The following is a 72,089-nucleotide window of genomic DNA, read 5'->3' on the forward strand; positions in this document are numbered from 1 at the left end:
TATGCATTAAGATCAAGATTTTATATATTTTTCGATAAATATTTATTAAAAATATATTTAATTAAACATTTTTATTATAAATTAAGAGTGATTTATGTATAAGTTAAAAAATAATTTTTTTAAAGAAATTAAATGAGAAAACTTCTATAAAAGTTGAAGTGTATAACTTGATTTCAACTTATATGAGAAACTCAATTCATTTTAGTATTTTACCTTTATTTTTGTCTTTCATAAATATTTATTGAGAAGTTTATCTAAATATGACTTAAGAGTGAAATATTAAAATAATGTGCTCATAAAATTTGACAAATAGTTTTGCAACTCAAAAGTTCAGAAAAATAATACAATGATTAACATTCAATATTATATTATGTTTCTCTAACAGTTTCTTATAAAACTTCCAAAACAATTTTATCGACAATGTCTAACATAGTTAGTTTACATGTAAAATGTGTTTGGAAACAGATCAAAGACGTGATTTTTCGCATCACATCAAAAGCAATCCATAGTAGTTTTTACGCTTTTTAGACTTTGGAGTGGAGAGAGAATGTAGGTGTTCATTTTTTTATATAATTCTAAAGACATTTAAGCATATTTACATGAATTTGATTCTATGGTCATGCAAATGAAGAAGGCTTTATTTATTGAAAAAAAAAATCTACTTCAATAATCTCTACACTTCAAAATGAGTTAGCCTTCAATGATTAGTTAGAGGATATTCTAAATCCTAGCCAAACAAAATAAAACCCCAAAATTTATAGAAATCACCCTACTTTTTTCCAACTCATATAGTCTTATAATAAGGATAATGTCCCACTATAATCAAAAAAATAATGAAAGAAAAAAAGGGTTTTTAATTTAATTTAATTTTGTGAAAAAAGGAAATTGGCTTTTGAGTAATAAAACTCCTTTGCCTATTACTTTCCAGCTAAAAGCAACAATATTGAGTTACTGAAAAATAGTGAGTGGAGATTCTAAACCCACAATAAGGGCTTCACTTCACTAAATTAATTACTTGTAATTTTTATCATGTGACGATTAATTCGTTACCACAAACGGCACTAAGTTACAAAGTGGATGGTCCTCTCACAACCATATCAAAGTGAGTGGTGATGGGAAGAGTTAGTAGCACATTGAAATTGGAATATAATATATAGTTTATTTATCAATCTATCTATGTGACAATTGCGTATCATGCATGCGTCGCATTCTCTAAAAACACACAAAGGTGCACCACTATATGTAACTTTTTTCATCATCATCACAATTTATCAACCATACATTGAATAACACAGGTGCCCACACTTCATAAAAAACATACCCAAAAGCATTGTTCCTTAATTCTTAGGTGCCACTCTCCCCTTCTTTGCTTCCTCTTTAATACTTTTTCATTCCCCACTCATCTCTCTCACCCTTGATTTTTTTTTCTTTTTTTTAAGTTCAACAATTCCTCCTCATCCTCCATTCAACTTTTTCTAAAGGTAAAAGAAAAGAAAAAAAAAATGGACAAGGATTATGTGTCCCAAAGCTCTAGTATTTAATACCATTGCATTTAGACCCGAGGCTTAGGGTTGAAGGAATTAGAAAATGGAAAGTAAGAACGTTGGAGAATTTGATTTGTTCTTTAAATTGTATACTATTTATTGAAAAGTGGCATAGCTAGCCTTTTTTACCGACTACTCCCCTTTTTTGAATGAGCCACACCTTTTATATTGCATAAAGAGGCACTCTTATTGATCGAATTGACAGAAAATCGGAAAACAATTCAAGGTTAGATTTGAAAAGTCAAAACATAATTGAAAGTTTATTTGGTAGAAAACATGATTATGCCCTAAAGAGGAGCAAAATGGAAAGAAATCAGTAAATTTGAAATTAATTAATAATATTAGTAAAAAAAAAATAGAGTTAATCATTTATATACTTTATATACTGTTAGTATAAAGTTTTTATATTGATAACCAATCATATCTTTTAAATTATTTTATTTTATTTTTATTTGATTAATAAGTAAATGATATGACACTATTAAAATATATGATTAGTTGTCAATATAAAAAAAAATTTACACTAATAATATATGAGTGATTAACTCAAAAAATAATATTTTACGTAAAAATTTTATGTTAATTATCTAATATATAACTGATATAATAAGAAAATTGTGGTAATATTATTGAAATTTTTAACTACTTTTCTACATCAGTTGATGTAGAATTTTTTTTTTTATTATAGGTGTAATCTATGTAAAAGTAAACATATATCTTACATCGGTTCAATTTATAATCAGTGTAAAAGAAAATTCAAATCATTCCTAGAATTCGATTTGGTTCCTGTACATTCTCAATTCTCTATCCCAAAGCTTGTCACAAGCCTTCTTCAACAATATTAATGACGCTCCAAATTTCTCTGGGAAGTTTTTCTTATGATTTTGATGTTGATATAATTGTCACCATCATTATTAAGAATGAGAATATATTAAGTTAAACTTTAAAATATAAATCTAATCTATTCTATAAAATTAAAACTTAAGTCTAATCTATTATTTAATTATAGATTTTTTTTAGGTATGACATAAATTATTAATCTAATTAAAAGTATTTAATATTAATGAGATTAAATAGAATAACAAATTTGATTTTTATTAAGTCAATAAATATATTTTCAAATAGGTCAATGAGCTCTTAAGAAAAAAGCTAATGAGTGTTTTCTCTAATATGCATGTAAAATTACTATTAAAATTTAATTTTAAAATTAAAAAATTAACATAAAATACAATATATTAAAAGAACGTTGGGCTACTAATGTGTGTATACCTGTACATATATAGTTTGAATTTTGTAATATGAATTTATTTAATTAATTATATTATTAATAGTGTAATATGTATATCAAATATTTTATTATATTATATAAATAAATACATTAGTCTATCAAGCTAATTAGATTTTTTTATAATTTCAAGTCTAACATTTTCAAATAAATGTTATTTTTTTAAAAATTCTAACCTTTTTAATAAGAAGATGAGATCAAGCTAGGTCTTAAATATATCAATAGTAACTCATTTTCGTTAATACATGAACAAGATCTATATAGACACCTAGACTCATGGGTTTGTACATCTTGATCAAAAAGGAATCAAAATTTATAAATATATCTCTCAAATCAAACAAAAAATACATGAAAAGCTAGACATAAATGGTGGATCAATTAAACTCTCTTGATGAATTACTTAAGAATCAAAAAGAGGAATCTTATGTGAATATCACCAAATAAGATTTGATTCTATTCATGAGAATTGTGCAAATATTCCTTTTTAAGAAACAAAATGCAAAAGAATTAGATTTTTTTTATTTTGAGATTGGATATTGTTATTAATTCATGATTTACCATGTACATAATGAAAACTTCATTCTCAATTCTATAAGAATTTTAGAGAAAACATTTTGATTTGCTTCTTTTTTATGGAAGCTTTGTTTTTCTATATGTATCTTTTTTTTTTTTATCTAATTCTTCTTTAGGCCGTAAATTCTTATTTAAAATATGATATATTTTTATCCCTAATCATCATTATTATTGTTAGTCTTTGATACGAGAATTTCAACAATGACCACAATGCTTCCTCTCCATTTCTCACCATTTTGTGTAAGGTAAGTAAATCTCTATTTTTTCCCCTTTCTTTTGTTTGCTTCAAAATGGATTTGTATATATCATACATTTTGATTTGTATGTTTGGTATATGTATTACATTAGTGTTTGTGGCGCGAAAATATAGATGTACTTGAAGTCTCTTCGCCCAACATTGTAGTGGAGAAGGGAATGGGAGGAGGAAAAGGCTTTAGAGACAATGACTTTGGAAGTGGTATAGAGAAATGGAACAATATTGTAGGGTAGCATTGAGGTTATTAGCTAAATATTGTTGTTAACCTTTAGGGAAGTGTAGATGAATGAAGGAATGTCTTGCTTAGCGACTAGAGCATTAAAGAAAGCGTTCAAATTTTATATTAATGGGATCAACATCGAACCAAGAATTGACTCACTAGTATAAAAATTACTTTTAAAATCGGGGTTTTAAAATCAGTCATAAGATAACTGATTTTAAAAGTGACGCGGTGACAATTTTGTAAATAATGACATTACTTTTTAAATCGGCTACCTTATGACCGATTTTAAAGGTCTCTGATGCTACTTTTAAAATCGGCTCTTTAAGAGCCGATTTTAAAAGTGCTACTTTTAACATTGGCTATTTAAAAACCGATTTTGTATGTAGTTTTTAAAATCGGCTCTTAAATAGTCGATTTTAAAAGTAAAACTTTTAAAATCGGCTATTTAAGAACCGATTTTAAAAACTAAATACAAAATCAGTTCATAGATAGCCGATGTTAAAAATGTCAAAACTTATCTAAAGTTTACGGTCCCATTCTCCCTTTCCCTCCATTCTCTAATCTTTGGCTCCATATGTTCTTTAGATTAAGTCTACGGTTCATATATTATTTCCTTTGTTCTCTCGGACTCTCATCTAAAGTCTCTAGCTTCTCATTTTCTTGGAAGAATACAATATCAAGGTAACATTCTCTTCTCATGTCTCTTACTTCGTTGTTGCTGGGCGAATTTTGAATCTGGAACGGCCCGTTCTGCAAAAAAAATAGTTCGTTCTGCAAGCAGAACAGGCCGTTCTGAGGCCATTCCAGAATACAGTTTTAGGCATTTTTTGGATTCCGGAACGGGCTGTTCCAGTTTAGGAATGGCCTGTTCCAAAGTTGGCACCTTTATAATTTCTTTTTTGACTCACCATTGCTTTATATAGACAAATTAGGTACCCAACTTAGAAAATTAGACACCTTGTATGTATGTGTTATATATTTGTATTTTATTAATAATTTGTGATATAATTAATGTCTACCTAGTAATTTAGTGTTTAGAAAAATTAGGTGCTTTATTTGATTTTTATAAATTAATATGATGTTATATTTATGCACATATTGAGTGAACTTTAGTTTCCCATTTGATTAGCTTGCAATGAAATGTAGACCAAAAATTTCATTAGCCATAATCATTTAAAAGTTACATAGTTATTAGACTAAATTGTAAATAGAAAAAATAGGAGCAATGATTTTTAATTTATAAAAATAAGGGAGACAAAGTACAAAATAAATTATATGTTTACAACAATGACTTAAATTATTTTTCTCTAATGTAGCTGCAAGTTTCAGATCAAGCCTTATCACTTGTTATGATACAACTTACTTGGAGACAACTTACTTTTTTCTCTAATCTAAGCTTGAAACAATGCTTGCATTTCTTCTTGTAAATTGGAGTTAAATGCTAATGATCTATGACTATAAAGTTGCTTCCTATACATGCTAAAACTAGTCAAACTTTATACAATTGATTCAGCCAGGTTTGAGAAGGAAGTTGCAGCTGAAGCTCTCAAGAGAAATGAGAATGATTTTCAAAAATCATTGGATGATTTGACACATCCAGATACTAGTTCTGCTTTACAGGTTCGAATTTACTATCCTATGTGATCTTAGTGAAAGTTTGATATAATTTGAACAAGGTCTTACTAACTGGTAATCTGAAAACAATGGTTAATTAAAGAATCAATAAGCAACTTTTTTATTAAAAATAACATTAAAGTTACACAGAAGAATGTGCTATGCCAATTTTCTATAATTCTTTTCTACTTTTGATTCCTTAACTAGTGTCCTAAGTTACTGGTTAACATTTTTCTTTAAACAATATCTATCACTCCTGACTCAACCTTCAGAGATCACGAGGTAGTGGACGGAACTAATGAGAATATTAATGTTGCTTTTCATGGTATTATTTTATTTTTGTTATAAATGAGGTCTTTAATGTTTAACCTGTTGTGTAGAGAGAGAATCACAGCTGAAGAAAAAATGACGATATATCACTTGATTATGGCTAATGAAATTTTTGGTCTAAATTAGGGAGCAATGGGCTACATTTTTCATTGAAACATTAGCTAGCTACGAGTTATGTTTATAGTTTTACTCATTTTGTAGTTTAGGATGCATAATAATTTGTAAGTTACTTTGATTACATATATGGTTGACATTTACCAACTTTTATCATTTTGTATGTAATTTGGTCCATTAAAAACATATGAATTGTCTGGTATTTTATTAATTTGCAGGTTTTTTTTAGCAATCCTCCTAAAACAAGTCAAATATTTAAAAAAAAATTAATCACTTTTAACATCGGTCATGCCATAACCGATGTTAAAAGTTAGACTTTTAACATCGGTCATTCCATAACCGATGTTAAAAGTCTAACTTTTAACATCGGTCAAGCATGACCGATTTTAAGAGTTAGACTTTTAACATCGATCATTAACATCGGTCAATGACCGATTTTAAAAGTCTCACTTTTTAAAATTGGCTCTTTTAAAATCGGTCAGAGAAGCGATTTTAGAAGTAAAAAATGACCGATTTTAAAAGTATTTTTTCCAATAGTGACTTAAAGTGTCCATTTTGACTCATGTTAAATGTGCACTATACAAGAATGTTTCGATTTAGAGTCGGCTTCATAAAAACCAACGTAATATTGTCGGTTATTCGTCGATTTTTGGTCGATGCTAAATAAGTCGACACAATTTTTTTTGTGTCGGATAAGCTGTCACTAACAAATTTATTTATTTTAATTTTTTATTATCGGTTAAGCTGACACTATGTTGACACAAAATTTATTTTATTTTTTTCTTTATCTTCTTTTTCCAGCTTATCATTTATTCGTTCGTATTTTTAACATTCTTGGGACTCAATCCGTGAACCTTGAGGTCTTAAGTGAACTTGATAACCAAGTGTACTAGAACACATTATGTGTATATAACATTGAAAAAATTATCTTTATCTCTCTCAAAGCACGTATATTGTCGGAAAAGCTGACATTATTTTAAGATGTAGCATCGGCTTTTTCGACACTAAATTTAAATTAAGTTTAGTGTCGGAAAAGCTGACGCTATTATTTAAATATAGCGTTGGCTTTTTCGACACTAATTTAATTTAAATTTAAATTAAATTAGTGTCGGAAAAGTCGACGCAATATTTAAAGAATAGCGTCAGCTTTTCCGACGCTAAACTTAAAATAAATTTAAATTAAATATTTTAAGTTTAGCGTTGAAAAATCCGATGCTATATTTAAATAATAGCGTCAGCTTTTCCGACGCTAAACTTAAAATATTTAATTTAAATTTATTTTAAGTTTAGCGTCGAAAAAGTCGACGCTACATCTTAAAATAGCGTCGGCTTTTCCAACACTATTTGCGTCAGCTATTAGCCGACGCTTATTTTTCGCCGCTTATTCACCGTTTTCTTGTAGTAGTGTCTGCTCTACTAATGTAATGAGAATAATTAAGTACAATAAAGACTTGTTTTGATCAATTTCTTAAAAGGTACTCATAGGAATTTAATTTCTCTTATAAACTAAAATTAGGTTATATATAAGTTAAATTTAACTTTTGAAAAAATTAAATGAGAGTTTCTAAAAATTAATTTAAAATAAATTAAAATTAACTTATAAAAAATATTTCATTTTACCTTCTTATTTTTTTCCTCTTATATATAAATGTTTATTCAAAATAGACTCGTACTTGTTTCATATACAATTTAAAGAGTGACTTATCTGTTAACCAAGTTTATAATTAATCTGTAACTTCTAACTACATTATAACTAAGTAACTTTAATATTATAAATTATAAAAAATATAAAATAAAAAAAAAACACTAATGAGTTGCAATTATCACTGAAAAAAAGAAGAAGAATTTAAATATTTTACTTTTAAAAATTGTCATTAGAATTTTTGTAGTTTTGGATAAGGAAAACCAATATTTCGTCACTAAATTTGGTTTAAAAAAAACTTTTTTTTTTCTTTTTGCCAGGGTATCTTTGCATTTCTTTCGTAGGTAAATAAAAATGCATCTACAAATTAAATATTTTATTTGTAATTACTGACATGTATTATGAAATAAAACATCTGGACCACAATAAATTATTGGGTATTGTAAATATGGGATTTATATGACTAAATACAATCCTAGTCCTAATCACAAATTAATGAATAGATATCGGATTTAAGAAATTGTTAAAATAAAATATAAATCTAATTACACGATACATAATGTTAGTTGTAGCATGTTTTCATCAACCATTTATCTAAAATTTTGTTTTAAAATGTGTTATTAAACATAATAGCATTGATAGGTTAAGAAATTTTAATTTGTGGACAATACTTATATATAAATTAACTAATGGTTTAGTTATTATATTATACATAATAAGTTTTTATTTTTATATAAGAATAGTTTAGAATTATATGTGTATTATACATGGATTTGTCATTTGCTACATAATGAAAAGCTTGAATTCATGTGTATAATTTCATTGCAACGCCACAGAAGGAGAAGCGACAGAGAATTCTCATTATTTGCATAAGAGGATAAGAACTTTTATAAACACGACAAATAAGAACATATAATAGATGCTAAGCAAGTTACTGATCATCACATTACATGTTATTCAAATTAATTAATCGATGTTAACAAAATTGAATAATTTCTTAATTTATCTTAAATAATATGAATTTCTTTACCCAAAAAAAATAATTTAAATCTAATTACCCAAAAAAAAATAAGAGAGAGAGAAGTCTAAAATATAGTTATATTTCTATGTAGTTGGTTACTCCATATTAAATGTTATGTCCAATTAATAGCTAGTAACCACTTCTATACATGTACTCATACACCAAGGAAAAAGAATTTATATTAACTGTCCCTATTATTCCATCAATTGCATGCATCAACTATATTTCCATCATCCACAAATCATTTTGTTTTGATTATTATCTATGACTATTATAAACCATTTTTATCCAAACTACACATCTTTACAAAAAAATTAATGTTCCAATAGGAAATCAAATTCGCATACTAATACAATCCCTAGACTTATAATCCATTACCCTAAAGAGTACCCCAAAAATTGCCAAACAATATTCAGACAACCAAGACTACGCATTAAAAATAAAAGTTTCCCAATAGTCTTCTTTGTTAACTATTTGACCATTAAATTATATGCAATTATTTCTCACTTTCCAAATACTCCACACTAAGGCATATCATACAATCCTCCACCAACTGACTTCCAATTTATTAGGCATACAAGGGGGCTTCTACATAAAATGTTCACAAATGGAGCTAGCATTGACATTCCATAGTTTCTTCCTTTGTTCCTCAACTTTGTAATTCCAACACAATTCAAAAATAAATGATTCATAGTTTCTTCATATTGGCCGCAAAAAACACATTGAACTTCATATTCAAGCTTTATATATCATAAGGGCGGTTGAGAAATTATGTCATCCCACTACAAATGGACAAGCAATGATTAAATTCTCTATTGAAAAATATGAAGATGAAGTTCTTTGTGATATTGCCCCCATAGAGACATGCCATATGTTATTAGGGAGGCCATGGTTGTATAATAAAATTATAAATCCTGAACGGCCTTCTATTTCTTTTGTGCATGGTAGACGAAGGATTAAGTTGATATGTCTATCATCCAACGCTGTACATGAGGATCAACTGAAATTGAAAATAAAGATAAAAAAAGAAAGAGAAGAGAAGATGAGATGAGAGCAGAAGGTGAGAAACATAGAGAGGAAGATGTCAACTCTAACGTTACATTTTCTTCTTTTGATGTGTCAAATTTATAAGAATAAGAGGACAAGTTTTCTTGTTTCAAGAAGCATGTCAACACCATTCCTAATGCACCTTTATACATCTAGCCCATGTTTCAGAATAAAATTCAAGAGACCCTACACTTGGAAATTGGAATTGATTTGTTGTTTGAAGTTACTGTTTTCCAAAGTTACCACTTGAACGGGATTCAATTCCTATTCATTGAGTATGTTCGTGATTATGAGTTCAAAGAGGTTTTATTTGTTTCGTGGATGATTAATAACTTACCAACAAGTGAAGCTAAAGATGGATACAAGCGAGATGTCTTCGACCCAGGATGAAGCATTTGCATTTCTATAGTAGTTAGTGAATTAAATAAATTAGGAAATAAATAAAGTCTTAAGATTCGGGACGAATCTTCTTAAAGAAGGAGGGTATGATGTGAATCCAGCAGGGTAAAATTGAAGACTAACAAGCCCAAAGTCATATGATAAAGAAGAAAGATTAATGGGCTGGAATTTAAGTAGTTTGAGGCTGAATAATTAAATAAGTTCATTATCTTATTTTTTAATATAATTTTCATTTTATTTTATTTTATTAAATAAATCTGATGTGTTTCCTTGCCTTTTAGGTTGCTAAGGGAAAATAAATGCTAGTGGGAATTAGTGGGAATTTATTGCTTAGTTAGTGGGCTAGTGAGGAGTCAATTCTAGTGAATATTAAGTGTTAATGGGAATTTATGTCATCTTGTCCATCTAAGCTTATAAATAGGAACCTTTTGTAAAAATTTTAGACGAAGAAAAAATGAATTATTTATAATTTTGATATTTTTCCAATTGAGAGGATTTTTTCTCTTTAGGTTCTTAGGAACTACTTTTGATTCTTATCCTTGAATTTCCTAATTCAAAGTGACGAATCTTCCTCAACTTATCAATCTTTAGGGATTGTGGCGTTGTTCTTCCATTTCTTACTTCAATCCATATTTTTTTTCTTTTAGTTTCTTAATTATAAACTTTCCAACCTAGATAGATCCGTAAAACGAATCCATCCCTCTGGGTTCATATCAATTACCCTAAAGAGTACCCAAAAATTGCCAAACAATATTCAGACAACCAAGATATGCATTAAAAATAAAAGTTTCCCAATACTCTTCTTTGTTAACTATTTGACCATTAAATTATATGCAATTATTTCTCACTTTCCAAATACTTCACACTAAGGCATATCATACAATCCTCCACCAACTGACTTCCAATTTATTAGGCATACAAGGGGGCTTCTACACAAAATGTTCACAAATGGAGCTAGCATTGACATTCCATAGTTTCTTCCTTTGTTCCTCAACTTTGTAATTCCAACACAATTCAAAAATAAATGATTCATAGTTTCTTCATATTGGCCGCAAAAAACACATTAAACTTCATATTCAAGCTGCAAACAATTTCTTTTTTGTAAACTATCTCGTGTGGGAAGTTTGTTGAGAAACATTTTCAATAACATGCATTGCACCTTCGTCGGGACCTCAAGCTTCCATAATTGACTTAAGAAGTCATCCACATTATTCCCATATCTCAAATCGTGTAGTGTTTTATATGTCGAACTCATTGTATAACCACTTGAATTATCTTTCAACCAATACCATATATCCTTCTCATTATGCTTTTGGTTTCTAATTAAATTTTCTAGCACTTCCACCTGATGATTCTCCCAATCAAACCAGGATTTGCGTCAAGAGAAGTCTCATCATATTCACTCATCCATGTCATTAATATTGGCCCTCTTTGTAGGGAATCAAGAAAAACTTGATACTAATGAAGCTAAATTATCATCACCAACCCACCCATCTTCCCAAAATCTATTATTAAGTCCATTGCAAAATTTCCACTCCTTCCAATTTTCAAACCATTTTTCCCCACAAATCCATCATATATAAGAAAACTTATCGCATCTCCGACCCCCATATATTGACTCCACAATTCTTTTCCAAAGAGAATATTTCTTGACCACTAAAAAAGACCTAACCCCACTTAGCAAGTAATGCTTCATTAACCCAAGGTACTTCACTCCTAACCCCCTCTCCCCCTTTTACTATTTGGAGAACAAATATTTTTCCAACTCACCCAACTTTTTTTTTTCCACCTAACAACCCCACAAAAGGTCTCTTTGAATCCTCACAAGTTCTTTTCTCGACAGATGAAGGTAATTTAAAATTAAAAGGAACAAATAAAGTAAAAGGAAGTGAAGAAAGTATTAATTTGATTATGCACACCTTCCCAACAAAAGATAAGACCTTGTGCTTCCAAGATGACAATTTCTTTTTGAATTTCAACACTATTGATTTCTACATAACTTCCTTTCTTGGGTTAGCCCCCACCGGTAATCCCAAATATGTAAAAAGAATGATCATCAACCTAAACTTCAAATCTTTGCATATCTTTCCATAATTCCTCTCTTAACCTCAATTGCCCCAGAGGAGTTCTTAAACAAATTAACCTTTAGCCCCAAAACAAACTCAAAGCATCTTAGCATACTCTTCATCACCACCATATTTCTATTTATTGCCTTTCCAAAAAAAGTATAACTAAAAAATATTAATTAGAATTTAACTTTAAAAAGTCCAATAATAAATATTCATTATTATAACTAAAGCGTCACAATACAAATAATTAGGCTCATCCACTGATAGAAATTAAAATATATGGACTTAAGTTCAATTTTTATAGCCATCATTCTAACACTCCATATCGACAAAAACAAAACATCATGTTGATCGTACAATTAATCATATGGTTTGATAATTCAAAATTATTTTAATAATTAAATACTGTTAACTCATAAAATAATTAGGAAAGATCCAACAATCAAACAAATTATGGGAAATTGCTTTGGTTTTTCTGCTGTTTGGTCGAGTTGCTTACATGAGTATCAAAATGTTCAAGTTCAGGTGGATTTGGAACAGGTAATACCCTAATATCAAGGTTAGAACTTTTAGCTTTGGAAATAAACGCGAGGCAGATAATGTGTGCATCATGAGTAGATGTTGAAGCCATATATATCATGCATGTTTAATTTCTGTTTGTGGTGTGCCCAACTTTTGTCTTTTCATCATTGCGTGAAATTTGATCGTTGATGGATAAAAGTATTGCTTGTACTCCACGTAATAAAATTTGGCTAGCTTTGCACAAAAAATGGAATTAAAAGCTTTTAAAGGAATTAAAGTAACTTAAAAATATGATGATGCGGCTCCATGTTCACCCTGTAATACGATTATACGAATATCAGAAAAATTCGTCAAGCTTTGGTGACACAATATGTATTCCCTTTGTACCAAAAAAAATATATATAAATATTAAGTATTCTCATATTTCCGATTTATTAAATTATCAGAAACTAATCTGGTTTATAGTATGGTTTTATATCCTCGTTTATGATCATACTGTAACTCTCAATTAAAAGGGAATTCAAATTGCAATCTAAAATCAAATAAATGGAGCTTTTAATTTCTTCTTACCCTCATCCATTATGTACTATAGGAAGGACCAAACTTCAATGACTCAAATGGGGTTGATTGTAGAGCAACCCTAATCAAAGGCCAAGTGTCGTAAATACAAATGAGTGGATAATTGAACTATCAAGACTATCGGACAGAAACTTTTGTCCTAGGATTTATTCTCCCACAAAATTATTCATTGGCACTACCACTTTTTTATTTTATTTTTTTTTATCTTTTTTATGGTGATGCTAGAGTCTGCCTTGGAAATCTTATGCTTCTTTTCTAGATAGGGCGCCATGAGACTTCCTCTTTAATTATTACCATGACTCATTTACTAATCTTTAGTTTCTTTTATTTATTTAGGAAATATTATCTATCTTTAGGCAATCTTATATTCAAACTATAATACTACTGTATTTAGTTGAGTAAAGAAATAAGTAAAAATAAATAAAATAAAGACAAAGAGAAAATAGACAACTAGGTGATGAAAATAAGTTAAAAAAAAAAAAACTTTAGTGAAATTTAGAGTATTTAATTGAAGAGAAATAAATGAGAAATGATATTATATATGTTTGGAAGGATGGAAAGAAATATAATATATAAAATAAAGAAAATAAAAATAAATAAATAAATAAATAAGAGAAATAACAAAGAAATAAAAAAAATATTAATATTTTAAAATTAATTTTTAATTAATTAAATTTTATTTTAATCCATGAAATCAAAAGATTTAATCGATTATAAAAAAATATAACATAATAATTATGAAAACTTACTGTTTCATATTTGAGAAACAAAAATCGATTAAATATATATCTAATCGATTAAATCGTATTGAAATTGTTGTTTAGTATATGATGAGCAAACTTAATCGATTAACTACCAATTTAAATCGGTTAAATTTTGAATAATATTTATTTCTTTGATATTTCAACTCATTCCAGCAAATAAATAAAATGTTACGACACTACAACAAAATTTATTATTAACGATAATTATTTAATAATAATTATTTATTTATTTTTATTTTATTATTTAATAAAAATATATTATCAACTAGAAATAACATAATTAAAAAATATATAAGTGAATAATAACTCTTATCTCATAAGTTGATTTTGTAGGATTGGGTTAGACCCATAATTCATTATTTCTCTCTTCTCATATTTTATCCCAACCAATTACATTGATTTTTTGTATTTCTTACATGTTTCTCAATTCTCTTATATATTTCTCATCCATTTTTTCTTAATAAAAATCCCCTATAATATTTTTAATTATGATGATATATAAAATTATATATCTGAATATTGAATATAATTGCATTCTCAATATTTAAATCAAGATAATTGATTAGGTTACAATGACATATATTACTAATTTTTAATTTACTTTTTAGATATTACTTTTTTAAAAAAAATATATTAATGTAAAAAAACATATTATATATTATCTAATCACAAATGATAAGTTTGTTGACTTTGAAAATAATTACTTTAAAAGTTATAAAAAAAACTAAATTATAATTAATTAACAGTATAGAATCATTTATATTGACAAAATATATGTTCATTAAATTATTATTTTAATTAGGATGTACAATAATTAACGCACACATATCACTTACACACTATCTACATTGATGGAGTTTACTCTCTCTCTTTTGCTAATAATTTATAATAAAAATATATATTCACATGTTTTATTATTATATCATATTATTAATATATCATTTATAATATTATATTATATTTAATAATTTTAAAGTCTAATATATGAACTTATACATTAATTATCACATTTTATTCATATTCTACATGTATCTTCCGATATTGAATACAATCCTATACAAGAAATAAGATCTTATGAGATGCAAAACTCATAGTTGTATATCTAAAACTTTAACTTGAAATGTGTTCCGGCTAAAGGGTGCACTAGGGTTTTTTCCTAGGTCAAGCCTTAAAGTCAGAGCATTCAAAGTGTAATCTGTCTTCTCAATTCTAGGATTTTGGGTTTTATGGTACGTCGTTCATGGGCCTCTTGGGCCCCGAGAATCAAGGGATTTTCCTATCCGTTTTTATCATGGTGGCGCGAGGTTAGTGGGGACGAGCTCGGTCGGATTCCGACCGACTAGGCCCATACCGAGGGTCCAGTAAGGTAAATGCCGAGTAGTTCCTTTGCAGGCGAGAGGAATCGAGCTTAGCTGGTCGAGTCGGGCTATGACCGACTAGGACTGTACTGAACCTTCAATCGAGTTAATGCCGAGAAGGAGATCATGCTCGCCTTATTGCCGAATGCAAGATTAGGTCGGATTACGACCTGGACGGTACACTTGTCTTCCAGTCCTGAGCCTATAAGGCGAGAGGGCTTAAGGCATGGCAACCTGGTCGGGCATTGGTCGAGTGAAGGGTAGCGATCGCCCTATCACCGACAAAGAGCTCAAGTCGGATTACGACCTGGATGGTACAAAATGTAAGAAAAAAATTGTCATTTTTTTTCTCCTTTTGCTTTGTTGATGGAATGTGATATATAACGTGTATAACTCTATTTCATATATCCTCAACACAAGCAGGTACTACATATATTAAAATTGGGACAGGTTATCTAGGGTTGATAAGTAGGGACTAGAGGTAGGTAATGGTTGTCCCATTGTTATTTATTTTATTTTTTTGTTACAAAGTCCCATTGTTAATTTGAGATAACTTAATAAATTCTGTACGTAGATTTCTAACCTAAATGCTTGTGTCATCCCTACACATGGGAGGTTAAACGTTAACCACAGAATTTACAATAATTAACTAACTTTAATTTGTCTTCCTCAATTCATTTCTTTATATATATATTTACCAGCCCCAATATATATATTTTCTAGCTCATTCTATTTTAACAACAATAAGGCAGTGGAGAATATGTCTAAAACTTTTGGACATACATACTCATCACCTCAAAGACCAAAATATAATTTATGATCATTCATATATCTAATGTTTTACCCCACATCTCGTGGTCTTGGGTCCGTTTTGTTTACAACAAAGAAAAGGTACAATATAAGGTGGAAAATCAACAACAATATTCTTTGAACTTATACATTAATTGTCACATGTTTCAAGGTGGGGGCTAAGTGGCATCAAGCAGCAAGTGATGAAGTGTTCCCTTGATTCCATTCATGAGATGCTTAGAAGATGAGAATATATAATTCTATATTGTTAAAAATTCAAGTAACTCGTTAAATATATTTATACCTTCTCCCCAAGAAAGATTCTCGAGTTTTGTTATCGTGTAAGGATAAAGCAAATAATATTCATTTCATCTTCATTTGTTTATTTCATTTTACTTTATTAGGGTTTATTTTCTATTGGGTCAAGATAGAAATTCCCCAATAAAAGAACCCGATGGAAGAACAACTGGCCAACACATGGAAATTTTTTATTTAAAATTAATCAAATATTATTCTCCAGCCATAATTAATAATTAGCGTCACACAATATTTTTTTTAAGGGTTTTGATAATATCTTGTCATGTGCTTTGTCTTGTACTAGCAAGTTTTTTTTCAACGCGCGAAACACCATAACTATAATTTATTATACTTAAAATTTTGATTAGAGATATTATTTTATTTATTTATTTTTAAATAAATAGATTTATTAAAAAATAATTATTTTTTGAATATAGTAAAAAATATTTTATAAAATAAATATTTTTAAAAATTATATATAAAATAATTTTGTTAAATTTATTAAACTGCATCATATGTTTTATTTATATAATTAAATCTTTTAATTTAGTGATCGTAAGATTTATCTTAAAATATGAAAGATAAGTCTAATATTCAACTTTAATTTTTGTTTATGTTAAAATAATCATTTATTAACAGAAATCATATCTCATGAATGCAATTAAACTCTTAATTATTAATTTTAAAATACTAGATCATATTTACAAACCAAAATATGTTCCATTATATTTGCATCATGGACTAAAATATGTTCCATCCATATTTGCATCTCGCACATGCCGGTATTTCCTTACATACGAACCTTCAAAATTAATATATGTCACACCACACCACTAATAAAGCTTCATGAATCCTTATTAATATAGTGGTGTAGTCTTACACAGCTTCTACTTTTTCTATAAGAAGTATAGTAATTGTACATGTGAAGGAAGAAAGAGACATCATCTATCGTCTAATGAATTTGTGGCCTTTATTGTTTCTAAGGGAAATTAAACTTCACCAAATGGGCGTGTATGAGTAAGATGATTTTGACGTCGTAATTTTGTATACAATACGTTGAAGTCGGTCACAAGGTGTTTGTTACTTACAAGACACTTTAATATTCAAATCAATCATTAATAGAAAAATCTTCTTCTTACATAATAAGGTTATTCACACATGTAAAAATCTTAAATAGAACATATATAGATTTTATTTCTTGACTCTATATATAGAACAAAATTATAATATAAAATTTGAATCATATAATCTTCTTAATTAAAAAAATAAGAAATAAATCTCTAAAAGATATTAAAATAAATAAAAATTTATAAATCTAAATAATATTCTAAAGATTACAAATTTTTAAAATAACTCCTTAATTAAATTTTTACTTATTCAATTTATTTGAAATTTGAATTATTTTTTTTAACAAATTCTCCCTTAATTGAAATTTTTAAATAACTAGTTGATGAAAACATTTATCTTCTCATCAAAATTTGCCCTTTCAAGTAACTAAGAATTTTCTCATTCTTTTTTCCTTGCAATATTAAGTCTCTCTCCTTGTACACTTTGCATCCTCATTTTGAATCAATATACATGTAACTTTGTAATGTCAACTCTCCCAATGAAATTATACTAGATGTAACAAAAGGTATATATCTCACATTTTCAACAAATGGTTCATATCTCACTTTTTCAAAAGTTTGGATGATATCATTGTGAAATTTTATTCTCATAGTCTCGATGCCTTTAACCATCGTTTTTCCACCATTTCCTATTTTGAATTGACCAAACTCATTATTAGTTTTTAAAGTATGAAACATCATTTGGTCTATAAAAATGTGTTTTGAGGCAACAAAATCAATTACTTATTTTGGTTTAACAACTTCCTCAGTAATTGCCAAATAAACATCTTCATTGTCTAGAAGATTTTGGGTTACATTAGCTTGAAAGTTTTCATCGTCTCTCCTCATAATTCTCAGTTTTTGAAGGTCTCTTTCATTTCTTTACAAATTGATTGCATGTGACCTTTTCTTCCCACAATAGTAACATTGCATGCTACTCATATCTCATTCTAGACATGACTGAAAATTTGATCTTTCTCTAAACCCATCTTGTCTCCATGAATTACTTCTTCCCTTACTCAAAATGTTGTATGGCTAATGCATGACCTTTAATATCCTGTATCCATATTCTCTTAGAGCGGATGTCATTCCATCTAACTAAAAATTTATAAGACTTTGGTAGTAAAGTCAACAACAACACTACTTATTCTTCATCAGAAATTTTTTCATTTACATTTAATAATTGACATACTAGCTTATTGAAATGATTAATATGATGATGAAGATTTTCTCCCATCTCCAATTTGGGTTGATACGAGTTCATCTTCAAACATAGGCAATTGGTTAATGACTTAGACACAAATGCTCTCAAGCTTCTCTCACAAGGCTTTTGGGAGTAAGAGCTAACTGAATCATGCTTATGACCTTCTTTTGGATCTGATGACTCCATTCTCTTCTATTGATAGTATTTGACTTTTTATCTTTCAAAGCTTAATTAAGACCTTGTTACACTAAAATATCTTGAATGGTATATTGTCAAATCGTAAAATTGTCTTACAGTCAAATAACGGGATCTCAAACTTTAGTATGTTATCTACCATAACTTTGATACCACTAATGAGGAAAACTCCTCCTCACACAATAAAATTAGCAACATGTCCAAATATCTTAAACGAAACACACACAAATTTTATTTCTTGGCTCTCTCCCTATATATATAACAAAACTATAATACAAAATTTGAATCATATAATCCTCCTAATTAAAAAAAACAAATATGTAAAAAAATATTAAAATAAATAAAAATTTGTAAATTTGAATAATCTTAAAAATTATAAATTCCTAAAATAACTCTTTAAATTTCTACTCATTCAATTTATTTAAAATTTGAATTATTTTTTCAACAAATAATTTATTAAAATCGAGAAATCAAATAGGTCTTAGACATACGCAGGACGTAAAGCCCTTAAATATTTTTGTTTGATGAGAAAGTTTGTTGCTAACTGTTTACGGTGGATTTCGTTTTATGGATCCTTTTTATTCGAACTAGCACGATTTCACGTTTCAATTTATGCGCGTTCGTGACATGACAGAATTGAAGACTTTCAGTGAAAAAATAAAATCGTACAAGTAAGAAATAGAGTTTTCATTAAATGGTAACAAAATTACAATTCGTGAGGATAACGAAACGTGTTTAGAATGACTACACTACACTAGACTAGATTATGCTATGCTACGCTATGCTATGCTACTCCTAAAAAAGGAAAAAGAAAGGTGGTCAAGAAATCGTACCCAAAGCTGTCTCGTACGCACAGTATGCCTTATGCACAGGCTGCGGAGTGCATGTGAGGTATTGTGGGAATTAGATTTTCGATCTCTGCTACGAGCATGGCTCGTTTAATTTATAGACAAAAATCTGGGAAAGGTAACTGTTTCTGACGTGCCCCGGAAGCGCATAACCATTCTAAACTTCCACGTCGTGGCTTATTCCCGGGCACGTCTTTGGATAACTCTTGGAACTGCTCATTAACTTCCCCAAACCGTTTTGCAGCCTTTGACACTTATCCCATGATTTACTTCAACCGCTCTTAAATCGTGTCTCCTTTAAGCTCTTCATTCCGAGAGGTTGCGAAGTGTGTTCGTGTATGTCCGGATTCTTGGGATTTCGAGTAACCAACGAAAAATATACTCGAGTGTTTCCTGATTTTTCTTGTACTTTGAGAGGTTGCGAGGCTGTGAGCCTTTCTCTTGAGCAGCGTCCTTCCTAGTTCAATAATTTCGAGAGTTTCTCGAAAAGTGTCTTCGTGTCCTTCCTGGTACAATGATTTCGAGAGTTTCTCGAAAAGTGTCTTCGTGTCCTTCCTAGTACAATGATTTCGAGAGTTTCACGAAAAGTGTCTTCGTGTCCTTCCTCAGAAACTTCTTTGCCATTTTTCGATCACCTAGGATTTAAAACACCTCTGTATTTCGAGTGCCTCCGAATTCATTTTTTGGTACCAACAAATGCCCCCCTGGAAAACATTTGTTTCGAAGTAACTGAGAAAGAATGTTTTTCAACGCCTCAACTCTCTTTCTCTGATAAGACCCTAGAGCATTGTACTCTTCGCGAGAATTAAATGCCCCTAACATCTTTTAATTCTGAATTTCTCCTTTTCGTACCTGCTGCTCCATTTTCTCAGGATGTTATCGAAATTCGTGAATCAACTTCTCCTGAACGTCCTGAGGTATGTTTTGTTGACTTTCGATTTTCCTCGAGCCTTCTCAGCTTTATAATTTTTCATAATTTCAGACTCCTCGAAAGCCTTAGCTGCTGATCTGTCAAACACAACGCTACATCTCGGATAAAGCATAACTTCCCGATCATCATCTTTCTTCCTCGAAAGAAAATCGAGCAAACTGTCCCTCTCTTTCGGATACATAGGTTCCTGCTCTTTCGCGAACTCATCTAAGAGCTCTTCCAGTTTTTCATCCGTAATAAGTTCAACAACTTCCTCTTCATTCGCAACCAGGTCAACCATATCGATTTCACGCACATTACATTGATCCCCATAGAGAGAGGTTCCACATATCCTGCTTGTGCAGCGAATGGATCAGTATCAATTTTCATTTTCTTCTCCTCGAAAGCCAAGCGACCATCAGTAATCGCTTTCTCGACCATATCCCTGAAACGTACACAATTGTTAGTCCAATGACCATACATGTTGTGTTGTGATACAATTTTTTTTTTCTGTTCAAAAGGAGGAATTTTATGATTTTCTGGAAGTATGATTTGCTTATCTTTCAGGGAAATATCGAATATTCTATCGACTTTTGTTATATCGAAACTATATTTTCTATTTGATCCGGCCTCTATATCATTTTCCCCAGGTTTTAATAATTGGCATTGATAGGTTGGCCCAGGTTGCAATTCGGCTAAGTTCACTTTCATTTCTTCATTTATATATATAACAAAACTATAATACAAAATTTGAATCATATAATCCTCCTAATTAAAAAAAACAAATATGTAAAAAAATATTAAAATAAATAAAAATTTGTAAATTTGAATAATCTTAAAGATTATAAATTCCTAAAATAACTCTTTAAATTTCTACTCATTCAATTTATTTAAAATTTAAATTATTTTTTCAACAAATAATTTAATAAAATTGAGAAATCAAATAGGTCTGAGACATACGCAGGACGTAAAGCCCTTAAATATTTTTGTTTGATGAGAAAGTTTGTTGCTAACATGGCAAATTTGTCTTGTGTTGGATAGTCTCTGAAAATGTGTCAATTGAGGGTTTAATCCTCGAAGAAGAAAAAAAACATACACACACAACGCTCAAATCTTAGTTGTTGGGTCGATATCATTTAATAATGTATAAATAAAGTTTTAAACAAAATTATAGTAATAAACACACATAAGTAATAAATAATAAAGGCTCTTCTAGTCAAACAATCCTAATTTTAGTATTTTTTTAAATAAAAAAAAAACTGTATGGTCATCGAACTAGCCAAAAAAACCAATTTATGGTTAAATAGTTTAACTGTGACTGAATTAATATTAATAAAATAATTATTATTATTAAATAAAATATAAATATATATCATAATTTTATAATACTAAAATTAAAATAAAATATTATTTTATGTAATTTTTTAATATTTAAAGTACACATAAAAATATAAATATAATATTTAAATTTTAATTTTAATAAACTATAACAATACTAACAATAAAATTTAAATTGAGAGTAAAAAAATGTCAAAATTAATATAATATAAAAATACAAAGTATCATGATATAAAAAATTATAAATTAATATAAATGACTAAATTATTTCTTTATATAAAAATTATTAAAACGAAAAATTGAATAATTTATTCTAATTTGTATATATTTTTATTAAATATATTTTTTCTATTTATCATAAAATATTTTAAATAAATTTTGAAAATTAAAAAATATTTTTTTAATAGTACCATGTTGGGAATATGCCTAAATATCTTTAGAAGATTAAGTTAGTTTTTTATAAGAATATTTTATTTATATTTCAAATATTTAGATTTAATCTGTTCTGATTATTTTAAGATTTATTTCCTTATTTTAGAATAGGATAATATCAAATATATTTGATTTTGTATAACAAATTTTCTCTATAAATAGAGACTCATGAATAAAATTATATTATGCTCCTCTGATAAAAAAATAAGTCTTATTATAAAATATCCTCTCAAACAAATATCATAAAATAACCCCATCATTGGTATCATAGCTAAGGTTACGATCTTGGAGATGGAAGCAGAAACAAACTTTTCACAAATTTTCCCACCTATTTTTGATGGAGAAAGTTACGATCTTTGGGCGGTGAGAATGGAGACATACCTAGAAGGTTTAGATCTCTGGGAAGCTGTAGAAGAAGATTATGATGTTTCCGCGTTGCCAGAAAATCCTACCGTAGCCCAAATGAAAATTCACAAGGAAAGGAAAATCAAGAAGGCAAAGGCAAAAAGTTGTCTCTTTGCCTGTGTTTCACAAGGATCATGACTCTCAAATCGGCAAAAATAATTTGGGATTATCTAAAGGAAGAATATGTTGGAGATGAAAGGATTCGAAGCATGCAAATATTAAATTTAATGAGAGAATTTGAAATACAAAGAATGAAGGAGACAGAGACAATCAAACAATACTCTGACAAACTGCTTGGCATTGCTAATAAGGTACGATTACTAGGAACGCAATTTCTTGATTCTAGAATTGTTGAAAAAATTCTAGTAACTATACCTGAAAGATATGAAGCTTCAATAGCAGCTTTGGAAAACACAAAGGATCTGAGTAAGATCACTTTGGCAGAAGTGTTACATGCATTGCAAGCATTAGAACAAAGGAGGCTTATGAGAGAAGAAGGATCCGTGGAGGGTGTATATTTAGCCAAATGGAAGAACAAAAATAGTGGCAAAAACAAGAAGAAGGAATTGTTTCAAGAGAATAGTCAACATAATAACACTCAAATTTTTCCACCATGTCCTTATTGCAAAAAGACTAATCATCCACAACAAAGATGTTGGTGGACCTGATGTAAAATGTGACAATTGTGGAAAATTAGGACACCTAAAACATGTATGCAAATCTTATGAGCAACAAGAAGAAGCCAACATTGTTGAAGATCAACAAGAAGAGGGAGAAGAAGAACTACTTTCAATGTCATGCTTTATGACCAAAAAACCCTCAAAAGCTTGGATATCATATGACCTATGATCGAGAACTCTTCAAAGAACTCAACAAAACTGATATCTCTAAAGTTCAAATGGGGAACGGAGCACACCTTGCAGTAAAAGGCAAAGGAACACTTGCTATTAAGAGTCATTCAGGTTTTAAATTAATATATGATGTTTTATACGTTCCTGATATTAACCAAAATTTGTTGAGTGTTTCTCAATTATTAGGAAAAGGCTATAAAGTGTTATTTGAAGATAAAAATTGTGTGATTAAAGATTACACAATAAAGAAGTGTTCAATGTTCATATGAAAGACAAAAGTTTTGCTTTAAATTTGGAGAAGGAGGAGCCAATTATAAATGAAGATACAAGTGAAGAGCACAAAGATGCATGTCTTCAAAAGAAGTTTGATGATCAAGAGGAGAATGAAGATGATGAAAAATCACCTTCAAAAGAGAAGTTCGAGACAAATGTTAAAGTGGTCCCACTCAAGAAGAATTACAACAAAAATCACAAAAAGAAGAAACCAATCAAAAAGAGAAAAGGCAGATTTTGAAACTCAAATTAGGTGATAAAGATATTCAGTCAAGGAGGAGTGTTGGGAATATGTCTAAATATCTTTAGAAGATTAAGTTAGTTTTTTATAAGAATATTTTATTTATATTTCAAATATTTAGATTTAATCTGTTCTGATTATTTTAAGATTTATTTCCTTATTTTAGAATAGGATAATATCAAATATATTTGATTTTGTATAACAAATTTTCTCTATAAATAGAGACTCATGAATAAAATTATATTATGCTCCTCTGATAAAAAAATAAGTCTTATTATAAAATATCCTCTCAAACAAATATCATAAAACAAAAAATGTGACTGATGGGGTTATTTTATGGTATTTGTCTAAGAGGATATTTTATGAGTTATTTTTATAAGGTTATTACACAAACATACTCCACAATGATGAGATATTGTCTGCTTTGGGCCTTAGCCCTCACGGTTTTGCTTTTGGTCATCACCCAAAAGGCCTCTCAATCATTGAAGTATGTTTGTATTATATAAGTTGTTATTTTTTATCATATTTTATCGATGTGGGACTTGTTTGTATCCCAACAATCCTCCTCTCAAACAAGGGACCTAACCTTTCATGCAGCGGAATCTGTCTTTATATAGCACATTATATTTTATGAGTTATGAGGGGTTATTTTATGGTATTTGTCTGAGAGAATATTTTATGAGTTATTTTTATAAGGTTATTACACAAACATACTTCACAATGATGAGATATTGTCCGCTTTGGGTCTTAGCCCTCACGGTTTTGCTTTTGGTCATCACCCAAAAGGCCTCTCAATCATTGAAGTATGTTTGTATTATATAAGTTGTTATTTTTTATCATATTTTATCGATGTGAGACTTGTTTGTATCCCAACATACCAGTTTATCATGGTTCTCTTCATCAATTTTGTATTGGTTTGTACTAGTTCTGAAACATTGATTGTTTCAAGTTAACTGACCAATCACCAAACTTATTCCTAAATAGATCATTAAACTAGTCTCCAATTTTGACAACTATGGTATTTTTTGATTTATTTTTTGAAAAGTCTAACATGCAAGTATGGGGGTGATCTAGGTTGTTAAACATATAATTTAGTCTTTACACAAGTCATGGATTTTCAATTTCGTCCATATACATGAAAACTTGTTAAATCAATTCTTATAAGTTAACTTCATTGCACATATTTAATTTAATCTTTATACATATGTAACATTCTTAATTTAGTCTTTACAGTGAATTCATAGTTTGATATCTACATATAAAAGATCAAATTAAGAATGTGTTAATCATATATGGACAAAATTAAGAATATACTACCTATAAATAGGGGTAGAGGGAGGGAGATCTAAAGGTGACTTGGAAGGATCATGGTTCTCCCTCCCACGCTCCCCAATTTTTTTAAAATGTATCAAAATTACTTTAAAAAATGTTTGGTCCCCTTAAAATTTATAAAAATAAAAAAAAAATATTATAGATTGATAAGATAAATAAAAATTATCATGTTAGTTTACACCTAGGAAAAGAAAAATAAATAAAAATATATGTAGGATTGATATATAATTTTTTTTTATCAAGTACAAAAATAACAAAACTATGGCCTAAAATAAGTGACACCAACAATATCAGCAAGTAACAAGGAATGTAACTCTTGTGGCTACAATCCCACACCACCATATCCATATCACAGGTAGACCCCATCTTGACCAACATATCAAGGCAATTGTTCCCTTGGGAAGAGTGAGAATGAAGGTGATGTTCCATTCTTGAATCTTATTTATAATAGTAGCACAAGGATGAAAACATGTATCCTGAGCAATGATTTGAAGGGCAGACAATGAATTTGATTCACATGGAAGACGACGAATATTCATGTCCCAAGCAAGTTGAATCCCTTTCAATAGAGCCAACAATTTTACATATAGGCTTGTAGCCAAGCCGCATGATCTTATAAAGCTTGATATCCATTCTCCAACTAAATTACAAAGGAGTCCTCCATAACCAGCAGGGCCTAGGTTTCCAATAGATCTTCCATCCATATGTTAACTTTAAACACATTTTATGGAAGATGGATATAAGAAACCGATTTCCTTAACAAAGATGTTGTAGGAGTCAACGGATCCCCTAAATAATGGCATGTAACATTTTGATTTGATTTACCATAAATCATACCAACCACTTCACATTATTTATAGTTTATGCATTCCGAGCACACTAAATAAACGAACAGGCGCAAGTTATCAGCAAGTGATGTAACCCCTGCATGTGGTGCTTGAGCCATGAGATCTCATTCTGGATATTAAAGTCAATTACACCCAATAAGTTGCCCCTGCGTGTGGTGCTTGAGCCATTGGATCTCATTCTAGATATTAAAGTCAATTACACCCATGAGATTGAGTTTCATCCAAACATCTATAACTTTAGGGCATGCCAATCTTAGAATATATGGAGAAAGGACTCTTCGAGAGTTCCACACTTGCAACAAGAGCAAACAACAACTACATGCAACTTGACGCATAAAAGGTTAGTGAGTAGGCTTTCATGGAAGGCAAGCCATAAAAATATTTTGATATTTTCTGGTAATAAAGTCTTCCAAACGTAAGACCAACTTCCCATTTAGGAAGAATGATTAGCAGGCTCACAAACAAGCCATTGGAAGGTAGATTTGGTAGTGTAAAATCATGTAATAGAGTGGCTCCAAATAAGTCTATCCTCAATGTTAATGTCCAAGATGATGTTCATCATACATTGTTTGATGTTTGACAAAAGTTGTGTGTGCAAGACATCCCATCTCCATTCATCGTCCACCAATACACCATTGATGTATAAATGATAATCGTCCTCATAAACTAATTCCACCTGGTTATACAATAGCCCCTCATCAAGCCCTTTTTCAAAGAATATAGACATGTCACCTCTCCCCATTCCATATTTGAAACCATTCTTTAAAGATTCATACGCAAGCATCAATGATCAACAAGTGTAAGAAGTCCCATTTTTAATGACACCACTCATAACAATCAAAGCCCTCAAGTATTTATCTCTCAACATACGAACCTAGAGTTTGTCTATTTGGTGATACAGGAGCCAAATATGCTTCCTAAGGAGTGCAATATTTGTCTCACTAGATCGATAGATACCTAGACCCTCTATACACTTCAGTTGAGTGACCTTATCCCATCCTACACAATGAAAAGAAAACTTGCCTCATATAAAACTATGAATGGATTTGTTAATTTTATCACAAGTGCCCTAAGGGAGCTACAGATTTTGCATGGTTAGGATGGGATGGAAGACAAAACAATCTTAGCTAAATTGACTCTACCAACTCGATTTAAGGTCTTAGTCTTCCAACATGTGATATGAGAAAAATTACTATTGCGAACTCGACTTTTAAACAATACAATTGATATATAATGTGATAGAAAGAGAAATAAAAAAAATATAAATAATAATGTACTATTTATGATATTAAAATATTCACATATAAGTATTATAAAGAAATGACTGAAAATATTCATATATAAGTATTATAAAAAAAATCAAAATAAGAATGTAAAAGAATTAACTGTTTCGGGAATTAAATCTGCAATATTAATGTATGTATAAAGACTGAAGTAATAAATTTTTAAACATAAAAACTAAATTAAGAATTGACTCTATCTACTAAATTATATGTTTAGGCAATGATATATAAAGAAGTAATATAGGAATCGAACACGATGCGATTAGAATAATATGGGGAATAGCAATACGCGTGCATACTGTGTCACTCTCGGCAGCATTTCAGCGTTCTTCTCCCAACTCCCAAGTGAGAGTGCATAGACATTAGACACCGTATTCCACAAGTTACGAATATTATTATTATGAAAACCTTTACAATTACCATTTTTTCACCTCTGATGCTACGTATTATATACCCACTATCTATACCAGAAAAAGACTAGTCAAATAAACAATACTTATACTCCACATCTCAACTATCATTCATTCATTCTTCCTTTTCTTTTATTTTATGGCTACTCCACCTTGCTTAACCTTATGTCATCAATACAATTTTCTTAATTTCTTTTTTCATCTATAAAGGGATTGCTATTAGATTACTTTCACTCTAGCTTTTGTTTTGCCTAACAAATATTATATTGTAAACTTAATTTTCATGCATAAATAGCCATAAAAAATTATGTTGCCAATCAATTAAAAATTATATATGTTAAAAATGATTTTATGATAATTATAGTACAACTCAATAAAATTATCAAGTGTATAACAGTTCTGATTATTTAATTATGTAAAAAAATTATAATGTTAGTGCACAAACAATTACAAAGTATTATAGCTGTAATTTTATGCTAAAATTATAATAGTGTTGGTTTTTCTTATTGGACATTGTTATGCAAATTTTTTTCTTCTTCTTGTATTGCATAAAATTATAATAATATTAGATTTGGTCTCTGTATTCAAACTGTTTTTCGTTTAGTATCTCCGTGAAAGAAAGAAAAAAAAACTACTCTTCATTTTTGTCTTTGTATTAAAAAATCTGCATTTTAACTTCTACAATTGAAATTAATTTCTCTCTTTATTTATATATATATATATATATATATATATATATATATATATATATATATCTTTTCATTTAGATCCTAAAATTTATATAAAACTAAAACAATATCAAATATAGGAAAAATATAATTTAACCATAAAATTATTAATATAGACATTATGATATATTCTAATAGAATGATTCAGTGGTTTAAAACTTTGAACTTACATAAATAATGTTAAATCTTGTTTAAAATATAAGTTTTAATAATATCAAACTCTTAGTTTCAAATTTTTATACAAAAGAGTTATCATGTGGTGTGTTAATAATTTTGTTCAAGTATTTTGAAAGTATTTATGTTTTATCAAGAGGTTGATTAAGTTTAAGCAATTCAGAAGTTTGGGTAGAAACCAGAAAGTAGTCCAGTTAAGATGAATCAATATAAAATTTGTGTGCAATCACTTTTACTATATCTCTTTATTTATTTTATTTACCTTATTTCGTATTGTTGCATAATTTGTTTTGAAAATTAGTAAGGTCAGAAAATAATACTCTAAATTTTAATACTCAAAATTAAGCCTTACATGTTGAATAATAGAATTTCATAAATAACTAATTATTAAAGAATAAAATAATTTAATCCCTTTTTATAGTCTAACATTCACTTTAACTATATTAATATAGTTTAATTTCTGTCAGACAAAAAAAATAAAAAAAATATATATATATATATATATATATATCATATAAAATAAATTTAATGATCTTTTGTTTTCATTACTATATGGATCTTTTCTAATAATGACCCTATTGAATGCATACATCGCATGCATCTCTATCTGCTATGATTGTCTTTACATAAGATAAAAATAAGTTAGATCCTAAATAAAAGTATATCCTTTGAACTTTTTAAAATATGACTTGATCTGACTTTTTATAAAAAAATTAAATTTAAATTTAAAAAAAATTATTTAAAAAAAATTAGACTTAGATTTATAAAAAAAAATATGTTAAACTTAATAGATCAACTTATATATTTATATAATATAATAAAAAAAATTAATATACATATATAAAAATATAAATAAATAAATTTATAAAAAAATTAATATTTTATATCACTCCACTTAGATATTTTAGGTATTTATTTATACAAAATCATAAAATTGAAAATAAATATCCTCACCATCACATTTATTATATATTATTATATATGAATGTAAATCATTATACATTAAGTGTCTCTTTAATAGAAAATAATCCGTACAAATTTTACCTATATATTCAAATTCATGATCCAATCATTTTCAACCTTACCTCTATAACAGGATGTGTGATGCGACCTTATCCATATGGATATGCCCATTCTTCAATTTAACTGCTTACTCCCTCCGTATTTTTTTTCATAGTCGTTTTATCAAAATTTGTTGTTTTTTTTCATTGTCATATTATTAAAATCAATGAGTTATTAATTTTTTTCTTTCATTTTTACCCTTGATAATTAATACATGTTTCCTTAACAATATGTATATTTATTTTTAATGTCTACCTAATTTTTTTCTAACTGTTCATATAAAGTTAATATGCATTTATAAGAGCAATATATTCTCAACAAAATACTATAAAAAAACAAAAAAAAGGGACAATTATTTAATGGAGTAGTTCAACAGTCTAAAAATCCAAAAAATAAAAGGTAAAATAAGAAAATAAGTAATAAATATTTTTAAAAATTAAAATATCAATAATTTCCTTAATTGCTGTGCAAAACCTTAAACGACTATAAAAAAAACAGAGTATCATCTATGAAATTTTATCTAGCTACTCATTCTTTCTTTTTCCTTCATATTTTAACTTTCTGGAGATATATTTTTCTTCTTATTTTCAATTAATTTCATTATTAAATTGTGAACAAGTCAGAGGTTGATGGGTTCAATGGATCAGGGTGGTGTTTCGAAAAGGTAAATAAATAATGATGTATTTAATGCTTGTTAAGTGTCTGTCACTACGATTCCCCAACAAACTTATATCACTGCATCATCTATTGAGTACAACAATATTATTATATACTATATAATATAAAGGTATAATTTTCTTTTATCAAATCAACTCTTCTAAAAATAAAATGAAACATCTTATCATAGCTTTATACTTAAATTAGAAATCAAATTTCAGATACTTAACTATCAAATCACTTGTATTAACAACTTTTAATAATAAAAAAAAATATATGTTTCCACTCAAATCAATAGTTAAAAATTAATTTATTTTAAATCATAAAAATTATTAAAGTAGATTTTGCTTCTCTAATAAATTTTTTTTGTATACATATTATTAGAGAATCAAATTTATAGAAACTCAAATATCTATCAACTGAATTAGATTAGATGATGGAGTAAACTTTACATGTTCAAGACAATAATATATGAGCTTGGTCTCTCACTTCCAAAGTAGCCATCTACTTTGACATGTTGAAGAAGCCCCACCATGTGGATTCAAAATGCAACCACTTGCCTTTTAAGTCTCTACTTGGATTTTCCATGCATAGTTTAATTATAGACAATTAGACACTGTTTGTGATGCGTTGGAGATGTTGGCTCTGTTGAGAGCAGAGGGGAATTTCGGAATTTTAACAACAAACACAAGCATGTGGCCAACTATTTTGATTCGACTTGCTAACCCAAGTAACCCATTACAATTTTATAATGTGCAAGGCTAGAAGTTGCAAATGTTTTATAAGTGTGTGGGGTGCATTTCTTAGTATATATGACCAAAATTAAGAAACAAGGTTTGTGTATCATGGATGACCAATGAGAACCAAAAACATATAAAGGTAGAGAGGGGTTTTCTTGTTTATAAAGGGAAATATTTTTTGAACACGTATTTGGGATAAAAAGATGTTATTCTTTTGATTTTCAGATATATTTTTAAAATATGTATAGTGGGAGATAAAGGTGAAACACAAAGTTAAAATGGTAAAAAAGAATTGTAAACAAAAATGCACCAAGTTGGAAATTTTAAAAGCGCCAAGGAGAAGTAATGACATTTTTCTGTTCATAAGCTTTTATGACATGATAAAAGTAACTAATGTTCTGCCTTTTTCAGCTTCCAAGTGATGATGTTTTTGGATCTAAAAAACATGGGAAATGATCTATCATATAAAGAAGGCCATTTAAACTTCACAAGAACAATGATTTTCAGATGAAACTAAAAAGATGACATTCAGTTAGGAGAATGGGAGAAATAGATCACATACATGAAGTTGAAATTCAGTCTTCATTGCGAAATTTAAGTATAGCTCTTGCAAAAGCAAGCTGTGTATACTTCTTTTGATGATTATTAAAAATAAAATAGCTAGTAACTAAAATTTGGAAAAAGATAGTATGAAAGCCTACTAATAAAAGTTTTGGTTTAATTATTATTTTGTTACTTACGCTTACCCTCACTTTGTGTTTTAATTTCTACATCTAGAACTTTTACGTTTTAATTTTTATACCAATAAAAAAAATATTTTAAACCCTACTAATTTTGATAATTTCACAACCAAAAAAAAATTCTAGTGATTTTAAACTTCCAATTGTAATATTTGAGATTCTAGAGCTAACAGAGTTATTAGAAACTAATAGCAGAGTAAAATATAAAAAATAAAATAAAAAGTATTCACATAGTAATATTTTTTTAGTATATAGAATAAAATGATATATATATATATATATATATATATATATATAAATCAAATGAGTGATTAAATTGATAGTTGTTCTTCTGTGAATCAATTAAAAATTATAATTAGTATAATTTTTAAGATAAATTATTATAAAAATAAACAAAGTATATGTTATTTAGAAACTAGATTTTCTTTTATGAAAATTACAAATATTCTTTATTAGATACAATCCTCCTCAAGTTAGTTATACCATTTCTAACAACAAAATTTTTATTCTAAATATTTAACACAATTACACATTCAAAACTTTAATTCGAGTGAATTAATCAAACCAAAATAACTTTATATAAATTGATCCATATACTCAATAGTATAGTTTGTGATTAAAAAATCTTATTAATCCACCTAATAATATTAACAAATAATTATGATTCTTAAGCATATATAATCTAAAAGAAAATTATGTAAAGGAATATTTATCTATAAAGAGATAGGCATAAAGTTTCAAACTAAAGATTTCTTAGCTAAAGAAAAAAACTAATAGTAGGGAGTTTGAGTGTATAAATTTATAGATTCCATGATCATCATTCTGATGGTAAAAAAATAAAAATGGAAGAGTAAGGAAGAAAGGACATATAAGTAATATAGGCAGGAAGGAAGGCTTATAAAAGGCAGTGGGCTTCGTTCAAACAAGTTTAGTCGCAGAAGACACTCACAAAGAGAGAGAGAGAGAGAGAGAGTGCGTTGACGACATCTTGAGAGAGAGAGAGAGAGAGAGGAAAATCTCGGTCCCTGAAAGTGAGGAAAGACGGTGGTGGTGGGTAGGATCTGGCGGTGTATGATGGGATCTTGCATATGCCCGTTGGAGACTCCGGCCAGGTTGCTTTGGACCACAAGCTTCTTCCGTCATAAGCTCATGATCTTCTAATCCACACTTAACAACAACAACAACAACAACAACCCTTCTAAATTCTCAAAAACAACTTTCTAATAATCCGCACTAACAAGTAAGAACTCACACACTGTATCACTATAATACTAATCTCTCTCTTGCCATATGGAATCTGGACGCCTTTTCTTTGACGCCTCTGCTTCTCGCGCCAACAACATGCTCTTCCTCGGCACCACTGAACTCGCTTTTCGAGGTCATTCTCTCTCTAGATTTTCTCTTACTTACCCCTTTTTTTCATTCAAAATTTTAAATTTAACCAAGTGGGGTAGCTCGTGTTACTTGTTAGTATTGTTGTTTCCGGCTGTTTTTTTCTATCGTAGTTGAGATCATTTATGTTGTCTTGACTTTTAATCAAACTACTATTGCATGAATTATTGAGCTAAAATTTTGGTTATGATTGAAAAACAACGTATATGCAACTACCTCAAGTTTTGTCTTTATGAAAATTGTGTCTGGTTGCTGGGAAGATGCTTCGGGTTAAGGAAGATTTAAAGAAAGTAAGAAAGAAAAAAGACACGACTCGATTTGGGTTTGTGTTAAAGGAGGCAACTTGATTGTGTATCAAACTCGGGGTGTGATTGTGTGACAAATAAATATATTTTTTTTTCTCTTAGTTTTATGTGTATTCTTATGTTGTGACACAGATGGTGTCTAAAGGGTTGATACGTAAAAGAGTGTTAATTGATGAGGTTTTGTTTTGGGGGTTGACTGAAAGCAGGGAGATCGATGATGAGCATGGAGGAAGCCTCTAAGAGGCGACCTTTCTTCACCTCGCCGGATGAACTGTATGATGAGGAGTATTATGAAAAGCAGTCCCCGGAGAAGAAGCACCGCCTCAGTTCCGATCAGGTCGGCTTGTAGTTTCACATTTGAATGAATTGCTTTTGTTGTTGTTGTTGTCAGGCTCATCACCAATTTGAATGAAAGTAATTGTTGTTGTCATAATAGCTTGAAATTTAAATGAATTGCTTTTAGTTTGGCTTTTTAATTTAATACAATATGTGGGGAAAAAAAGTGGTTGGCATTAAAGAGAAATTTCATTTTGTGGCAATAAAGTGATTGATTTTGAAACCATTTCTTACTATTAGTAGTAAATCAAGACAACTTGCCTTGAGTTGAATGTTTGGTGGTGTTATTAATTTACTGATTAGATGGTACTGATGTGAGAGATATTCTGCAAGGATTTTGCTTGCTTGGTTTTTTAGATTAATTTGTATTATTGCAATCAAAGCCAAAGGTTAATCAAGAAGTCTAGCTCAATTACTTGATCAGTGAGTTGTTGTAAACTCGCTCAATACTAGGTTGAATTCCCATAAATTAAAATATAAAAAAAAGGTGATGATTAGGTCCTGTGATAGCATGGCAACAATATTCATGTTGTGACACTCTTGTGATTGATGGTTAGGTCCATCTGTTGGAGAAGAGCTTTGGGGAGGAGAACAAACTGGAGCCTGAGAGGAAGACCCAATTGGCTAAGAAGCTGGGGTTGCAGCCCAGGCAGGTGGCTGTGTGGTTTCAGAACCGCAGAGCTCGATGGAAGACCAAGCAACTTGAAAGGGATTATGATATTCTCAAGTCTTCCTATGATTCCCTACTTTCATCTTATGATTTAATTGCGAAGGAGAATGAGAAACTCAAATCTGAGGTATATTTATACATGTGTAGTGTACTATTGAAAAAACTGAATCATTGTATCTATGCAATGGCGATTTTAAGATTTTTCTTTTTAGAATTGAGGAATGCTACAATATGGTTACAGCTATGGATTGAAGTGTGATGAAATATTTGGTGAATAGAATAGAAATAGTCTGTCAACAGTTGTGGGTTTGAGTTACTGTTCAGGATAGAATTAGTGCCTTCACAATCAGAACTCCATCATAGCATAGGGAAACAAGTCGACACATCACTTGGAAGGTGATTGGTGGCTATCCATAAAGGGCCCTACACATGGGATTCGTCACTATAATAATCACAAACTACCAAGAGTAGCATCTGTTCTGAACCCCACCTCCTTTGCAAAGAAGCCACTTTCAAAATAACTATGCGAATATACCTTTGTAGATTTCTCAAAATATGCTTTAAGACCTCCTTTTGTGAAAGAGACTGATAAACTTTTTAAAAAAGGAGTATGCAAGCTGAGCCATAAACCAATTAACAAGTGGACTTTTTCTAAGTATGGTGGATTGATTATCTTAATGATATGTTGACTATTCCGCAGGTGGAATCCTTAAACGAGAAGCTTCAACTTCAAGCTAAAGAGGTACCTGAGGAACCATTATATGACAAGAAAGTTGATCCACTTCCGGTAGATAATATAGCTCCTATTTTCAGCACAAGGGTGGAGGACCACCTTAGTAGTGGGAGTGTTGGAAGTGCAGTGGTGGACGAGGGTAGTCCCCAGCTGGTCGTTGACAGTGTTGATTCATACTTTCCAGCTGACAACTATGGTGGATGTGTGGGCCCAGTTGAAAGGGTTCAGTCAGAGGAGGAGGATGGGAGTGATGATGGGAGGAGTTACTTTGATGTGTTGGTGGTATCTGAAACTGAGCACCAAAACCATGAAGGAGAACCATTGGGTTGGTGGAGTAATATGTATTATGAAGGCTGAATCATAATGTACCAGTGCTTTTTAAATTAGATGCTTAATTAAGAAAAAAAAAAGTAATAATATTGTATAATTAGACGTATAATGTGGACGATACAGTTAACGCCCGGTTTGGGCGGCTTGGACCCCTAGGGGTTAGAGTGTCCTCTAGCCAAGTTCAATAAATAAAGTCTAGAAAATTTGGTCAATGGCGTCACGTGTTGGTTGTACTTCCAAGTTTATTTCAAGTATAAATACATAATTAGTAACTATACAAAATTTGAGTTTTCTTTATTTTCCTTCTCCTGAATACCCTATTTTCAGAAAACATTTGGACAACATAATCAAGAATCAAATCAAGGGTGAGACCCACAACAATGGCTAAGCTGTATCATCTTTTCAATCCATTTCGTATAGTGCTTTTCATCAAATAATATTTACACCTTAAGTATAGTAGTCCAGTACGCATATACGATCATTATCGTTAATTTTATTAATAATTTTCGCAAAACACCTACGGCAAAGTAGTCAATAAAAAGGGTAGAAAGGCATGAATGAGAATTCAAAAAAAAATTTCTTGAATCTTAAAAGGAAATAAAAAAAAAGACTCATTTAACACCATCCAGTACAATTTGCTAGTCAACCCTTTTGGTTGAGGCCAAGCTAACTGAAAATTATATGGATCATCTTCAATTCTCAACGAAATTGTTAGAAGATACGACGGAAGCTTCCAGCACCAAATTTGCAGCAACTCACAACACAAGTCCATGCAAGTTAATTACACAGATAAATCTTCGATGATTATTAGCAAGCACTCGAAACAATCATACTATGTCGGATATTTCTATTGCATAACAGATCTAATATCCAAAGCTTTGTACACATTCGGACCTATTGATCATCAAGTAAGCAATGACAAAGCATACAGAACCTATTCAACCTACCCCCAAACACACTCCTAGGTTGCCAAATCCGCAGCTACACTTTAGTACTAGCTTTGTTAAATTAGCATAACAGGCACCGCAACCACTTATTCAAGTGATTGTATTTGTGCGTGCCACCTCCAAGTGTGCAATGCATATGCATTAATGCCACAAGCAAATAAACAAATCAAACAGAACTCGCACTAGGCAAGCACAATAAAGCAGATGGGGAAAATATTTGATTTGAATAATTACCCTGCATTCTAACACATCTGCAGATGCCCAAGAAAAAAATCAAGGGCATGCGTGTGCAGGATTTTGGTGGGGGTGAGAGAAAAAGTATAAAGAATGAAATATTGCCTACAACTGCTCAATTTAACATTTTTCTGACTTTCTTTCCCATCCTTTCTTTTTAACTACTTTTCTTCTATTCCTTCTTTACAATAATTCCATTTGTATACATATATGGATCAGACTCTGCTAGAAAAATGAAAAATGGTACTTCTCGCAATGGAGCAGCCAACTGGACAGCTGCAGCAGAAATCATTTCAAAATTGGACGCATCCTCACAATTCCCTCATACTGGTGGTGCCTCACTGAAAGCAGATAATCCTACAAATTCTGCTTAGCCAAAAAAACCAGCATCCAAGTTAGCAGGTCAGCTTTACCTATATGTACAAGCACGCAAGAGACACCAGCAGCTGTGGCTGCCACATTTAATAACCTGAAGTTGGCCCATGGCCCAATCATACCGGTGGATGACCACATCACACCACATAAAGTGACCGACCAGCTTTCTGATCTTCTGAGCCAAGGATACAGTATGAGATTAACCATCTAGTTCCTTCCTTTTTCTGTTTGACTTTCGGCATGGTTTGGATTTCTCTGCATCCACAGTCATCGGTGATTTCTGTTCCACTATGGCACAAGGTTCAGAGTTGTCAGTAACATTTGAATTGGGCATTTTCTCATATATAATTGCTAAATCAAGGGAGTATATGCGAAGGGCAAGGGAAGGCAAAGTAGAAGATTTGGCAGCAGCTGAGAACGATGACCAGTACCACCAGTCATTCCTCAAGTACTCTGTCTTAATCATATCCTCCAGCGTGATTGTTGCCTGAATCATCTGCATAAATGGAACGGACATAAGTTAACAAACACAAGTTCACATTCATCTCCAATCTGCTTGAAATAGAAATATAGAAATACAGAAATACAGTATAAGTATTGTTCAAAAAATTCATGTACAAACATAGAACAGTTGTTTTTCACTGATATTGGAGGAATAGTGCAAAGTGGCATTTATAACTCAAAAAAATTGTTGTCTAATTAGACTCAAAAAGGAACGAGAAAAGGGTTGAGTTGGCAATGCCTTTTAAAGGAAATGTATATGTGATAGAGCCACAGAAATAAGACAAACCTCATATATAGTCTCTGCAGATTTAACAAATGCACGCCAAGCCTGTCTTCGGTCAGACGGGGCCTTTGATGGTCTTAGAGCAATTTCCGGGAGTGCAGCATCCATATCAAGTAGATTAATCTTCAGCTGCCTCAAAATGTGAAAAGCTTTACCATCTAACGGTCTCAATGAAGACAAAGGAACCACACAGCAGCCATCAACTCCTGTATCTGAAGCAGGACTACAAAAAGAGAATTTCCCATCTCTTTGTTCTCCCAAGGATGATTTGTTGGATTTATTGCTTTCATTTGCAGCTAACCTTCCAGTAGAAATGCCTGATCTATGGTCAAGACATGTGCCAACTCCATCAGTGTTTCCTTGAGAAACCTGGCTTTCTGACACTTTGGACACACCACCAACAATGCTATCATCCTTTTGAACTAAGAATAACGTAGAATCACTAACAAAAGAAGATACAGAAGGAACAAAGGATGGGATACCGTCTGAACCAATAAGACCTATCTCTCTGACAAGTTCCTTGTTAGAATCATTTGTCACAAACTTGGAACATATATCTTCAAAACTAAATGGGCATGTGGATTCTTCATTTGAAAATTTAATCAATCTTGAGCTAAGCTTAGAACACCCACTGACTCTGGTTGCAGCTGTTTCTGCATCAGCTCTGGAATTCTCATTTGAGATATCACATTTTAAGTTCCCTCTTCCTTTAGAAGATCCACTTTTATCCTTATTCTTCTCTGAGGCTGGAAGACCTGCATTGCACTTGCCATCATTGTGTCCATCAAGTTCAACATCACTAGAAACAGTTTTGTGACAACACGTGCAGTGTTTCCTAGAAGGCAATATGGGTTCTAGGCATTCACACCTATACAACTTTTCATCATTAGTTGTTCTGGCCTTTTTATTTTGCTTATTCAACACCTCAATATTATCCCACTCAACAAAGGGACCAAATTTCTTTTCCAGCAAGGCAGTCGCCTTTGTAACAAGAGAATTAGATACTGTTTTCTCCCTTTTTCTTGGCATAGAAATAGGTCCTTGATCCTCAACCTGATTTTCAGTCTGTGCATTAAGAAACTCTTGGAATCTTGATTTTGGGCCCTGAATAATTGAGTCTTTCAGTTCTCTTTCTTTAGGGTCACTATCATCCAGCCAACCTAAGAGCTCTTCGATTTCAGCATCAGTTTCATAAGCAATCCATGGTGAACTATTGCCCAAAGTATTACTAGGCTGAGACATTAAAGGAGAGGAATTTTTGTCAGATAGTGAACAATGCTGCAGAACAGAAAACTTCTCCACATAGTCTCTGCTAAACGATGTTCCTCTTCCATGCAGCAATGCAGCACTTGCATCAACAACTATCCGTGAACGTCCTCTGGGCAAAGCCGAAGCCCAGTACAGTCGACCAATGGAATCAATGCCCAAAAATTCCCGGCGAACAGAGAGCTTCAGCAGCTGTGATACTACACTAGTTATGGAGTCCTGCAATAGTGAAATATCACGCCTGATAGCATTGAGCTCAAGTTGGTATGGTTCTGACTCATTCACAGTAATCTGAGGAACATCAACAGGCACTCCTCCTTGCTGGCATGTCACAGGAGTAGATATGTCCCTTCCCTCACATTTCTGGTGGTTAGCCTGGACATGAGCTGCAGCATTTATTTCTTGAGACATGTGATTTGGCGATGATAAAGACTTGGGAGATTTGTCAGTAAATTGAGACTCCACAGCACCAGAGACATTTCTAAATTGTCCCTCTACATCTATGGAATTCATATTTTGGCTATCAGAATCTGAATTTGTCACAGATATGCTTTTATCAACACTGTCAAACCTATACTTCTCTTTGGTAATCTCTTCCGAAGGCAGACTATCAACAAATACCCCAAAATTACTAGGATTGTCAACTGCAGTATGTGACTGGACCAGACATTTACCAGAACTTGATAATAAAGAAGCAATTCCTTCCTTAAGACCAACTTCTCCAGCAGTATTTAGTGAGTATGTATCAATTTTGGCAGCTTTTGCAGATAAAATATCCTCTCTAGTTTTCAGGCTTTTCCACTCTACGGAGTGTGCACGCAATTTCTGATGTAACTCAGCAGACAACTCTGAACATTGCTCAAGGTGCTGGCGTATCAGGGAAGAGTTAAGCAACTCATCACATAAAAACTTGAGAAGGAAAGTTCTCTGCAACCATTAAAAAAAACTGAGCAAACACAAACACAAGAGGTTCTACAATTTCAGAAATATGTTATCTAATCATAAGTCAAGTTGCAAACCACCGCATATTTTATGTATAGAAATAATAGTAGTAAATTCAAGCAACACAACAACGTGCTCAAAACAAAACAAAAAAAAAAAGCCTTTGCATCAGTGAAAGTGATATTTTGATGGGAAACCTCTTATATATACAAGAAAATGACCTATACAAAAAGAAATCCAGTAACAAGAAAATCTAACAATTACAAGAGTCAGGATAATATATCACTAATAAAAAATAGAATCCAATTACAATTCATTCAGATGATAGCAAATGGGAAACACATACCAGCATAATCCAATTACCAAGACATTCTTCTCATAATGATTCGACAAATATCATGGGATAAAAATAAGACAATAATGCCATTCTAGCTATGTTAAAATAAAAAAATAAAAAAAAGTAACATAAATAGGTGTGCATCAACAAACCTCGCCCATGCTATACTCCCAGTACTCTTTTTCTTCAATTACAGTTGATAACTGGGTTAGAGATTCCAAGTAAAGAGAATTAACTTCCCCCTGGAATTTTTTACTTCGTCGTTTGCCTTTAATCTGTGTTACTTCTGTAACATCTTGAGTTGCATGTTTACCATCAACACAAGAAGGACAGTACCAGTTTCCCTCAGGGATCCTTGCAAGTGGAGGATTCAAGCAATATGTATGATACTCAGCATCACAAGTATCACATAGTAGAACACTATCATCATCCCTATCAATGCCACACACTTTACAGACTCCCTCATCCCAAGGGGCCTTTGGAATCTCATTTGTTGTCTCAATAAAATCATCAACTTCCTTTCTCATTTCTGCACTTAAGCATTCCAGTTTAGCATACTCCACAAATTTTTGGACATAGGTGACAACCTGTAGAGGAAGAAATTTAAATGTTCAATTAATATCTGAAAGCACAAGAGCACATGTACTAATGTAGACACAAACAAGCTACCAACCTCCTCATTATATAGTGATTCAAAGTTTTGGGATAATTTTTCAGCTAGTTCAACTAAATCAGGTTGATCCCCGAAAGCAACATGAACATTGTTCCACAGCTGCAACATCAAAACAAAATTTTAGTGCCCCCACAAGTCAAAAAATAAACATTGTAAGAATGACTTAGCTACTACAAGATAACATATTAGAGACCAGTATATAAAGGAGAACATGAGGAAACCAATCATGATGCTACATGAGCCAGAGACTTAAATGGCACACAAGCAAGCATAAAGAGAAGTGTTCACAATAATCTTTAGAGGGAAATAATACCATAACAAAAAAATGAGGGCCTAAAAGGTGGTAGTAATCTGTAGAAAAAAATAAACGAAAGACCACTTGGTCAAGCAATTGAAGTTTGATAAGACACAGACCTCCCGAACATCCTCAAGAAAAGCTTCATGAGATCCACCATAAGCTCCAGCAGCCAATCTTAGGTCAATAGTGCGGAAGTCAAGAGGACGGGACACCATGGCCGGAGATCCAAGAAGCCCCTCATCATCATTATCTGAAGAATTTATTAATTTTCTACCAAGCAAATTGCAAAAAACCTTTGAATCATCTGCAGCAGCGGCACGACGTAATACAATGCGACATTGTTTCATGATAATGTCAGAAACAGATATAACAATCTTCTTTTTCTGTCCTTTACTGGGATTTGATTGCAATCCTTCACCAACAACATTAGCCAACACTGAAAGAACTGCTTTCTGTTTATAAACAAGAATAATATTCAATTCCGGATCATGTTTTCTTAACCCAAAAAGACAAGTTAGTTTTTACCAGATAAACTGCCACATGGTAACATAGAGAACACGAAGCCCTCAATTTTGTCATTATACATTGAGTATGAAAAGTGCGTCTTGCATGTTGTAACAGGTAATATTAAGAGGGGGTATCTAAGATATACAGTTTCCTCATACACATGTATAGTGGAAACTATAAATTACAAAATGGCTTGCATATTACAACAGATGATAATGCACCACAAAGGTAGAAACAGAAACAATAAATAAAGAAAAACATTATGGTGAAACCATAGCACCAGAACTACTAGTTGGCAGTAGCTGACAGTTCCTGGACCATTGAATTCTATCAAAAAGCTTTTGGTCATATATCTGATCTAATGGTCAAGAAACTATCATATTAACAGTTTAATCATTGCATCCAAAACAGTGGTTATATATATATATATATATATATATATATATATGCACACACACACATACACTAAAGGAGAAGTGTCACTGAGAAGCACCTTTGTTGGTCCAGAAGCATTGCCCTTGTACACTTCCTTACTGATTGATCGCTCCAGTATCTTCTTTGCCCATTCTGGTGGATCCTTACCCAAAGCATCATAAACACACTTTCTGATTCGGGTACCTACATTTGTTGGTAGCTTTCTGACAGGTTCTAGCATCTGTGCCCATTCAGGAACACTACCATCATTTGCCAAAATATTTTCAGAAGTGCCCTTTGCATCAGACTCTTCTTCTTCCATGGTTAGTACATCATTTTCTCTGCTCAAAGAACCAAAAATTTTCTTTGTAGCCTCTGCAAGCAGCTGAGAACCAAATAAAAAAGCTTTTCAGTGTTACTTCTATCATTTCTTTCAGTTTGACAACTTTAATTGTTGTCAAGAGAAGTTTGATCAGCAGAAAGAATAAAATCTATTGATATGGTATGACATAAGAAAAATACATTTAAAAGGAAACTGAATTTCCATTTGTCAGATAAAACAAGCACCCTAGCCATGTCATGACAAAGCAGAGTAAAGAAGTAAAGCTAAACCATATATAAATGCACACATTATAAGCCATCCAGATGATAGATAGGCTTGTGTTAGCAACCTTGACAACGACAACAACAACAAAGCCTTGTTGCACTAAGTGAGGTTGGCTACTACATATATCACAATGCTATTCAACCAAGGTTATCAATAAGGTTATACGGCGGATGGCGGCAAGGACCTTTAAGTGCCATATTGTCATGGCGGATGCCATGGCGGTCTATGGCGGACATCATGGCGGACAAAAAAAAAAATATTATATATATATATATATATAATATGATGCAAAAACAGAAAAATAACAAACACATATTAAAACCAACAATATAACAATCTAAAATTCATGGCATTCATAATCTAGTAATAGTCATCATAAAGAAACATAAATTCCTAACCAACAAAAAGATTAAATGGCAACGGCGATGGCAGAACTCAAAGGAGGAGGCGTGCGGAGGGAGAATCTATCACGCGCGGAGGAAGTACCAGGAGGAAGAAAGTCTCGTTGGAGGTAGCGGTGGCGCGCTCAGAGGTGACGGTGGCGCGCTCGGAGGTGATGGTGGCTCGCGGGGAGGTTAGCGTGGCACGACAATGGTGCACGCGGAGGGGGAGAAGAAAGTCACGTCGTAAGTGACGGTGGCGGCCGCGTCGGAGGCGACGGTGGCAGCTGCGTCGGAGACGATGGTGACAGGCGGAGGCGACGGTGGCAGGGGGTCTTGTCGGAGCAGCCGCGGGTTGCACGGAAGAGAGGCTATTATGTATTAGGGTTTCTGCAACCCTATTTTATGTGTTGGGTGCTCAACCCGGGAAAGAACTCGGGCCCAAACCAAAAAAGAAAAAAAAATGGCCCAAACCGAAAAAAATATAAAAAAAATGGTCCAAAACGGCGCCATGTCCGCCATTCACGCCATGGACCGCCATGCCTAACCCGCCTTAACGGCCGTAACGGCCGCCATCTTCAAAATGGCGGATCTCCGCCATACACAGCCTAAACGGCCATAACGGATCGCGGCCGCCGCCGCCATACCTTTATGGCGCCGTTATGGCGCCGCCATAACGGCTATTTAACAACACTGTATTCAACAGAGTTAAAAACCATATCCCTTGACAACTTCCTCCAAAACCCTAAACTTGACAAAATTATAGGAAAAAAGAAAGCAGAACCTAGCCAGTACAACATTCTGACCAGCATTTTACAAACATTGCTAAACCACGAAGGAACAGCAAGTCTAATGTGAAGTAATTAGGCTAAGCATGATTCAAAGAACAATTATCATTGGGAACAGAACTACAGTTATGAGTATGACCATTAAAATGCTAAAGGAGTGTGTTAGTCTTTAAAATATAAATGTCCTTAATTCACTTAGAAATTTAGTATTCCAAAGGCATTCTCCATGGTAAGCATCATAATTCTTCCTGGTTCTTCTTGATCAAATTTCCACCAATTTTATCAGTTATGGGCATTTCTTAGACCTATTTAATGGTCTGAGATATCCTCCCATCAAATCAATTAAAATTTTCAATCAACTAGTCTAAACGAATTAAAATTTTAGTTAGTAGACTGATGAACTGAAATTCAATTTCAAAACCCATAAATAAATAATTGGAAACTTCTATTGTGTTCGTAAGTTGTGCCCTGTGTCCATAACAAAAAAAAATGAACATGTGCTAGGTGTCCATATAAAATCAAAAGTGTTCGTTAGACCCCACCACCAAGTATCAAGTTAAGTGAACTAAAAAAGACTCGCCTGGGTAGGTAATACAACCCATCAGTTAATCTTCAATAAATTATTAAACCTAAAGTGATAGTCTTACAATCTAAAATCTCTTGTTTTGAAACCATTAAAACCTGTATCTTAGAATTGAGCCCAAACGCCAAAACTGAGTATTAAGTATCTAATATTATTACCCAATGTGACATTAAAATTCATTGATAATTGTATTAAAACAAAAGCTATGCTCACCAGTGCATCTGCTTCCATCCCGGCCACACCGGTAAGAGAACCACACAGCAAACCACCATCACCACGTAAGCAACGAAATACCTTACCACTTTCACGAGCAGTAATTTCTGCAGACTCAAGGTTACCATCCATTGATAAAAAAGCCAAGATGTATCTATGAGCTAATTCTGGCCAAGTCAATTCATTAATAGGAAGCATGTTGAGCTTGGTTCGTTTAGCAGGAACAGCACTATCCATATCTTTCCTTCTTCCACGTCTTGTTCGTGTTTCTCCAGGTTCAGAATTTGGATCCACCAGGGCAGCCACCCTTGATAGCAATTCACCTATTAGCACTCTTAGCAATGAATCATGAGCCTTGGTCAAAACTACACCAAAGCATCTGTCATAAGTGAAAGATGCAAGCTTAACTTGAGCTGCCTCTTTTATTGCTTCTGTTTCCAGTTGAATAAATGCATGAGAACTTTCAAAGGAACCTGATGGACCAGCTTCACATCTTGGGGACAACAATGGTCTACAATTACCATCAGCTTCTTGGGAAATTAAAACTTGGCATTCATCCATGTCTCTCTCAGATTTCTCAAGAAAATCCAATCCATCAAACCAAGGATTCATAAGTTCCTTCTCAAGTTCATCTAATGACAATGGTTCTTTCAGGTCCAGAATTTCATGAAATCGCTCTAACAGCTCCCAAGCCTGGAAAAGATAAAAGCAGAAAAATGTAAGACTATATCATAGCAAATAAACAATAAAGCCACAAGCCAATAAATGTAAAAAGGTCAACATAAAGATTTCAGATTCACTATTGTCAGGTAACATAAAAAAAATACCTGAAAAATATCACCAATGAGCTCAACAGGAGCCCTAGAGCATAATGGTTTCCCAAGTGGTGGATGACAACCTTCCTTAATGCTTTTTCCAGTCAGCCTCGACTTCCCGGTTCTCCTGTATAAATTTTGAACTGCTTCTTCCTGATATTTTGATCCATCTCTCCACTCAACCTCTAAGAAACCATTTTCTACTGTCGGCAATGATGAGCTATTATTTCTGTCTTTTAAAAGTTCATACTGCAAAGAGTCTTCGACACCAGGAAGCCGCTCCAATACTTCTTGCACAAATTCAACATCTAAACCAAATCTATCCTGCTCCAACCATTTTCCCAGTGTGTCATAGATACCTTCCAGATCACTGTCTGCATAAATTACATCTGGGATGCCAAACGAACCTAGAGAACCACAAAATTTATCCAACGAAGTTAAGTAAGTATCACTTTTTCCATTCTTTAAATCCCATTTATGTAAGCATGTTTCATTTTCAACATGGTTACAATAGAACTTCAGTGTTCCTTTTTGTTTACAGACATCCTTGCAAGCATTAACTAACTTTTGGGAAATAACACTCCAAGCAGATTTTGATGACCGCTCTTCCACCAAAAGTTCACCAATTCCATCATTAAACCCTAAGTTATCAGCTAATGAATTTCTAGTATTATCTTGAACTGAACCAGCAACAGGGTGTAATACATCTGATGAAAGAGGATCCTCAATTGAGAAGCTTGCAAAGCAACTTGCGACATCATTTCCCGTTGGCACACAAGGGTCTATAAGCATCATCTGGATACTTTCATCATCATCTATATCCATACTACCATTAGTTTTTCTCCCACCTTCAGTGGTTTGACTAACAAATTGACAAAGTTTTGACATTGAGAGGATTGTTGATCCAACTGGAACAGGAATTTTTGAACAGGAACACCTTTGGATCCTAAATATAGGTCCGGAATCACCACCCTCCAAAACTTCACATGTAAAAAGAGAGCCAGTAATCTTGTCGTGCCAACAAGATTTATAACCTACAGGACAGATAAGATTAACATCATAATATGAAGGTCTCACATCAACTTTCCCCAAAGAAAGAACAAAGAAGTCCTTGAACTGTAGAGGAAGTCCATCCTGAAATATAAAACACATAAATAGCTAATTTCAGAATCACTATAGTAATTCCCTATATTCTTTATTAGCATGGGAAAAATTAATGTTATGAAACCAGCTTCTCAAAAAAACAAGGAAAAATAAATTAGATTTACTTACAGAAGATTGCTTAGTGCAGGAGTGGCCATCCTCTTTTCTTCCAGTTTCAGAGGATTTTGGGATATTACCCTGAGCACTAGCACATTCCACATTTAAACCATCAGAAGGAGGATCCTTACAATTACTATTCATCGTTGCTCCCCGTTTTTCTACAAAACCATTGGCTACTGGAGTTCTTGTTGACTTTCTTTTTCTAGATAGAGGCCCACCTAAAGAAGGGAGAGACCTTTCATTTCTTAGTTCAGATTCAATAGAGTTGTTGCCAGACGATAGCCCCAAATAACAAGCTACTTCATACACAGAATCAAATATCTTTCCATCTGGTGCACAGTAAACTGCATACAGTTCAGAGCTGCTCACTGATTGTCTAAATTCCACTCGCCAGCCTTCCTCTAGCACACCACGCCGTTCGGATATAAAATCTCTAAGAGCCTGCAAAAATATCTCATTTGGACTCAGATGATATCGTAATAGGTGCATTATTACTACTACTATAACTTCCAAGCGGGAAATCCATATGTACCTCCTCAAAGCTTCTAGTAATTGATTGAGTATGATTCAATATATCCTCAAAACCCACTCTAACAGCATGTGTCACAACTCCAGATGCCTTTTGGAAGCCAATAGCATTCCCATTGTATAAGTTTGAATACGTCACTGGGGCACCAAATGGATTATCACCCAGAGTGTGCTTTCTAAGACCAAAATAAACATAAACAGTAACTACTTATAACAACTGGGATTCAGGGAGCATAAATTATTGCATCAATAAATCAAAAGACATAAATGAGACTCGTACGAAGATTATAATAAAGTATCCCAAAACTTATCTACTAAAACTTGTAGGCAAGCTACGTAATTCAGTTTTTAAATAAACATTAGTATATGACAGACCCCATAAGTAACATGACATTTATGCTTAAGTGCTTTAAAATGCCATACTGAAAGTATATCAGATATACATTCTATTATGTGGGAACAGAGAAAAGGAGAATGATGGTCACAGTTTACACACTATCACCAGCAATCTGGGAGCAATAAGAACATAGTGATGAAGTTAAAAATGAAAGATGATGGTGAAAAAAAAAATAATAATTAGAAGAATGTGAACTGGGGACTTGAAAGGAACAAAAGTCTAAACAAAGTTAATTTTTGTGGATGGTAAGGAAGAAGGGTTCCAAATCCTATTATGTTTCTGAAGCAAAAAATTGCATTCAAAAGTAAAGGAAAAATCATAATTTTACCCCAAAAAAAAACCTAATAAATGTATCTGGAGGTAAAAATGGCACTGCTATCGTGTCCACAATGACTGCCATTGAAAACCTCTCCCCTATTTGAATCCCACGGCAGCCCAAGGCCACCCCACTTAGCTACTCAGTTATAGCACATACTATGCTTTGCATTATTCATTCTGATACTGTAAAGAACTAGCAATGTTTAGGGAAAACGATATGCAAACAAGTATTAAGACTTTCCATGTGAAGGCAAATCTTGGTAAAATATTCCCCATATTTAGAGAAACCCTAAATGCCTATTTAGCATCTAGAATTGGAATTGGAATTAGACCTCTTAATTTTAATATTTAAGTTTGGGAACCCTAATTATAATGGTACTTCTTTTTGAAAATTTCATAAAATTACAAAATTACTAGCTCGAACACTTTCTAATTCTTATCCAACACCCTAAAAATTGTCAATTTCACATCTACCAGTTAAAATCAGAAATAATAACATGAAAACAGTATAAAAGAGAACATACGGTTACCCATCCAAACACAACAGTGAAAGAAAGTAAAAACAAAACATAGAATACTAAAATTAATAAAGCAGAACATAGGCCCCTCTGACATGAACAGAACAGATCCTAAATGATGTGAACAGAGTAGAGACCACAGAACAGTGTGTCAGAGTTCCCCAGATTGTGGGTTGGCCAGAAACGCAGCAGAGAGCTCTAGGTCAGACAGTTCGTGTCGAAGAGAGAAGAGAAAATTGGAAGTAGTGTTATTTAGCCTTCGAAAGGAGAGAGTGGGAAAATAGGGTTTGTGTTCTGATGAAATAAAATTGGGGATTATTGCCCCCGTAATCAGAGTACTAAACGACATCGCTCAAGGGGCCAGAAAAGGGGATTTTGCTTATGGAAATAATAGCAGCTGAGCTGGAAGCAATACCACGCGAAATCAGCTTTGATTCACACCAAAACTGCGACCCTGAACTACTCTCCTACAGGCCTCACAAAGGCGGCATGGGGCCACACTGTGACACGCATTATTGACTACTGCAAACTTTATTATTTTAAACCAATTTCAACTCTTAACAGAAATGGAATTAAAATTATGAACTATAATTCCATTTCTGTCACCCAAGATAACCTTACAATCAAATTCCCCCAAATATTACTTGAATTCCTATTTAGTATTCACACAAGTCTCTTCCAATTAACAAAGGAACAATAATACCATATGAAATCCCTTTCTGATTACATTTTTATCATATTGTCCTACAAGCATTACACCAAAGGTGCAAAAAAGAAATATATAAGTGCATTTCATCAGGGTATTTCCTTTGTTCAAAGAGGGTATAGGGAGGCTTGAAATTTTGTTTGGTTGTGTTTTAATGAAATGCTTCTGAAATGGTATCAAATCATTTCGGGAAACGGAAAGTTGAAAACGCGGTGGCAATTATTTATAACAAAAGGTCGAAAACTATATAATTATAAGCCTACAAGTTTATAGCTCAACTGGCACTGGTCCAAGTTGCAACGCCGTGTTTTACGAGATCACAATGTAAGGGGTTCGATTCTCCTCTAGGCCAGCTATTCTCTCCACATTATGTGGGTAGTTGCTTCTTTTGTATACTAAAAATAATGAGCACCGATACTTATCACAAAACCTAAAAACCAGCTAACCAAGGTTGACTACGAAAAAGAAATCTGTTCGGACACATAGATAATCAAAGAAAAATTTGATTTTGGAAATAACTGCTCACACTTACATATTCTACCATACCTCAGTTTCCCACAATTTCACAAAACTCTTTGCAAAAGTAAGCATTTTCCAAAAAGAAATAATATTATAGGCTAAATTATATTTTAGTCTCCATTTATTTTAGGATTCAATTTAGTCCGATTATTTTTAAAGGGTTCAATTTGGTCCTTTAATTTTAAAAAAATGTTCAATGTTACTTTTTTGTCCAAATTGACATTAACGACATTAATGAAATTAAGTAAAAAGACAACATTGAACATTTTAAATGATTCAATTTGGTCATCTAATTTTCAAACGATGTTTCCATCCATCGAATTTCATTAATGACGTTAACTTTTTGGACAAAAGGATAACATTGAACATTTTTTAAAAATCAGAGGATCAAATAAAACCATGTAAAAATAGTGGTACCAAATTGAATCTTAAAAACAAATAGAGGAACCAAAAGATAATTTAGCCTAAAACTATACTAACCTAAAATCTTTTCTAAAATTCGAAACCTAAAATAAAAAATGAACGAGATAGGGCCTGTTTCAAGAAGCAAAAGTCTTAGGGCACACAAATGGGTTAAAAATCCAGGTTTATGTGAACTGGGTCACACAACCAGTTCTGGAAATCTCCAAATTCAAAATTGCAGAACTTGCACAATCTCACAATTTCACTACAATCTTGCCTATTTGCAGCTTCAGGTGCAATCCGTATTGAGACAGTTCAGCAGGCTTGTAAGACTGTGTGACCACAATGTAGACTGCGATTTTAAGAGCATTGGTATTTCCTGTCTTCAACGGGGGGAGGGGGGCTTGAAAATTATTTGGTTGTGTTTTAATGAAAACGTTTCTGGAATGGGATCAAATCATTTTAGGAAACGAAAATTTGAAAATTCAACAACAACTACAAAATTATAATGAAAACTATACATAGCTCAACTGGCATCGGTCCTAGTCGCATTGCCTCGCGCGCGTGATTACTACGCAAGCAGTTCGATTCTGCAACAGGCAACCTATCCTCCACCACGTGACGCGTGTGTTTGCTTCTTCATTATATTATAATAATTAAAGAACATTGCTACTTATCACAAAAACTAAAACACAAAAACCGTTATCCGGGGTTGACTATGAAAAAGGAATCCATTAAGATAAACAGACAATCAAAGAAAAAAGTGATTTTTTGAAGTAACTACTCACACCCTCAAACACATTCTTATTCTACCATATACCATATCCTACCAGCTAACTACCTCAGTTCCCCAAAATCTCACTACGCTCATTTTTACAGAAGCCACCATATTCTATGAAGAAATCAAATACATACAAACCAAACATACTCTCCAGCATTCAAAAACCTAGCAACAGAAAATGAACCAAAAAAAAAACAAAGCAAGAGAAACACGTTTCTCAGCACAACAAGGAGACACTGAACCACCCACATTGATCCCGCCACCCTTAAAGCCTCTTCCTTCTTTCAAACCAGCAAGCCATGCAACTCATTTCCAACAACCTCACTAAGAAAACCTCCTAAAAGGGCTTAACTTCACTACACACAGTCACACACAGCTAAATGAAAAGATAAGGTCACTTACATACATGTTATATTGCATTACACAACATAAGAAAGCTTGAAAGTTTTTTTTTCCGTACCTCAACTCCTGCACCTCGTCACCGTCGCCGTCGACGTCGCTCGGCGGCGGAGCGTTGATGTCGAGAAGCTGCTTGGACTTAACCCCCAGCGGCCACCGCTTGCTCTTCACTCCGGCGGCGACACACTCGCCGCAGACCCACTCGTCGAGGATGGCCACCTGCCGGCCACCACCGCCGCCGCGGAAGCCGGCGCAGGCGAGGTGGAAGCCGCGCTCGCAGGCGTCGCAGACGACGAGGTGGTGGTGGCTGCCGACGGCGGCGGGCTTGGCGCAGGCGGCGCAGGGAGCCGGGCCGCGGGGGAGGGCGGCGGGCCCTCCCGGCGGCGGCGCGGGGTTCTCGTGGTAGGCGCGGACGATGTCGACGGCGGAGTCCGGTAGGGTTTCGGCGAAGGAAGAGGAAGGCGAAGGGATCTCGTTGAGGTCGATTCCGAGGCCGGAGCGCGCGTCTTCGTGATGGTGCGGCGGCGCGTTGAGGTTGCGGTCGCCGCCGGTGGAATCGGAGAGTTCCATGATCATCGGAGAGTCGGCGCTGAGTGACACGGCGGCGAGTTAGGGCTTTGGCGTTGAACCATTGTGCGCGCGATTGCTTAGATTGCTGCGAAGAGATCGAACCCAGAAACTGAGATTGAAGCGAACGCAAGAGAGAGAAAAATTATAAAAGGGAAAGACAGAGATGGGACCGTATCTGTATCACACCGTAAATCTCTTTCTCACACTCACTTTCTATTCCCTCTTTTTTTTTTCCCTTCAACAACTGCCAAAACCTTAACCTGCTTCTTATTTATTTCATTATTAAATCAAATCAAACCAAAGGGACCCATTTTTTCTACTCAAGAATTCTAGGTTTAATTTCTTTTGCAATAAAATTTTCTACACATTATGATAATTGATAAACATGTTTAAATACTTGAACTTCAACCGTCTAGTTCAGCGGTTGGGGTTGATTCACGCTTAAGTAAGGTCAGTGGTTCGAATCCTGTTTTGTGTATGCAGCCGCATTAAATTTTGGGGTCAGCTATCTCACCCTTTGAGGTGTCTCCCTCGTAACGAGGAGATTAGTCACTATATTGGTAATGGATGTTCCAGGGACTAACCAAAATAAAAAAACTTGCCCACAAGTTCAAATTTTGAAAAAATGTTAAATTATAATTATTATCTTCTCAATAAACGTAAAAATTTATCCCCATGTTTGGTTTATATCGTGTGACAGTAGATTCATGTGAACCCTAAAACCATATATTATAGCTTCCACGTGAAAAAAAAAATCAAGAAACATGTGCAATAAACGCTCATGCAAACACACTATAACTTAAATATGAGAAATACTAATAATATACATATTATAAGATTATTGACTTTTATGATGATTATTTTTAATTCAATTTTTATCGATAAAATGTAATCTTTTAACTCTAAAAATACATTAAAAAAAAACTAAAGTAGAGATATGATGGAAAGGTTTAAAATAAATATTTTAAAAAGAGTTAATCACCTATATATTATTAATGTAAAAAAAATTTACACTAATAACTAATTATATCTTTTAATTATATCATGTCGTTAAAAATAAATGTATTTATGGATTAATATTAAATAGAAAACGAAGTTAAAAGGATAATATGGTTGTGTTGGTGAGAATGTAGTTTGTTTGAAGAAGTATAGCTGCTGGCGGGTGTGTGGGCGATACGTGTAGATGCTTCTCTTTTATGGTTTTTATCCGTTTTCTGTTTCTTAAAGTAAGAAACTCACAGATAATAATCTTTTCGGAGAAAAATCAACAGCTAACAAAAGATAGAATAAATAATTAATGCACCCTAATTTTTAATAGTAAAATCTAATTTTTAGTTTTTTTAATGTACTTTGTTGATTTTTTTTTATAATATTATTTAAGATTACGAATTTCTTTTCTTTTTTTACTTCAATAGAAAATTTTGACTTGAATTTTTAATTCACTTTGTGATTTTTATAATACCCTCCACATTTATGTGTTTTTCAAAATTATTTTGTTAAAAACTAAAATATTTTCTATTATTAAGAACCCATTATATATTTTATCCCCTTAAATGAATTCATCAATTTCACGTTTCAACTCATATTACATCGAAAACAAATTAATAAATAATAACAACATTATTGGTCTTCGGTGTCGAAGTCGACATGAAAAACAAGTTAAGGTTTCTGCGGGGTTTCATAAACCATTTTATTCTAAGTACTTTTAAAAATTATAAAGTTTTAATGACATTATCAAAAGGTATTAAATCGTATAACAAACACAATTGGTATTTATTTTAATATATAAAAATAATATCATTTTTAGTAACTTTTTAGTTTCCACATTTACTAAATTATTATACACTTAAGATAAATTACAATATCAATTAAATTAATATATTTTTATTATTTTATTTTATTTTTAATAAAGATATTAAGTGTCTCGATTTCATTAATACCAAAATAAAGAAATATAAAAACAATTAATGAAAAATTATTATAATTTGATAAAAATATGTTTGTATTATTTATTCAACATATTTTATAATTCATTTCTTTCTTTCTTTTTTACACAAATAATCATATTTCAAGTTTTTTCTATTCTATTTTTATTTATATTTTATTAAATAGAAAATTATACAAGCATGATTTACATGTGTATTCTCTAAAAAATTTATATTTCGTAAATGTGATCTATAAATAAAATAAATATTCTAACTATATTTCCGCATTATTGGGGTGGTAAATGAAATAACGTATTAATAAATAATATATAAAGAAAATAAGTATTTATTTAATTTACTTATATTATGCATTGAACATATACAATAACATTCAACTAACATTATGTTTGAAATATCATTCTACTTATTATTGAGAATAAAGTATACATAAAAAATAAAAATAAAAAACTAGCCATGTCTCAAAATTGATAATTAAAAATTAATTTATATTTGAAAAATGTAATTTTTGATAACCAAGTATTAACATTTATAAAAATTAATTTTGGGAGTATTAGATGAACAACTATATCCTAAATCATGTCTAATGATCACTAGGTCAAGATCCTATATAATGAAATAAATTAAGATTTAAATTGTCATTAAAAGATGTGTTAATTGTATATGTATTTTTCGCATGATTTGTTACCTCGAAACATATTTCTAATGCATGTTTGGAATCAAAATTTATATTTATGTTATTGTGCAAAATCACATCCATTGACAAAATAAACGATATACATATATATTAATTCAAATAAGAATGCTTATTAATATGAAAATATTAAAATAAATCTTAAATTAAAATAAATAGTTTAGATTAAAATTTTATAAATAAAGTTATTGTGTATTGTTGTAACATTGTTAGTTTTGTGACATTTAATTAATTATACGAATGATAACAAATTAGTATGTTTAATGGCATCAAGCATTCTATGAATGACGTTAGACACAAGTTGTAAGATGAAAACTCATTGTTTAAAGTTGTTTTATAGTTGAATGATGATGAATAAGTTGTGTGGATGTTGATGTATGATGATGAATCTATATGTTGTACATTGATACATGATTAATGATGTTTGTACTATTAAGTTGTGAGATGATAAATGATTGAGTTGTAAAGTTGTGTATTATTTTAAGTTGCTTAAGTTGTTAAGATGTCAGACAAGTGGTGAAGATACATGTCTTTATTGAGATACATAAAAACTAGAAGAAAATTAAAGTTGTTTTAAAAATTAAAATATCATATTGTGTGAATATAGGTGTGATGCTCTAAGAGCCCGGTTGAAACCCTTCAATAATTATGTTGGCTTTTAAATAGATAGTTATTTTAAGTTGACTCATCCAGGTTCTATGTGGTATACGTATGTAGGCAAGGTTGAGGCATAATTATATAAAAACAACCAACCAAGTAAAGTACAAAGTTGAGGACTTAGTCTTTAACCAAGTATTGGAAGGGCATAGTATTTGGAAGGTAGTTGGTGGACTAATCCCATGGGTGGTTTAGTGTTGCAAGTTAATGTCATGGTAGACTCATACCCAAGTTTTTCTACCTTGATAACAGTATTAGACTTCCTAATTTAAGTGAAAAAACCTGAGAAATCAAATTAAGTTGTTAAACAGATTCTTTGAGAGACCTAATAGCCGACCTGGTTGAGATAGGTCATACGTTGTGATTTGGTAATGTTTAGCTACTTCAATTACTCACCTCTGTTGTAGGAGATGTCCATAGTTGACATGCGTGATGACACATTAGTTGTATGTTATTGTTGTGTTGCTTATGATGTGAGATGAAGTTGGCATGTTACCCTAAGTTGTGAATTGTATGAGTATGTTGGTTGTTGAGTTGTATGTTGTTTTCTATAAAGTTGACTAAGTTATAATTGTTGAAAGTTGTTTAGTTGTCTATTTATGTTGATTTTTTTCGCAAGCTTACCCTTCTTTTTCTTATAGTTAGAACTACTAGGATCATACTTGGTATTGGAGCAAGACAAGATTAATGGAATAACTTTATCAGGTGGTGGAGGATGTTTTGTTGTGGTTGGCTTTTGGTGATGTCACTTTGACGTGACATGTTAGTTGTTTAGTTGCTCGATTGACAAATAGGATTAATGTGTATAATTGTATACATCTATTTTTGTGTAGAAAGTATATATGTACATGATATGTTGTTTAAATTTTATTTTTTATACACATATCTATATGCATGAGATGAGATACACATTGTATGATAATCATAGGTTAGTTGATAACTATTAATTTTATTTTACTACATAGTAGTTGAACTATAGAAAGTGTAATGACCTGTCAAGTCATTACAATTATTTCCATCATAGTTTTCTTTATCATTAACATTATCATCATTGTTATGCAACCACCACCATCGTCACCGCTGCCACCATTGTGATGCCACCACCATCACTATCGTTGTCACTACTTTCATCATTGTCTTTGATTGTGGTGGCAACGATGGTGACAACAGTTGAGTTGAACAATGGTAGTAATAATGGTGTTAGTGGTCGAGAAAGGGTGGGTGCAATGGCCATGGTGCACCGATGGTGGTGGAAGTTATTAAGTCAAAAGATGATCTTAGATCTCTCAAGCTTTAAGTTTTAATAATAACAAACATAGATATTTTTATAAGAGAAATTTTTTTTAGATCAAGCTTTGAGACGAATAAATATAAGACGATCAATTATTAAGATATTAAGTCTTACAAACAAAGCATTTCATATGTAAGACAAATGCTTTGTATTTATATCATTTATGATGTATGATAACAAAAAATCATTTTTATCTACACGATTCCTCAACAGATCAAATGGAAAAGGTTTCTTCAGTACTCATAATTCACTAAAAGAACTAAAGGCATGCTTTAAGTACTAGCATATCTCGTAAAGCATGGAAAACTGCAAGAAAAGTAGCTTCTTTGATCAGATAAAAAGTAACAATTTGGTGAAATATATTTAATGCACCAACGAACAATTCTCTCTACATTGAACAAAGATGAAGACAGACGAAACAAGCCTATGAGAGACACTCAAGGATTTGCAATGATTATGTTCATAAAGCACCTATATAAAGAAGCTTGAAAATTTTATAAAAAAAAAGTGAAGAGAGATTTACATGAACACCATTAAACTTTTCATTCTTTTTGTAAAAATCCTTGTACTTAATTTTTTGTATCACTTATTGATAGTAAGACAAAACAACATTATTAACTTATCCAACTTTACCTTTGTGTTATTGCTTTGAAACTGAAGAGACTTAAATGTAAAATAATATTTGGTTACTTTAAGCTTAGAAAGGTTTGAATGTAAAAGAATTCTTAGTTACTAAAGCCTAGAGAAGCTTTGTGTTAAAATAATACTTAGGTAGTTTCTTGAGAAGGCAAGTAAAAGAAGACTTAAGTCAAGCTAGAAGTAACTTGTGAAAAAATACTTATATATTTATAAAAGATAGTGGAACTTGATCGGGTTGATCAAGAATTGGACGTAGTCTCGATGGTTGAGATGAAACAGTATAAAAATAATATATTTTTCTTACTTTACTATTTGTCTGCTCTCTTACGGTCTTGTTATTACTTTATTTTTTTGAAAAAATCATTGAGTCTTTAATTGACACTATTCAACTCCTCTTTTAGTGCCTCTTTTTCCTCTATAGAAGCAATGATGGTGATGGAGGTGTTGACTGTTGCAATAACAATGATGACAATGATGATAATAAAGGGAATTATAATGGTAATGGCACGTAGTAACTTTATTTGTAACCGCCATTATTGTAATAACTACTCCACGGATCATGGCGATCACAAATAAAGTTATCACATACCGTTGTCATCGTAGTTCCCTTATTATTGTTGTTGTCATCACTTTTATTGCAAACTGCATTAATCTCCATTGCACTACTTCAACACCACCACCATCTCCATCATCGTCCCCACAAACAATATTGTTGTCGTCACCACTATTATTGTCACCACCACTAACAACAATGGCAACGAAAGTAATGGTGTGAAGGTGATGCAATAAAGGTAGAGGTGTGGCGATTTCAATAACGATGATGACAAAAATAATTATAAAAGCAACTACAATAGCGATGATACGTGGTAGCTTTATTTATAATCTCTTAATCTAAACTGTTTATTTTAATCTAAGAGTTGTTATTAATTGTTCTCATGTTTTCATATTAACAAGTATCCTCATTGGTGTTGCCCATATACATACATACACACATATATATAAGGAGGGATCCATGTACTGCAAGAGTAAGTTTTGGTAGATTTACTCCATTTAATAATTCATATTCTACATTAAATTTCAACGATTCAACTATTAAATTTAAAGTTCTTAATACATAGATTAAGTTTTAAAATTTCTTAAATAAAATTTAAAACTATTTGATACTTTATTTCAATAATTCAAATTAACGGATAATCATATAAGTATTTTATACACTGATTTGAATTGAGTGATCCACCTACTCCAACAGTAACTCTTGATTGAGTTACTATACTAAATAACTAATGATATACATTAAATTTTAACAATAAATCTTACAACTCAAATACGTACACATCCAGTGAGCTCCGTGATGATAATGGGTAGATTTTTCATGCAGCCCATACATGCAGTCCGCAACCCATGCAGCTCATAGTTTTTCTGTTATTTTTTGTTTCATTCGCTTTTCTGATAGCATCATTGTATCGAATCTTTTCCGTTTTGCTTTTTATCTTTTGCCTTTCTGTTAACAGACCATGCACCTTCTCTTTCTTCTCCTTCCCTTGTATTTATATGGGATGTATTTTTCAATAATGAAGATAAGAATGAGGTTGCATTTTCTCTCATTTCTTCTCTCGTTTATTCAGCTTTATATTCTTTCTGGTTTTGTGATGGTATCAGAGCTCTTCCATTGAAGAGCTATGCTGCGCTACTCGCTCGTTATTTTTCTTCTGTAGACCCCTTAAATTGTCCGGGTCGAAAATAAAACTCGAAGACCCTCAAAGATCGAAGGAAAGTCAGCCAGAAGGACTCCTAGAAGACCATAGGATGGCTATCTGTAGGTTTAGAGGTCTTAGAGTAGCTTAAAATAAGGAAGTGGAGGGAATGAAGCCCAATACGGCCGTACTAAACTTAATACGGCCGTATTGAAGCTTCAATACAGCCGCAGTGAACTCAATATGGCGTATTGAAGTTTCTGAAACTTCAATACGGCCGTACTGAAATCAATACGGCCGTATTGAAGCTTCAATACGGCCGCAGTGAACTCAATACGGCGTATTGAAGTTTCTGAAACTTCAATACGGCCGTACTGAAATCAATACGGCCGTATTGAAGCTTCAATACAGCCGCAGTGAACTCAATACGGGCGCATTGAAATTTCTGAATTTCAATACGGCCGTATTGAATTCAATACGGCCGTATTGAAGTTCAAAAATTTCAATACGGCCGTATTGATTCTGTAGCCCGTATTGCGCCTGTTCCCTATAAATATGACGTCAATTGGACGTCATTTGACACTTTCACACACAGTTTTAACCCTCTCCTTGAGTATTCTGGGGTTTTTGAGCAGTGTTCTGCCCTAGAAATCACTCGGAGAGTTGATCCGACGAAGTTCTTGAGCCCCGAGCCATTTTGCTTGAGGATCGAACCTAGTCGAAGGGAAATCCTCCGGATTTCCAAGTCAAAAATTATTTTTAGGAAGGAGTGAGCGGGCTTGTAGAGCGAGGGAACGCCAAAAAGCTTCCCAGTTTTACTTGATATATAAAAGCACGCTTCAAAGGTTTCTTCTTAAATCCTTCCTTTTACTGCTTTCTGTGTGCATATTTAAACTGTCATCATGTAGATAGTTAATTTATAATCGCTTATAATAAATAGGGGTAATTTAGTAATTTTACGCTATTATTTTAGAAATAATCTGTCATAGGGAACCCGAAAGGGGCGTTGTGGGGTGCTAACACCTTCCCCACACGTAACCGACTCCCTTACCCAACTCTGGTTGTAATGGCCGAAGTTGATTTATAAAATCAATTGCCTTATCCCTTTTTCCAATGTTTTGAGTAAAACATTGGTGGCGACTCCATGAACCCTCCTTTTACGAAAACCGCTAATCCATGGAGGGTCCCGCTTGGGATTAACATGGATTGGTGAGACTTTTAATAAATAAATTGGATAAGATCGACAAGGTCTCAGTTTGAGAATAAGTCGTTCTAATAATCCAATACATTTTCAAAGCTAAAATAAAAGCGAGCTCGACCGTCTTCGCGAATGCCGAAGGCCCGTTTGGGCCGGTGGCGACAGATGGCGACTCCACTGGGGAAGCCTCGAGAGTCAGTCCCATTTAGTGACAGATTATTTTTAACAAATAATAGTTAAAATTACTTTATTACCCCTCACTTGTATGATAACATGTTTATCTATTTGGCTTTAATAACTGTTGTATTTTTAAATTTACGCAATTGTTTGAAATAAAAACTGCACACAAACCTTTGCACACAACAGTTCCCTCTATACCCGGGGGCATGAGTGATTAACCATAGGGAGTGGATGTTAGTACGGCCGGTTGTCGAATGGGTCTATAGGTGCCCGTAGACCGTTGTCGGAAAACATCACTCAAGGTGATAACCATGAACTTGAGTCCGACGGTGCGTTGGAGCTTTCCATCGACCTACGACGAGAGGAATTGGGTCCCTATAATGGGGGCACCTTGGGGGCCTTTGACCAAGTGAGAACAGTTAGATCCTCCTTGAATATGCACTTTTCTGCAGGAGACCCCTACCTCGTGATTCGCTCATGACTGTTCGTGGATGAGTGAATTGTTTGTGCATTGTTTATGTGAAATTGTTTGAGCATACATTGCATTTCTTTAAACATACAACATTCCTATTCTTTTAAAATAAAAATAAATAGGAATAAGGATCTTCTAGTACATGGTGTTAACATCTACCTTCATTGCATTCATGTAGGTAGTTTCCCTTTTCACCGAAAAAATAATAAAATAAAAATATATACAAAACAAAATACCCGAAAAAAGAAAAAAAAGGGGTTATTTATCCAAACCAAGCAATATCATGCATCATCTTAGGAACATCCTAAAAACATGATAATGTTTAGTTGAATAAACACTATGCATGCATATTCAACCTCATCATCTCATATCATGCATATAGATCATGGAGAGATCTAGGAGTCATTCATACATCTCTCCTAGTAATCCATTAATAAACATTAATAAAAAGAAAGAAATAATCGATGCGTATATTCAAAGAATGGATCACACGCCGTTCGTTATCAAGTGTAAGCCAACAACCGCGCCAAGCGAGCACACGTCAACTCCGTTGTTGGTAATCAAGACAAACAAAGGGGAAGGTCCAACACCATTAAGGATCACAGTTCCAAGGCCTTTCCCTTACAAATCAAATAAGGCTGTGCCGTGGATATACGACATCCACTCTTCTGCCGACAGCGATATCTCCAACATCGCTGGACTTGGGGGCATGACTAGGAGTGGTAGGACCTACACTCCCTATGATCTTCATAACAAAGCCCCCAAGAATAAAGAAAAAGAAGAAAAGAAAACCGAGGAAAAAGAATCCGAGGAGGAGACTGACAAGCTGTTAAAATTTATCCGACAGAGCGAGTACTCCATCGTGGATCAACTTCATAGGACGCCAGCAAAGATTACGCTGTTGTCGTTGATCCTATGCTCCGAACCGCATCGGCAAGCTCTGTTGAAAGTCTTGAACGAAGCATACGTGTCGCACACTATCTCCCAAGACAAGTTTGAGGGGATTGTTAGTCACATCAAGGCTAATGATCACCTCACTTTCACCGATGAAGAAATCCCCGCTGAGGGACCGAACCACAACAAGCCCTTGCACATCTCTGTAAAGTGCAAGGAGTACCACATCGCAAAAGTCTTGGTGGATAATGGATCTTCCTTGAATGTGATGCCTAAAAGAACTCTTGATCAAGTGGCAATCAAGGGAGTCCAAATGCGCCCGAGCAACATGATCGTTCGAGCTTTCGACGGTTCTAAAAGAGAAGTGGTGGGAGAGATCAATCTTCCAATCCAAATTGGACCCACTATCTTCAACGTCGAATTTCAAGTGATGGACATTACTCCGGCATACAGCTGTCTCCTTGGCCGACCTTGGATTCATGATGCGAAAGCTGTACCCTCTACGCTCCACCAGAAAGTCAAGTTCATAATGGGTGACAAACTGGTGACCGTGCAAGCTGAAGATGACATACTCATCAGTAAGCCATCCAACATACCTTATGTGGATGCAACAGAGGAAGCTTTGGAAACCGCCTTCCAAGCATTGGAAATTGCCAATGTTGAGACGTTTCCCCGAGAAATGAAGAAGGTAGCCCATATGCTCACTAAGAACGGATACTTGCCTGGACAAGGACTTGGCAAGTATTCCCAAGGAATTCCCGAGCTACCCATTATCAAGGAGAACCCGGGGAAACAAGGGTTAGGATACAACCCTAGTAAAGATCAAAGGACGAAGAGGAATCAAGATCCAACTCGACGTTCTTTAAGCCAGATCTTTCGGAAGGCCGGTTCACAAACGTCAAGGCCGGTTGTTGTCATCAAGTGTTCTTCTCCTTCTAATAGGGATGTTTAGACCTGATGACTATTAGAGATCACTCCTCGGGGACAGCCCGACCCCCGAGCCTCGATAGGGCACATGTTTCCATTAAGATTATAATAAAATCATTCTTCATTATTTCTTATTGCTTCTTTTCTTGCTTGCAATAAAATTCTAAACCGCATTATGTAACCCTGTTTGAATAAACATAAATGAGGTTAAAATCATCTTAATAATCAATAAACCCGCATCATTTTTATGTGGAAGTGTGTGACAACTTGGAGCACCTTTCCTTGGCCTCAATAAGTGCCGTCATGGATAAAAAGAAATCCATTCAGGACAAAAATCCTAAAAAACAAAAAGCTCGGCAGGAAACCCAAAAAGGGGACTGCACAAAATAAGAGCAAAAGACCCGCTAGGAATCCCACAAAAGGGTGACCTAGGCTAAAATTAGGGTTACAAAATAATGAACAAAAACAAAAGCCCGCTAAAACTCCACAAATGGGGGTTTTAGGCAAAAGTTAGGGCCGTCAAAAAAGAAAAAACAAAATAAATCTATGATGGTACCATCAATTGAATTCAACAAGGGGCTCAAGAAAAGCTATCCAAGTTGTCAAAGCACAATCATTAATAACAAAGATGTGCTTAATCTCATAAGTGTTTAATCGAACAAACCTAAACACAATAAGCCTACCATGGCCAGCCATTCTTACAAAATCCATTTTTCAAAAATAAAATAATCCCCTCTAAAACACAAACTTTTGAAAATATATCCTTTCCTTCTTTTCTCTCTTGTCCCAACGATTTTTGAATAATCTAGTGGAAACATGGAGATATAGTGGTCAATAGGAGGGTTGACATATCTTTTAAAGGAAGGGAAGGATCATTTGGTTGATGACACCAAATCCCAATATAACACGCATCATTCCTCGGTTACAGAAATCGGCAGCGCACAGCCCGTCTGGAGGAATGGCAAAATCCAAAAAACGCATCGGTTAATTCTTTTGAAAAATGAATCAAATAGAATTAGGTGCATCATACTGCATACATGCATACAGATGATAGGTGTACTGGAAGATCACTTATTCTCTGTTTATTGGAAAAAACAAACAAAAAACAAAAATATATAAACTTCAGAAAAAACAATGCGCCCGCACCATGTTCAGTACACCCGTACCAAAATGGGGGTTATGAACAAAATTTCAACTCAATACGGGCGTACTGAAATGGATACGGCCGTATTGGCTATAAAGAAATTTTCAAAGACCTCGTCATGAGGCAATCACATAAAATAGAAAAAATAGAAAATTGCTTGTGTATGACAGCAGCAAACAAAATGCAAAGATTCAGAAAATCAACAGCGTCATACAGAATAACTGAGCCTGGAGAGGCTTGCCGAAAGAATACTCACAGAATAACTGAGCATGGAGAGGCTTGCCGAAATAATACTCCCGCAGAATAACCGAGCCTGGAGAGGCTTGCCGAAACAATACTCAACAGTTTGTACAGAATAACTGAGCCTGGAGAGGCTTGCCGAAAGAATACTCTCAGAATAACTGAGCCTGGAGAGGCTTGCCGAAACAATACTCTCTCAAAATAACTGAGCCTGGAGAGGCTCGCCGAAATAATACTCTCTTAAAATAATTGAGCCTGGAGAGGCTCGCCGAAATAATACTCTCTCAGAATAACTGAGACATTTCTATACAGAAAAAGCCAAAACCAACAAAAAAGGCAAAAATACAGAAATCAACAAAAATACAGAAAAAGCCAAAACCAACAAAAAAGGCAAAAATACAGAAATCAACAAAAATACAGAAAAAGCCGAACTCAACAAAAAAGGCAAAAAACACGGAAAAAGCCAAAATCAACAAAAAGGCAAAATACAGAAAATCCAACAAATTATACAAAATAACTGAGCCTGGAGAGGCTTGCCAAAATAATACTCTCCAAAAGACATCTCAGCTTGCATTCTTGGGCTGAACAAGAAAAGCAACTCATCGTACAGAATAACTGAGCCTGGAGAGGCTTGCCGAAATAATACTCCTTCAGAATAAATGAGCCTGGAGAGGCTCGCAGAAATAATACTCCCCAGAGAAACCCCAACTCAAGCTCACGGAACAAATCCCCAGCAAGAGCTATCAAAACAAGATCGACAAAATTCCCAATGGAAGCACGATCTCCCAAGAAGAATATCCAAGTCAAAGGACTTAAACTTCCTCAGTGAAGATAGCTCTCCAACTCAAGCGTTGAGTGAGGCTAAGCCTGCAGAGGCTTCCTAAATAATACTCTGGGATACATAAGATCCCCAAATCCCCAGTCGCCTACTCAAGAGGCGTTCCTACAAAAAGAAAAAATCAAAAATATCAATAAATATTCCCCAAGCGGAATCCGGCACTCAGCCGAACACTGAACTTCAAATCCCCAGTCGCCTACTCAAGAGGCACTCCTTCAAAAAGGAAAACCCAAAAAAAGAAATCAATAACAATTCCCCAAGCGGAATTTGGCTTTTTCAGCCAATCATCAAACATCAAGATAATTCGCCTACTCAGAGGCACTTCCTTCAAAAAGCAAAAATCGAAAAGATCAATAATCATTCCCCAAGCGGAATCCGGCTCTCAGCCTATCATTGAACATCAAGATGATCTGCCTAACAGAAGAGGCCAAACACAACCAATGACAAAATCCCCTGGCGGATAACAGCCTACACAGAGGCAACAAAATCCAAAAATTAAAAAGAGTTACCCGAATAAGGATAACCGGGATACTCCACCAACGTCAAAGGACGTCCGCCAAACATTAGGCATCGCTCAACTCAGAGAGAGAGCATTTGTGTCTACACCCCAAGGAGTTAGAAATTCCCCATGGGTGCCAACTAAGCAATGCAAGTTGGGGCACAAAAACCTATGAATGACTGCACATCCCCTAGACGGATCCCTGCGTTATCCAGCCCTCAGCGGCACAAAAATCAAAAAACAAACCGTCGAAGCAGCATCGTGGACTGTGGAGACAAAATCATCATGACAGAATCCCCCAGCGGATAACAGCCTACACAGAGGCAATAAAACCAGAAAATCAAAAAGAGTCACCCGAATAAGGACAACCGGGATACTCCACTAACGTCAAAGGACGTCAGCCAAACATAAGGCATCGCTCAATTCAAGAAGAGCATCTGTGTCTACACCCCAAGGAAACAGAAATTCCCCATGGGTACCAACAATGCAATGCAAGTTGGGGCACAGGAACCTATGAATGACTGCACATCCCCTAGACGGATCCCTGCGTTATCCAGCCCTCAGCGGCACAAAATCAGAAAAACCGTCGAAGCAGCATCGTGGACTGTGAAGACAAAATCATCTCAAAGCCTAAGAGGCAATACTCAGCTGCCCAGTTGTTGAGAGCACCGAGGTATGCACCAGCCTGGAGAGGCAATACTCAGCTGCCCAGTTGTCGAGAGCACCGAGGTATGCACCAGCCTGGAGAGGCAATACTCAGCTGCCCAGTTGTCGAGAGCACCGAGGTATGCACCAGCCTGGAGAGGCAATACTCAGCTGCCCAGTTGTCGAGAGCACCGAGGTATGCACCAGCCTGGAGAGGCAATACTCAGCTGCCCAGTTGTCGAGAGCACCGAGGTATGCACCAGCCTGGAGAGGCAATACTCAGCTGCCCAGTTGTCGAGAGCACCGAGGTATGCACAAGCCTGAGAGGCAATACCCAGCTACCCAGTTGTCGAGAGCACCGAGGTATGCACCAGCCTGGAGAGGCAATACTCAGCTGCCCAGTTGTCGAGAGCACCGAGGTATGCACAAGCCTGAGAGGCAATACCCAGCTACCCAGTTGTCGAGAGCACCGAGGTATGCACAAGCCTGGAGAGGCAATACTCAGCTGCCCAGTTGTCGAGAGCACCGAGGTATGCACAAGTCTGGAGAGACAGTACTCAAACGAAGTCTGGAGAGACGATACTCAAACAAAGTCTGGAGAGACGATACTCAAACAAAGTCTGGAGAGACGATACTCAAACAAAGTCTGGAGAGACGGTACTCAGACAAAGTCTGGAGAGACGATACTCAAACAAAGTCTGGAGAGACGATACTCAAACAAAGTCTGCAGAGACGATACTCAAACAAAGTCTGGAGAGACGATACTCAAACAAAGTCTGGAGAGACAGTACTCAAAGTCTGGAGAGACAGTACTCAGAGTCTGGAGAGACGATACTCAAAGTCTGGAGAGACAGTACTCAAAGTCTGGAGAGACAGTACTCAGAGTCTGGAGAGACGATACTCAGAGTCTGGAGAGACGATACTCAGAGTCTGGAGAGACAATACTCAGAGTCTGGAGAGACGATACTCAAAGTCTGGAGAGACAGTACTCAAAGTCTGGAGAGACAGTACTCAAAGTCTGGAGAGACAGTACTCGAAGCCTGGAGAGGCGGTACTCACAGCTTCCAGCTTGGGCAACAAGCAAAGCAAAGCCTGGAGAGGCGAAACTCACACTACTCACCGTCGTCACAAAGGTGCTTAGTTTCTGGCTCGAACAAAGAGCGAGACTAAGCCTGGAGAGGCGAAACTCACACTGCTCACCGTCGTCACAAAGGTGCTTAGTTTCCGGCTCGAACAAAGAGCGAGACTAAGCCTGGAGAGGCGAAACTCACACTGCTACCGTTGTCACAAGGGTACTTAGCTTCCGGCTCGAACAAAGAGTGAAGTTAAGCCTGGAGAGACAGCACTCACAGCTTCCAGCTTGGGCAACAAGCAAAGCAAAACCTGGAGAGGCTACTCGACAATTTTCCACCGGAAGACGCTACAAGTCAGAAGGTTGGCACATCACCCGGACAATTGGGTCAACTCCTTTACTTGTCAGCCGGTACACCAAAAGACCGTTTGACCAAGTAAAGGGGGGGCAGCTGTAGACCCCTTAAATTGTCCGGGTCGAAAATAAAACTCGAAGACCCTCAAAGATCGAAGGAAAGTCAGCCAGAAGGACTCCTAGAAGACCATAGGATGGCTATCTGTAGGTTTAGAGGTCTTAGAGTAGCTTAAAATAAGGAAGTGGAGGGAATGAAGCCCAATACGGCCGTACTAAACTTAATACGGCCGTATTGAAGCTTCAATACAGCCGCAGTGAACTCAATACGGCGTATTGAAGTTTCTGAAACTTCAATACGGCCGTACTGAAATCAATACGGCCGTATTGAAGCTTCAATACGGCCGCAGTGAACTCAATACGGCGTATTGAAGTTTCTGAAACTTCAATACGGCCGTACTGAAATCAATACGGCCGTACTGAAATCAATACGGCCGTATTGAAGCTTCAATACAGCCGCAGTGAACTCAATACGGGCGCATTGAAATTTCTGAATTTCAATACGGCCGTATTGAATTCAATACGGCCGTATTGAAGTTCAAAAATTTCAATACGGCCGTATTGATTCTGTAGCCCGTATTGCGCCTGTTCCCTATAAATATGACGTCAATTGGACGTCATTTGACACTTTCACACACAGTTTTAACCCTCTCCTTGAGTATTCTGGGGTTTTTGAGCAGTGTTCTGCCCTAGAAATCACTCGGAGAGTTGATCCGACGAAGTTCTTGAGCCCCGAGCCATTTTGCTTGAGGATCGAACCTAGTCGAAGGGAAATCCTCCGGATTTCCAAGTCAAAAATTATTTTTAGGAAGGAGTGAGCGGGCTTGTAGAGCGAGGGAACGCCAAAAAGCTTCCCAGTTTTACTTGATATATAAAAGCACGCTTCAAAGGTTTCTTCTTAAATCCTTCCTTTTACTGCTTTCTGTGTGCATATTTAAACTGTCATCATGTAGATAGTTAATTTATAATCGCTTATAATAAATAGGGGTAATTTAGTAATTTTACGCTATTATTTTAGAAATAATCTGTCATAGGGAACCCGAAAGGGGCGTTGTGGGGTGCTAACACCTTCCCCACACGTAACCGACTCCCTTACCCAACTCTGGTTGTAATGGCCGAAGTTGATTTATAAAATCAATTGCCTTATCCCTTTTTCCAATGTTTTGAGTAAAACATTGGTGGCGACTCCATGAACCCTCCTTTTACGAAAACCGCTAATCCATGGAGGGTCCCGCTTGGGATTAACATGGATTGGTGAGACTTTTAATAAATAAATTGGATAAGATCGACAAGGTCTCAGTTTGAGAATAAGTCGTTCTAATAATCCAATACATTTTCAAAGCTAAAATAAAAGCGAGCTCGACCGTCTTCGCGAATGCCGAAGGCCCGTTTGGGCCGGTGGCGACATCTTCATGACTTCCGTCTCCTCAATCATGAGTGAAGGAACAGAATCTTTAGTCAATATACATAGTTATTTGTATCTTCATCCTAGCGAAAATCCTGCTACTTCTCTTGTTTCCCCTGTTCTCGAACTTAATAATTACCATACATGGAGCAAGTCCATGGAAACAGCTTTTAGTGCCAAAAATAAACTGGAGTTCATTGACGGAAGTGCTCCAGAACTAGCCATTGATGATAGGTATCACAATGCTTGGAGAAGATGCAATAACATGGTTGCATCATGGATTGTTAACTCCGTCTCTCTTCCCATTCGGCAGAGCATTTTCTGGATGAACAAAGCTGAGGATATATGGCGCGATTTGAAGTCACGTTATGCACAGGGAGATCTTCTTCGTGTTTCTGAACTACAACGTGAGGCTTCATCCATCAAACAAGGAGACCTTTCAGTCACTGAATACTTCACTAAGCTTCGTATAATATGGGACGAGTTGGACAATTATAGACCCAAGTTGATGTGCAAGTGTTTGAACAAATGTTCCTGTGATGTGCTTCCCAATATTACTCAACGAAGGATTGAAGACCAAGCCATGCAGTTCCTTCGTGGCTTAAACGATCAATACAACAATGTACAATCACATATATTACTCATGGAGCCTCTTCCTCAGATCACTAAGATCTTCTCTTACGTGGTCCAACAGGAGCGACAACTGCAGGGGAAGATTTTTGCTGGTAATGCCAATACTGCATCATGTACGTTTTGTGGGAAGGTTGGGCACAACGAGAATGTATGTTTTAGAAAACATGGTTTCCTTGATTCTAAGGGAAACAAACCTTCATTTGGCAAATGGAGTAAAACTTGCTCTCATTATGGAAGAAGTGGACATACAATTGACTCATTCTATAGAAAGCATGGTTTTCCTCCTGGTTTCAAAACGCAAGCTAAAAACAACAACTCCAATGTTAACAACAGCATGACTGATGAGGGAAGAAGGGTCACTGCTCAAAATGAACAGAAAGGTGAGGAACAAGATTTTCGTCTCACAGCACAGCAATATCATACTTTAATGGCCTTAATGCAGCAATCTAATAATGCTCAGCCAGCCGCTTCTGGTTCACCTCAAGTCAACCAAATAAGTTCCTTTGTGTCTACAACTGTTCAGCCTTTCAATGGTAATCATGTTCTTTTCAATACTAAAACGTTTTGGATATTAGACTCAGGTGCTACGGATCACATTGCATCTTCACTTTCTTATTATTTCACATATTCTGCCATAAAACCCATTATTGTTAAACTTCCTAATGGTCAACATGTTCATGCCACCCATTCGGGTATAATTAAATTCAGTGATCATTTAATTCTTTCTAATGTTTTATATATACCAAGTTTTAGTTTCAACTTGATTTCTATTTCCAAGCTTATTTCGTCTCTCAACTGTAAATTGACGTTTCTCCCCGGTTCATGCATTATACATGACCTGCACACCTTAAGGAAGATTGGTATAGTTGACATGAGTAATGGTCTTTACACCTTGGCTGCTAGACCTATTACCAACCCTATTTCATGTTCTGCTGTTGTCCATCCCAATTCTAGAACCATTCCCATAGATTTATGGCATTTTCATTTAGGTCACCCATCTTGCAAACGGCTTGCATCTATGATGAAGCAGTATCCATATATCACCATAAATAAAAACTATATTTGTAGTACATGTCATTATTCCAAACAAAGAAAGCTTCCTTTTCCTTTAAGCATTTCTAAGACATCAAAGGCTTTTGAAATGATTCACATTGACATATGGGGACCCTGTTCTATGACTTCTATGCACGGGCATCGCTTTTTCTTAACTATAGTGGATGATTTTACACGTTACACTTGGATTAATTTGATGAGTAACAAGGCTGAAACAAGAAAACATATAATTAATTTCATTTCCCATGTTGAAAGACAGTTTGACACCAAAATTAAGATTATAAGGAGTGATAATGGAGCTGAGTTTTTGATGAATAATTTCTTTCAAGAGAAAGGAATTATACATCAAACCAGCTATGTTGAAACCTCAGAGCAGAATGGTATTGTAGAAAGGAAGCATCAACACATTCTCAATGTCACTCGAGCTCTTCTATTTCATAGTGGTCTTCCTCCTTCATTTTGGTGTTTTGCCATTCAACATGCAGTTACTCTTATCAATTGTATTCCTACTCCCATTTTTCATGAAGTCTCACCTTACACTAAATTATACAATAAGCCATGTGATGTTTCAAATTTTAAAATTTTTGGATGTCTCTATTTTGAAAGCACTCTTTCAGCTAATAGGAAAAAGCTAGATGCTCGTGCAGATCCGTGTATATTCCTTGGTTTTAAGGATCACACAAAGGGTTACCTCTTGTACAATTTAAAAAATAATTCCCTTGATGTTAATAGAAATGTCATGTTTTATGAGGATCATTTTCCTTACATTAAACAATCCAATAATGAGCATGATGACAACCCTTTACCCGCTAGCCATATCCTTCACCCTTCCACTGACGCTATCCCAACCGACCGACCTATAGATTTTATCCTTGCAGCAGAACAACCTTTACCACCTCTCATAAATGTCCCACATGATATTCCTATTTTTTCTCAATCTTTTTCTGAACAACCTGCAATGTCTCAATCAAATACTTCAGAATCACATGATCAACCTCTAAATGTCCCTATCTCACCAAATGAG

The 72,089-nt window shown here is 33.6% G+C and overlaps 2 protein-coding genes across 2 annotated transcripts; one reads left to right on the plus strand and one right to left on the minus strand.

The window, feature by feature from the left end:
* Positions 1-33,117: 33,117 nt before the first annotated feature.
* On the plus strand, positions 33,118-36,181 carry HB-1 (homeobox 1). Its single transcript, XM_020376576.3, has 4 exons — positions 33,118-33,581; positions 34,107-34,237; positions 34,794-35,033; positions 35,607-36,181. Exons 1-4 carry the CDS (start codon positions 33,494-33,496, stop codon positions 35,994-35,996), a joined length of 849 nt encoding a protein of 282 aa, XP_020232165.1. The 5' UTR covers positions 33,118-33,493; the 3' UTR covers positions 35,997-36,181.
* A 1,054-nt stretch (positions 36,182-37,235) lies between these two features.
* MBD9 (methyl-CPG-binding domain 9) lies at positions 37,236-52,787 on the minus strand. Its single transcript, XM_083067798.1, has 11 exons — positions 52,028-52,787; positions 47,931-48,102; positions 47,408-47,839; positions 46,148-47,269; positions 45,321-46,013; positions 42,829-43,134; positions 41,945-42,280; positions 41,531-41,629; positions 41,010-41,444; positions 38,316-40,505; positions 37,236-38,021 (listed from the first exon to the last, which is right to left on the minus strand). The coding sequence occupies exons 1-11, from the start codon at positions 52,540-52,542 to the stop codon at positions 37,725-37,727; spliced, it is 6,597 nt and encodes a 2,198-aa protein (XP_082923924.1). The 5' UTR covers positions 52,543-52,787; the 3' UTR covers positions 37,236-37,724.
* Between the last annotated feature and the right edge of the window lie 19,302 nt (positions 52,788-72,089).

This window comes from Cajanus cajan, chromosome 2 (genome assembly GCF_000230855.2).
Source record: "Cajanus cajan strain Asha chromosome 2, NIPB_CcT2T_4, whole genome shotgun sequence".
Lineage (NCBI taxonomy): Eukaryota > Viridiplantae > Streptophyta > Magnoliopsida > Fabales > Fabaceae > Cajanus > Cajanus cajan.

Bases quoted from the DNA above. Each gene is read 5' to 3' on its own strand.
- HB-1 (XM_020376576.3), top strand. From the start codon at position 33,494: ATGGAATCTGGACGCCTTTTCTTTGACGCCTCTGCTTCTCGCGCCAAC. The intron at 34,238-34,793 runs GTCGGCTTGTAG...ATTGATGGTTAG, and splicing joins ACCGCCTCAGTTCCGATCAG to GTCCATCTGTTGGAGAAGAG. The intron at 35,034-35,606 runs GTATATTTATAC...ACTATTCCGCAG, and splicing joins ATGAGAAACTCAAATCTGAG to GTGGAATCCTTAAACGAGAA.
- MBD9 (XM_083067798.1), bottom strand. From the start codon at position 52,542: ATGATCATGGAACTCTCCGATTCCACCGGCGGCGACCGCAACCTCAAC. The intron at 47,840-47,930 runs GTACATATGGAT...ATATTTTTGCAG, and splicing joins TTACTAGAAGCTTTGAGGAG to GCTCTTAGAGATTTTATATC. The intron at 43,135-45,320 runs GTGAGCATAGCT...TTTGGTTCTCAG, and splicing joins GGATGGAAGCAGATGCACTG to CTGCTTGCAGAGGCTACAAA.